The sequence below is a fragment of the Lynx rufus genome, unplaced genomic scaffold (assembly GCF_022079265.1).
Source record: "Lynx rufus isolate CCGP_SWC_20201006 ecotype Redwood Valley unplaced genomic scaffold, mLynRuf1.p SCAF_7, whole genome shotgun sequence".
NCBI classification, from domain to species: Eukaryota; Metazoa; Chordata; class Mammalia; order Carnivora; family Felidae; genus Lynx; species Lynx rufus.
Genome location: NW_025814889.1, coordinates 44,717,209 through 44,789,297, shown reverse-complemented (window position 1 = coordinate 44,789,297; position 72,089 = coordinate 44,717,209). Strand labels below are relative to the sequence as shown.

The 72,089-nt window shown below is 36.5% G+C and overlaps 1 protein-coding gene across 1 annotated transcript; it reads left to right on the top strand.

The window, feature by feature from the left end:
• Positions 1-35,632: 35,632 nt before the first annotated feature.
• Positions 35,633-63,883, top strand: LOC124502031 (NKG2-F type II integral membrane protein-like). Its single transcript, XM_047066449.1, has 6 exons — positions 35,633-35,819; positions 36,225-36,302; positions 36,778-36,831; positions 38,081-38,229; positions 63,155-63,258; positions 63,754-63,883. Exons 1-6 carry the CDS (start codon positions 35,633-35,635, stop codon positions 63,881-63,883), a joined length of 702 nt encoding a protein of 233 aa, XP_046922405.1.
• The last annotated feature ends 8,206 nt before the right edge of the window (positions 63,884-72,089 follow it).

The following is a 72,089-nucleotide window of genomic DNA, read 5'->3' as shown; positions in this document are numbered from 1 at the left end:
TGCTGACCGTGCGGTGCGAAACCTGCTTGGGAGTCTGTCCCCGTCTCTCTCTGCTCCTCCCCTGCTCGCTTTCTATCTCTTTCTTTCAAAATGGACATGAACATACCTGTGCATCTCTTCCCATCTGCTTCTACTCATGTACCCTTTCAATTCACACCTTATATAGGTTTCTTTTCAAAGTAAATGTACTTGAGGGAAGAATCTATACGGATTATGTACTTTCTCACATTCCAATACTCACTCAGAACATTGTTGTTTGCCTTTTCTTTTTCTCCTCTTTATCAAGACTGCTGTTGTTTAAAACACTAATGGTTTATTTTTCATTCATTGACTTTGATTTTTTTTTATATATGTTTCTGTGTTAGGCAGTCTGTTTAATCCATAAATCCAGTTTACTTCAATATTTGTATGATTTGTCCTATGGACAGAATTTTTCTATGTTACTTATTTCCTGCTTCTTGACACTTTGCTGTCGTCGTCGTCATCATCATCATCATCTTTGGATGTAGTATTATTTACTTTGAATGGTTCTGCTCTCTCTTGGTTTTCTTCCTATCACCCAGGTCCTGTAGTTTTAGTCTCCTTTATGGATCTCTAATTTCTCCCTCATCTTTTTCAGCTTTAAATTTTCATTAAAGAGCATTCATTCCATTTAGGACGACATTTGATTTATTGACATAGGTGTGTTTTGTCTCAGTTGGTGGCTATATCCTCACTGGTTCTCCAACTCCCTTAACGCCTGCCTCATCCATCTTTGCTTTTGTATAAAATAAATGAAAACATCTGAGAATCGCTTATATGTTCATATGTAAATATATAGCTATTAGAGCTCATTCATTCTTGTGATGGGTGTAAGATCTGTGTTTAAAGTCTTTTGTTTTTGTTTTTGTTTTTGTTTTTGTTTTGTTTGCGCGTGGATGTCCAGTTGGTTTAGCATTATGTGGTGGGAAGACTACCCCTTCTCCTTCGAATTGCCTTTTTTCCTTTCTCAAAGATCAGTCAGCTGTACTTACGTGGACCTACTTCTGGGCTCTCTGTTTTGTCTGTTCCCTCACCCAAACCACTTTGTCTTGAGTATTAGCGTTTTCGTAAGTCTCGAAGTCAGAGTCTTGGTCCTCCACCTTTGTTCTCCTTCAGTAATGTGTTGGCTATTCTGAGTCTACCTTTTGGGAGTTTTGTCTGTTTGTTGCATTAGTTCTTGAGAGAACTGGGTTGAAATCTTGCAGTGTTTTGTATACATCAGTTAAAACTTGGGCGTGTTATGTTTTTCAAATCTTATATATATCCTTACTAAATACTTTTTTTTTTTTTTTTTAATCTGTGGTAAAGAAACCTTTTGCTGTAAGATAGATAGGAGGCCTGGGCTCAAATATCTTCTATTACATTCTTTATATATTTGCCATCTGGCATGTTTTTCATGTGTCTCAGTTTCCTGATTCATAAGATTGGGATGATAATAGCTGTAGCTCCTAGCTGTTTAAGGATTAAACAGGATCGTATGTTTGAAGCATTTAGAAGAATGGCTAGATCAGAGTAAATGTTCCATTGGGGTTAGCTATTGTCATAGACGAGAAGAAAAATCTTAAGCTTCTTGTAAACAGTGGAACATTATATGACTTAAAAGTAGTCTTATTATAAATAATGATGATACGATGTAGAAATGTTGGCGATTGAAATGCATACTATTCATACATATATACATCATAATATAAGATTAACTTCTTTACCTCCTTAATCTATTTTCCTTTTTATGTCTTTAACCCTTTCCTTTTTTTTTGTAAATTTTTTTAATGTTTTTAAATTATTTTTGAGAAAGAGAGAGAGTCAGAGCACAAGTGGGGGGAGGGGCAGAGAGAGAGGGAGACAGAATCAGAAGCAGGCTTCAGGCTCTAAGCTGTCAGTACAGAGCCCCATGTGGAGCTCGAACTTACAAGCCGTGAGATCGTGACCTGAGCCATAGTCGGACACTTAACTGACTGAGCCACCCAGGTGCCCCTCTTCCACACTGTTCTATTCCCTTCCTTTTTCATCCAATTCTCTACACACTTTCTTTACGATCTTCCTTTCTTTTTGCCTGTTCTACAAGTCAGGTTGACTTAATTGATTACAAGTAACAGAAACAGAATTCAATCTGGCTTGGAAAAGTGGGAAAACTTTTAGAAATATACTTGGTTATTATGTATAATTGAAGAAGAGTTTGAATAAACAAACCATAGGAAAGGTAGCGATAGAGCTTAGCCACAGGGAAAATGAGCTATGGAATTCAAGTCTACCAGCTGCCTGCACTGCTTTTCTCTGCCTTTCTCTTTCCATGTGGGTTTTATTCCTTTTGTTTCATGAAGATAGATTCCTTCCATATAATTGCAAACACTGACAACAACTACTCTCAGGCCTTCATCTTATAGCTTTTATTATAGGAGAGGTTCTTATCTAATTTTTACTAGAAAATATAATAAATAAGGTCTAGCTAGGGAGGATTAAGCCCTCAAAATATGGCCACCTTAGCTATAAGTGTATATTTTGAAGGGTCGGAAGTGTTCAGATGGAAGGATCTATGCTGGCTGACAAGAGCATAGATGCCCCTACAATTATTCACTAATTTTTCCTGCACAAACAAAGGTGCCACAAATCAAATATATTCCTCAAGAAAGCATAGAGAATTTTTTTAAAAACCTGAACAAAATAATACCAAGCACATATTTAAAATTCACTCTTTGTCAAGTGCTATTATAAGTGATTTGTATGTGTTAATCAAATCTATTCTCAAACCAACAAGGTAGATGGCAATATTTCATATATTTCATAGAAGAAAGAAGAGGCTAAGTGAAGCTTTGCAAAGTCGTGGAACTTGTCAGTGACAGAGCTGGAATTTGAACTCTGACACCTTAATGTCAGAGTCCATGCTCCCAAACACACTAGCATACGTATCTTCTCACATACCTGCCCATCTAATGGCAGGTAAGATTATACTAGAAGCCTTGGAAAATAGTGAATAAAAAAAATTAACAACTCCATATTCATACAAAATATTTTGGAATTCAGAAGACTATAACAGGCATATATATATACACATATACACACACGGTATATATATATATATATATATATATATATGTATATATATACACACCTGATATATATACCTGATATACATATATGTGAGATATATATACGATATATATATATATATATATATCTCATATGTAAACTATACAGTTTTGTGGTAGAATTGCAGTGACAGGTAAAGAACATGCTCTTTGGGGAGTATATGTAAGGGACACAACTCAGATTTAAGGCCAAACCAGAAGAGCAATTCCAGTGGATTTCTAGAATTACATCTTGATATATAGCAGAAGTCTCAGATTGCTTTTTGAATATGTTGCAAATCAGTTTTCAAGAGAAATAGTGTCTGAGACAGAGGTTATTGCATCAAAAATGCTCTTGGGACCAGCACTCTGTGGGAAAAAAAGACAGTATTGGATCCAGCGAGCTGCAGTGAACTCACAACCAACTTCAAGCTTTAGCCAACTTCATGGGAATCTCTGAAGCTGGGAAGGTCCTTCAGAATAATCCCCAATGGGGGGTGAGTGCCAGGTCTTTATCTCTCTCGTATCACCCAGACAAGGGATGTAGCTATCCAGTAGGAAGGGTAGTGATCCCCGGTGAGGCAGATGTCTTTAGGGCAATTCTTCTGGGTGGAAATCTCAGAGATGTCAAGCATCAACATCCCTGAGAGGGGAATCAGGGCACAGAACAGGATTCATGATAGAATAAAGAATTCAGAGCCAAAGCATAAGAGACTCTTAAAAACTGAGAACAAACTGAGGGTTGATGGGGGGTGGGAGGGAGGGTAGGGTAGGCGATGGGCATTGAAGAGGGCATCTTTTGGGATAAGCACTGGGTGTTGTATGGAAACCAATTTGACAATAAATTTCATATATTAAATAAATAAATAAATAAATAAATAAACATTAAGAATTCAGATCTGAAGGATTGAGTTAGAATTGGTCAGAAGTCAATGTTATGCATACAAAGTTTTCAACAGAGAAAACAGCACATAGAAAGGAATACTCACTAAGTAATCACTCAACTTTTGACTGAAAGGAGATGGAATAAAGAGGGGCTCTTTTTTTTTTCCTATTTGAATCAGGTGATTAGAATCATGGACTAAGTCCAGTGATATGGCTGGACATCTAGTTGGCTGATAACTCCACTCAGTGGGGAATACAGGAGGAATAAAAGGTTTCTGGAATTCCAGAATGACAAATTTTTGGTATAATAAATTTGGTATATCTGAAATATCCAGCTGGTAACATGCTCTAAAATCAGAGTCCAGTTGGTTTAATGAGAATAGAATGCTCAGACCCTTCCGTTTTATAAACTTCTCTTTTTAACTCAACAATAGAGCAAATGTAGCTTAAACAAAAATTCTCATAAAATTAGTTCTGCAATTGTACTTTATTTTTACCTGTAAAAATAGCTTCTAAAAAATACTCCCAAATGAAATAGAAGGGAATGAGAAAAAAAACCCACTATTGAAAAGTCCTCTCCTACAAATTCAGATTCATGTTGCTGTTAATGCCTCTCAGTCTGTGAATGGACCAGAGAGAAAGTAAATAAACACACACACACAACCGGCAGCATGGAATTAAGAGAACATATGATGATGTAGTTCTTCCTAGGCCCTACCAAGGTGTTCCAAAATTCATTGTTCCAAAAATGTCTGTGGAAAAGATAGAAGAAGGAATGTTGGGGGATTGTGAGAGACTTATACCGACTTAGCCGTAAATCAAAAGACATTTTCTCTTCTGCATTTCATTTCTCTAGTCCCAGCCAGTGATATATTAAACGTTCTGATAAAGAAACTTACAATCTACTCTTCTTATAAACATTAAAAAAACCCATTCAGCAACAGTGTTACTGAAAATAGAACACAGCAACAAGTAGGAGAGTGGGTATGAAAAATTCGTGAGCATAGAAACATCATTTTGCCTATATTTACATAGTTTGCACACTTGGAATGGAGTGAAAAGCAATCACGTTTCAATCAGTTGGAGACCAAAATAAAAGCCACTATAACTGTCATATGTCACTTTCATTTCTCTGTGACGAGATGTCAAGATCACACCCACTATCTGCTTGTGCAGCTGATAACTATTTTGCTGACATGTTGTGCAGGTATAATACACATTTATATACGATACAAAAATACAAAGTCAGCAAAATATAGCTGACAATCTCCTTTCATTAGTAAAGGTTAGTAAAGGAGGATCCTGCTGGAGAAGAAGATCCGAGCAGCAGCAATATCGAAATGAGGCATATGGATAAATGGAGTCACAGAAGAATGCATTGTTATATAGTCCTGTAGAAGGAAAGAAGGAGGAAAATTGATATCTTAGGAACTTTTGGAATACAGTATTTCAAGAATGATGGAATGATAAATATGGCGAATGCTAAAGAATATCCATTGGATTTAGCTGCAGGGATACGATTTGTGATCTTGGCTTTACCAGTTTTAATGAGACGGTAAAAGAACAAAAGTTAGGTCCATCCACGTTGTTGCAAATGGCATGATCTCATTTTTTTTTTTTAATGGCTTGTAAGTGAAGTAGGTCAGACTGAGTGAAAGATACGGTTTCACGGATACGTGGAATCTAAAAAAAAGCCCCCCCCAAAACGAACACCAAAACAGAACAAAAGAATAAATAAACAAAAAGCAGAAACAGAGCCGTAAACACACAGAACAAATTGATGGTTGCCGGGGGGGGGGGGGGGGGGAGTTGGGGAGATGAGCAAAATGGTGTAAGGAGAGTGGGAGATACAAGCTTCCAGCTATGGAATGAGTAAGTTACAGGGATGAAAGGCACAGCATAAGGAATATGGTGTTGTAACAGCATCATATGGTGAGAGATTGTGGCTCCACTTATGGTGAGCACAGTATGTTGTATAGACTTGTGGAATCTCTCTGTCAAATACCCGGCACTAATGCAGCATTGTATGTCAACTACACTCAAAAAAAATATTTTTAAAAAGAACAAAAGTTAGGTTACAGTGGCTTATGAGATGGAGAAAGGAGGTTTAGATAAGTCTCCCCCCCCTCCCCGTCCCAGGATGTTTAAATATAAGGAGAGATTGATTGGGCAATACCTTGAGAAGGTGATGGGTTTGGGGTAGATTGACTTATTGGTCACCCAACATCCTCTCTAGTCAGCAGACTTCTAAACCAATATGGTCACAGTGGTGTCTTTATTTTTCTGTTGTGAGATCAGGGCTTAAATAGCTTCAAGGCTTTGGTAAGGAGACAATATCAATGACGTTGCAAAGTATGTGAACAAAAAATGGCTATTTTAGGTGGAAATTATAGTTTGCATGTCAGTATGGCTGACTAAATATTTTAAGTGAAAAACATTTGCAACACTTAGTAGTTTGTCTTCCCTTGGAATTTTAGAGAAATAAGTAGTTGTAACAGCATGGTCACATTCGTCCTCAATTCTGGACTTGTGCTTGCTTTTGTTTAATTGAAGAAAAATGAATATGTCTGAGACCTTGGTTTAACTCAGTGCCTATGATGGTATCTTGTAGATGATTCAAACTGTCTTATTTACTCCTATGTGATTAAGCCAAATATACAGTTTTCATTTCTGTTTCTCATTTTTCTCTTACAGCAAAGATCATAGCTGCAATTCCCACAGTAAAATTAGTTCTTGATTGTATATGAAAGAAAGAAAGAAAGCCAAAAAAATAATGCATAAATGCCATGAAATTAAGACATAGTCAGATTGCCCAAGGATTTTTTTTTATATTAACCCAGTTATATTCAGGTGAACTCAAGGAATAATTTTATAACCCATGTTATATATTTGGCCTCTACTTTTAAGGATCTATGAATATATATTAGTGAATAATAAGGTTGCTCTTCTCTACACATTGGTTATGTGGAAGGTAAACTCATGGAAACTAGAAAATTGTAACTTCAAAAAGAAGACCCAAGTCAATGAGTAGATCATCTCAGACTCCATTTTGTTTACCTTCGCTTTACAAGGAAATATGGAAGATGTCTGGGAACTGAGGCTATCATACTGAACTAGCTGATTGTCACTAAACAAGTAACAACACTTCAGGGATCTTCTCAGTTACTTCCTCAAAAACATTGATTGAGGGCTCTCAGTTAGGAAGAAGGGAATGCAAAAAAGCCTAGTGCTGTGGGGACTAGACACACACTTAAAATAAAAAATACTTTTATGGACATATAAGATTCTTCAAAAATGGCCAATCTCAATGTGAAATTGAAGCTAAAATGGTAGTGGTGGGCTTTGTGGAACAGTAAAATTCTCAATATTTTGGTGTATCATTTGCCAAGGAAAATCCATACCATTCAATCTATTATCTCTCTCTCTCTCTCACCTATAGTTTTCTATCTATCTATCTATCTATCTATCATCTATCGTCTTTGTATCTACTTATCTATCATCTATCATGTATCCACCATTAGCATCATCTAAGAGCTTGGAACATGTCTGGCATTAAATGCTGAGTAAAGGTGGTTAAAATTAAATTTATTATCTCTTACATTATTATGCTTTCCCCACTATATTCCTTACATCTAATACTTACTGTAATGTAAGCATAACACTATATTTAATTTCCTCTTTGTTTTGAACAAATTGAAGGTGTCTCAATGGTGCTAAACTCTTTGCCTTTCTTTTATCATTTTTATTTTATTTTTCTAAGCCCTAGAACATTCATGTTCTGTGCTAAAGGATAAAAAATCCTAGAACTTACGGTTCTGGAGATAGAACAGATTGACTAATTAAAATCATCCCACTAAAAGTGAATGTTTAATATGTAAGAAACATTTTTTTTATTCCTATATGAGCTTTCAATTAAGAAAGGGAGATAAATAGGGAGCCAAATCAAAGCTAGAGAGCCAGTGTTGTAGTTTTTGATGGATTAAGACTCGAGAGGGGGCTATGAAGCAGTTTTCGTAAGTTTTAGTTTAATGAGGGCTGAGAATACTTACCTAACTCTTAATAGGTAATGCACTACATCAAAGTGATTGAAATATTTCTTATCACTCAGGAAGTCTTCTGATAATTGATTATGCACAGCCATAGCAGAATGTGAGGAAACATGAAAAAATGCATTGAAAAGTGTTATTTTATATCCTCATGTAGTCTCTTGCTGATTGAGTGAGCCCATCTTAATTATATTGTTAGAGAAATTTTACTAGACTCTTTCATCATGTTACCAAAAAGTTAAGGAAAAGATAAGAGTTTTATGTAGACAAATCCCAGCACTTGGCTTTCATTCCTTAAATATTCATTTAATATAAACTAGTTAGGAGTTTGGTGTAGAGTCTATCTGGATGAAAGTGAAATAAGAAAACTTTTTATGAATAATAATAAGTGAAAATTTTACTGAGTTAAGCTTTTACTGTCATATTTTAAAATAACACACAAACTTATAAAAATATGAATAGTCGTTCTCATTCAAATGACATTTCCTTTTTTCTTTTCTTTCTTTTCTTTTTTTCTTTTTTAATTTAAATTTTAGTTAACTTACAGTGCAATATTGGTTTCAGGAGTAGAATTCAGTTGATTCATCATTTACATACAACACCCAGTGTTCATCCCAACAGGTGCCCTCCTTAATACCCATCACCCATCTAGCCCATCTCCGACCATCTTCCTCCATCAACCCTCAGTTTGTTTGTTATTCATCGTTAAGAGTGTCTTGTCGTTTGTTTCCCTCTCTTTTTCAAGTGACATTTCAAATAATCTAAAAAAAGACAGTTTGTTTTATAATAATTGTATAATTTGGAAAATTATAGAATTGCGTATTCCCTTCACACTATATACCAACATATACCCAAAAAGGAAAATAAAATGAGAAATATAAACTGAAAAAAAAACAATGAAAATGCAGTAACAGAATCAGAATATGAAGGACTTTTCAAAGCAAAAAAAGGCTTTTTTTTAAAGCAAAAAAATGTGAAAGACTTTTTAAAGCAAAATCTTTTCAGGAAATTTGTGATGGTTTATAATTAAACTCTGACAAAAATTAAGTTTTAAAAAAGGAAGACAAAGATAAACTGAAAAATATACTTATAAGCTACATGATAGACATGAGTTAATACTCTTAACATCTAAATATGTCTTGTACATACATAAAAAAATAATGAAAATCTCAAAGTCATGTACAATTCACCCTTATCTGTGGGAGATAAGTACAAAATCCTATATATACTGCTTTCTCTATATATACTACCACTAATTAAGTTCAATTTATAAGGTAGACACAGTAAGAGATTAATTACAATAACTAATAATAAAATGGAAAAATTATAATAATATACTATAATAAAAGTTATGTGAATGTAGTCTCTCTCAAAATATCTTGTAGGGTACTCATCCTTCTTTCTTTTGTTTGTGTGTGTGTTTATGTTTGTTTTTTTGTTGTTGTTTTTACTTATTTTGAGAGAGAGAAAGCACGAGTATGGGAGGGCAGAGAGAGAGGGAGAGAGAGAATCCCAAGCAGACTCCATGCTCAACATAGAATCTAATGCAGGGCTAGATCTCATGACCTTGAGATCATGACCTGAGCTGAAATCAAGAGTTGGACACCTAAGCAACTGAGCCACCCAGGAGCCCCTCATTCTTGTGCTGATGTGAGATGGGAAAATGCCTATGTGACGAGATGAAGTGAGGTGATTGAGGTAGGCACTGTGACTTAGTGTTAGGCTACTTCTGACAATGTCAGATGGAGGATCATCTGCTTCCAGACTGCAGTTGACCTTGGACAACTGAAACCACAGATGGGGGTTGGGGGGGGTGGCGACTGTATATACTTTCTGAGGCGCCGGGGAAATATTGTGAAGGAACAGACAGTGGCATAAAATGATATTCTAACAATGATAAGAATCTTGATAAGAATCTCACAATAGTGTAGTTTTTAATCTTTCTTTAAACATTTAAAAGAACTATATAACAATGGATATAGAGAAACAATGGAGGACTAAAAACTGGATAGGATACATAATGCTAGAATGACGCTTTCTGGTCAAGAAGAAGTAATGAAAGAAAAAGAGATTAATGTGTAACTTTAAAACCCTCTGCTTGGTAATATTGGCAAGTGTTTTTGTTATTCTGTCACTGAAATAAATGCTGGACAGGGACCAAATTTTTAGATGTTTTCTCTTACATTTTGCAACAATGGAGAAATAATACCTGTTTCAAACTGTATTTGAATTCAGATGAGACGTGATTCCACCAGATGTATAAGTAAAAGGGATTCTTTACCTCCTCCTAGATTCCATTCTAGAAAATTAACTGAAGTTGAACATAAAACCAGTGAGTTCATGCTTGTTTGGGTAGAGAGAAGTCGTCAATGGTTGTTGGCAATAAAAATGCATTTTGTAACCCTAGTTAGCTGATTCAAAAAAGAAGCAGATAAATGCACGTGAAGCGGGGAGGGTGTTATAATATGTTAGACAAAATGACATTTAAAAAACAAAACAGGGGCACCTGGGTGGCTCAGTTGGTTTAGCGTCTGACTTTGGCTCAGGTCATGATCTCGCAGTCCATGGGTTCGAGCCCTCTGTCAGACTCTGAGCTATCAGCATAGAGCCTGCTTCAGATTCTCTCACTCTCTGTCCCTCCCCTGCTTGTGCTCTCTCTTTCTCTCTCTCTCAAAAAGAAACATTAAAAAAAAACCCACAAAAACCCTTTTCTGTCTCCCAAATCCACTCACTGAAGGTGCTGCATTGCATTCTCTTGACAGAAGAGGCCACTCTTCACCTAGGAACCCAAAAAATCAACCAACTACCACTCCACTCTTTAAAAAGTGTGTGTCACGTATTTTCAGATATTACAGGAAGAACATAGAAAATAGAATTCAGACATTTAAGCTGATGAAAATTCTCCCACAAAAACCAAACATGAAACAAAAGAAAACCGTAATACAACACTCTAACCTGATTTAAACACCCTAACAAACAAAAATTACACAATTGAATAAAAAATTCACAACTTTAGGAGCAAACTAACATAGAAAAAAGTGCCACAATTCTCCCTTCTCCCATTGTTATTCATGTATTATTATAGGGAATTTTATCATATAAATAACAGAGTTTATCGATACAAGCTTCTTCCTCATAGCATCCTTTATTTTATTCTCTTTCAGTATCAGTGTCCCCGAATAAATATTTATTACACTCACTTTTTATCTTCATGTAAAGTTTTTCAGAAAACATACAATGTTGGATAACTTCTAACCTCAATAAATTTTCACTTCCCAGTTTTTATTTACATCTATCATATCAAAGGACACATTTGCGTTCTTCTGACCATTAAACTCTACCTAGTTTCTTCTTTTTATGTGTATTTTCACACATCTGGATACTTTGTCATGTAATTGATGCTGGCTGAGCCCTTTATAAAATGTTAACAGAAGTACTACCTCTGATGATCATAGACTTCAGAAAAATTGACTTCGGGAAAAACGGACCGATAAAATAGAAAAAGTCCCAAATCAGATGGTGAAGATTACATCAACTTAGAAAATAAAAGACGTAAGAATGTGGCTCTGAAGTTTGAGGAACTAATTGTAGTTTTGATTCCTGAAAGAATTTTCAATAAAGTTACAGCTGATAGGTGTTCTGTTTCTTTTGCTTTGACAACTAAGCAAGTTTTTTTCTTAGATGGCTGTGACTCTCTATCTATGCTTTTAACAAAATTCAATTTAATTGCAACTTACCTCCTGCAAAAGATAATAGGCGTGTAGACCTATACTTGCTGTCATAAGAAAATTATTTCTTAGAAGAAGAAATTTCCAAATATAACCAAGTATAGAAGTGCGATCATTGAATTTTATTGGGTTTTTTGTAACATTGATGCCAAAAGAACAATCAAAGATTCCCAAAAGACAAAGAAAATAACTAAATAAAAAAATAATTACCATTTTAATACTTGTTAACTGAATTCACTAATGTGACTGTAATTTAAAACGAGCAGTTTTTAGTTTGAATTGCAGATGGTTGAGTCTAGTGTTGAGGAGGGCTGCAGGTAAAAGTAGAAAAGACAGGGGCGCCTGGGTGGTTCAGTCGGTTAAGCGTCCGACTTTGGCTCAGGTCATGATCTCGCGGTTTGTGAGTTCGAGCCCCGCGTCGGGCTCTGTGCTGACAGCTCAGAGCCTGGAGCCCGTTTCAGATTCTGTGTCTCCCTCTCTCTGACCCTCCCCCGTTCATGCTCTGTCTCTCTGTCTCAAAAATAAATAGAAGATTAAAAAAATTTTTTTAAATAAAAAAAAGTAGAAAAGATGGAAATCCAACTGTATTAACCATTAAAGTTTTTCCATTGTGTTTATTTAAAAAATACTGGATTCTAATTGCTTGTATTTTATATCTTCCACAAACACTTCTCTCTTTTTTAAAAGCTTTTTTTATCTAAATTCCAGCTGGTCAACATACAGTATAATATTAGTTGCAGGTGTACAATATAGTGATAATACTTCCATACATCACCTGGTGCTCTTTTTCTTCATTCACTTTAAAAATTATGACTGTTAGAAAAGTAAAAAAAAAAAAAAAGATACTTACCTTGGTTATCCCTTAAGCATTATTTTGTGCTTTAATACCTGTGATAGAGAGTAAGTAGAAGTTCTAGGAAGTAGCATAAATTCTACCCCACTTACTTATTCACTGAACTAACATTTAGTAAGTTAGTATATGCAGCTTATTACTGTGTTAGTCCTATGTTGCAAAGATAAGTAAACATAGCTCATCAAGACACTTGTGGTCTTTGGGAAAATAAGGCATAGACACCATGGTGTAGTGTGATAAGATATGGGTTAAGGTGAGTCCAGGCTGCCACACAAAGGCAGGCTGTGGAAAAGTATTCTGCAACTAACTTTCTGTGATATTGAAGATTTAACCACATGGAAGGGAGTAAAGAGTATTTCAGACAAGACACTGCATGTTCAAAGATACCCTGTTTTCTGTCTCGATGTTTTTCATAGGCTCTGTCAAGTAACAACAGCAGAAGGATAAGATACTTGTGGATTCTCAGGGCATAAGAGGCATTGAAAAGAGGGGGTGTAACTCCTGTACTCAGAAGCACTTAGAAGTGAAATGTGACCAATAGAGTCGAGTGTATGCAAAAGCTGAATATGTGTATAACAGAAGAGTAGATAGAGAAATCACTCTGAGCGTGAGTTGGTGGGTGTGTGCCACAGCATGCCTGCTCACACCTATAGGTACAGAGCAAGCACTAGCACTGCCAAAGCTGTGATGTGGTAGAAACTCTGTGGCTTTCAGGGACGTGTGGCTCAGCCTGGGAGGTCAACATTGTCAGAGGGGCTGTTTACTGACTATGCAGTTGAAATAATGGCCTGAATGATGCGTGGATTGCGTAATGGAAAGGTCCGAAGCTGTTTCTGTAAATATATTTCTTGACAACAGAAATCCTACAAAGAATGAAATGAGGAAGTTTCAGGGCAATGGAGTCAATAAGACACTAGCAGAGAAAATGGGATGGAACTAAAGATATTCACAAATATATTATAAAAGAGGAAGTCTAACCTTCCATTTTTATGAGCATACAAAATTTGGCCATGCGTACATATGTGGAGGGGATCAGGAAGTTTAGGGATTGTGTCGATAGGGCTTGTGTCAAAATTCAATCACTTATTAAACATGATATTAAATCCATGAATTAATGTTTTATCATTGATTTCATTTATAAGGACAATAAAATTAATATGAAATTTGGAATCACAAACTGGATCTGCCAGAAAGAAATTTAAATATACTTGTGAGTCAGTGACCAAAGGTGGCTTTACAAACCTGTTGAAAACATTGAATATCTTATTCCTCTGAGGAATGTTGTTTTCTTAAAAAAAATTAATGACACCAGTCAGATGGCCAAAAATTAACAACTCAGGAAACAACAGATGTTGGTGAGGATGTGGAGAAAGGGGAATCCTATTGCATTGTTGGTAGGAATGCAAACTGGTGCAACCACCCTGGAAAACAGTGTGCGGTTCCTCGAAAAATTACAACTAGAACTACCCTATGATCCAGCAACTACACTGCTAGGAATTTATCCAAAAGATACAAAAATGCTGATTCAAAGGAGCACATGAAATGTGTATAGCAGTAGGCAAATTATAGAAAGAATCAAAATGTCCATCAACTGATGAATGGATTAAGAAGATGTGGTATACACACACACACACACACACACACACACACACACACAATGGAATACTACTCAGCAATGAAAAAGAATCAAATCTTGCCATTTGCAACAATGTGGATGGAACTGGAGGGTATTATGTTAAGTGAAACAAGTCAGTTAGAGAAAGAAAGATACTATAGGATTTCACTCATATGTGGAATTTGAGAAACTTAATAGATGAACATAGGGGAAGAGAAGGACAAATAAGATAAAAACATGGAGGAAAGCAAACCATAAGAGACTCTTAAGTGCGGAGAGCACACTGAGGGTTGATGGGGGTGGAGGGGTGGGTTAAGTGGGTGACAGGCATTAAGGAGGGCATTTTTTGGGATGAGCGCCAAGTGTTACATGTGAGAGATGAATCACTGGGTCCTACTCCTGAAGCCAAGACCACACTGTATATTAGCCAACTTGAGAATAAATAAATAAATAAATAAATACCATTTAATTAAACATATAAGATCTATGTGTGCACGTGTTGTGGGTTTTCCTGTATGTATAAAATTTTATATGTTTTCATACTGGTTTTGGTAGTATGAAAACAGTATTAAAAAGACTAATTTCTTTTTCTTTTTCTTTTTTTTCCTGGTTGAAAGTGATATGTTCCAAAAGTAATTTGTATTGCTAATTAGCTTTTGCATTATAGAACCAGAGAAGTATGTCTTACAATTTGGAATTTGCTACATAAAGGTAAGATCTGTGGGGGATTAATATATAAAAACGCTATTTACTAAGTTAATAAATAAATAAATAAATAAATAAATAAATGTGTTTAATGTTTAGTTTTTTGTTTTTTAGTTCTTGTTTTTTAGTTCTTTGTTTTAGTTCTTTTCATTTTTGGAAAATGGGTTTATCAAAACCCTTTAGTCTAACAGAAGTGAGCGTCTTTGGCATACCAGATACAAGATCAACTACAGATTCGCTGAGAAAGGAAAAGGAAATACAAGACTAAATTCCTAAAAGCTCTCACAGGCAAGGTTTTCTTGAAGGTGTAGTTTCAAATCTTGCTAAATTCTAGAAAAATCCTGACTCAAGATTATATAAATTGGCATTTCAATTCTTTGGTGTGTGTAAACTTGGGGAATTTGGGAAAAGTCTTTGCTGTTTTAAAGAACTAATAATAAAAGATGAAGCCTAATGGAATGGTATGTGCCATTATAAATCCAGAAAAAAATTGCAAAGCACCCTATACTCTCATAATGAAGGGTAAATTGTTGCTTACCTTTGAATGATTGTACTAGGACCTAGTAAAGTGGGAAGTTTAACTCATGAGTTATAATTCAATTGGAGCTCTATTGATATTTCAATTAAATCTAGTCTTATTGGGAAATTTATTTGCTAATGCTTATTTGAAAAAGAAAAAAATGTAATTATTGAAATACATTTTGTTACAGAACTTAGACTTGTAGACCTAACTATATGCTTACTCATCTGAATGGTCAGATTTCAAAGACCTTTTGTGGAATTTTCTGTTTGTCATTTTTCTTCAGGAAATACTGCAGAGATCTTAGCAAGGTTTAAAATGGGGCTTATATGAAAATAATGCGAAAATTGATGTGTTAGTTAATTTAATTTATACTGATGTATTTAGCAAAAGATTGCTAACTTAGAACCTTTGTATCTGGTCTAAGTCAGACTTAGCAAACAGGAAACCATATGGGTCCACACTAGTTATTTGAAAGCTGTCCTTTACCATTTTAAGACTCCAGGTTTTTGTAGGATGAATTCCCAAACTCCGGGGATGGGCACCTCATGTTAAACATGTGCAAATGTTAAGTAATCTCTACTTCCATTACTAAATCAGTTCCCAAGAAATGCTTGTGTGTTTCTTGATTTTCCCTATCCTCTTTCCTTGTCACCTCCTAAAGTTCAGTCATTTATTAAACCCTGTACTGCATCACTCCAAAATCTATTTTTATAAATATTATTATTAATTATAATTATTATTTGGTACGTTTTATATTCCCATCATGATATCTCTTATTAAAACTCTTATTAAAACTCTTATCATGCATCTCTTGAATTGCCTCTGGTGCCTTGTAACTCTCTCACATCTTCCTAGCATTTCTTTCTTTTTTTTTTTTTTAACGTTTATTTATTTTTGAGACAGAGAGAGACAGAGCATGAACGGGGGAGGGTCAGAGAGAGAGGGAGACACAGAATCCGAAACAGGCTTCAGGCTCTGAGCTGTCAGCACAGAGCCCGACTTGGGGCTCGAACTCACGGACCGCGAGATCATGACCTGAGCCCAAGTCAGCCGCTTAACCGACTGAGCCACCCAGGCGCCCCTCTTCCTAGCATTTCTTAAAGGTCGGTTTCCTTTCTCTATAACAGGCAGTTGCATATTTAAAACTCTAAATCAGTCAATATCAGGTGATATATGCAACCCAATAAGCTTCCATTGCCTATGGATCATGACAAAGCTGCTTAAAGAGATACAGGGTTGTTCTTTATCCCTGCTCTCTCTCCAACTTCATTTCCTCTCACTGCCCTCCTAACATTGAATGCTGCGATGAGGATCATAATTGTTTATTTGTGATTTCATGTGGTTTTCTCTGGTCTGCTTTTCCCCTAAGTTATGTCATTAACGCGTAATACTTCTTTAGGACTCAAATCAGATACTATCTCTCAAAATCAAATTGTTCTTAACCTCCTCCCTAGGTCAACGCACACCAGAATTTGATTTTGTGGTTCTCTTTCAAGTTGCACATCCCTGTCATTGCTCTTACACTATTGTAATTATTTCCATTTTTTTCCTCATGTCAAACCACTGTATTCCAGCGATTGTCTCTCTTCATTGTATAACAGAAATCTGGGTACCTTATAATATCTTCATAATTATGTTTAGTGAATCAATTAATGCATATCAAACAACACACATTTGATTAAGTCTCGTGCTTTTACTTCTTGTACCTCTCATAGGTCTGGAGGAAACGTTTGGTATAAGTTATAAGTTGTTAGTCATAATTGGGTGATGAATTAATGAATGATATAATGACTAGTTATATTTGATATTTCAACCTCTGGCATGGTGATATAGTTTAATATTATTTATGTTAAATCTCGCCAAGGGACATTTATTTTTACCAGAGGAAATCTGCAGATTAAATTATTTACTTAAAAAGAATGAAACTGAATGCAAGAACTGGGGCGGAGGGCTAGAGATGTTATGTGGGGAACGTTTGATTTTGTGCTAGGTATAATATGGGTGGGAATGTAATAACTCCTCAGAATAAGTAGTAACAAATATCATTAAATACCTGTTGATGATAAGACTATGATTTTTAGAAAATTTTCTGTGATGATAGAAATGCAATAATGTGGATATGAGAAAAAGATATATGCAATGCCAAGATTCAGCAACCTAGTTCTGAAGGCTAAACTTGAGATAAACTCTAAGCTTGCAGGGTTTGTGACTGAGATAGAAACAACCCCACCATCCTTCCAAATCTTGTACGTTAATGAAGATATTTTTTCAGACGCATTTAAAAATGGAGAATCTGAATGACTCACTTAGAGGCCCATTTGCCCTTTCAATCAGAGCCCCAAGTGTCCTGCATTCTGAAAGTGTGTGACAAGATAAACGGACTTCAAATAGCCCAGATGTGAGAATTTCCTGTTCAAACCTTAATTGACGCATTGATGGGAAATCTCTTTTTTTCCATGCTTGCTTCACTTTGGGATTTTCCAGGGCAATCTGTGAAGGTCACAGAAAATATGTATTCTTGTCCTGGATTTGGGTTGTCAAGTTTCTCCTTTTATACCCCCGCTATAGCAGGCCTCTATGAGAGTAACCTGGCCTTCCCCCAAAAGGATCCACGGCTTTCTGGCCAACAGAAGGGATGGTCATTATCTTCTTTTCTCTCTATTAGCCACCTCATTCAGGGGGAGATTACAAATGCTAGATGGGGTGCACTGGAGGCACAACTAATATATAATCAAATTATGGAGAATATTGGTGTTTTTCTTTCAATAATTCAGCATACAAAATGTCTGTAAAGCATAAAAATATTTCTTAAAATATTCAAGTTATTGCCTGTAGAAAATTAGCTGAATACATATACACACTCATATTTGGGTTTGTAAATCAATATAATTTAAAGTGAAACCCACAAACATCATAAGGAGCATTCAATTTTGGATTTTATAATCAGTACAAGGTGTTTTTTACATACTAATATGTTGAATTATATCTCGTTCAACCGTTATAATAAATTCTTGCAAAGAAGTTTGCTGCATGATAAAGGCCAAACTTAATTCCTTCTACACTTATGTGGATTGAATAAAAGCACCTTGATTTTTTAAATAAAAATCAGGATGCGTTGCTTCTGTAAAATGCTAATTTAAGCTTAATAATAGACAAAGAACTTAAAAAAATGAACAAACATTGCAAACAAAGTGTATCATCCTGGTTAAAGAGATTCTACTTAATAAACTATTTTATAGAATTTGATATGAATCTGAAATAATAACATGGACTTGTAACTAATAATTAAAATAACTAATATTTATTGAGAGCTTATAAATTCCGGTTGAGTGCTAAGTGTTACAAGAATTATATTTTACACGTTCTTATTACCATTTTAGATTAGTAAACTAAGATCCTAGATACTAAGTAACTTTTCAAAGGTCACACATTATATGTTTCAAGGCCAGAATTAATTCCAAATCTTTTTGACTGAGAGCCCATTGATTGAATTATTAAATCATATTATCTGGATTATTACAATTACTTGTACAGTTGGCCCTTGGAAAACATGGGTTTGAACTAGATATGTCCACTTACACACATTTTTTTTTAACAATACAGCATCATAAATGTATTTTTTCTTCTTTAAGGGATATGTGAGGTGAAGAGAAATTCCAGGGAGCTCACCGCCGTGTCATTCCTCAGGTCTTGAGGGCTGGGATCTGCCAACTTTCTCATTACCTTTCTGAATCTTCTCATGTTGTCTTATTATATATAATGCCCAGGAGTTCTAGCTATATTTAGTGGGATGAATAAGGAAAAGTCTGTTTCTTTAAGAAATTTAGAACTAGATCTTTAGATTTTTCAGTTTCAAAATGAACACTAATTCTTACCTGCCACCCCCACCCCCACCCCCAGTTTTATAGAACTAGGTATCTCTGCATTAGATGTACCATTTATTGTCAAGTACTCTTATCTTGGACCACAGTCCCTGACTTTGCTTAGCTGTAGAGATGAATAACCAAAGAGTAACTTATGCAGAATTGAATGTGGCTAAATACTCAAAGAGGCAGCAAATAAAACCTAAGGGCACTAAAACTTCCATTTTGGTAACTGAGCAGGAAATAACCTATGCAGAACTAAACCTTCAAAATGCTTCTCAGGATCTTCAAGGGAATGATAAGAACTAACACTGCAAAGGTAAACCGTTTAATAGACACAAGAGTATAACTATTCTAGCATGTGCAGTTGGGGTGCCAAGTTATGGGGTAAGCATAGAGAATAAGTTCACATATTTTTCATTTGAGAGGATCAGAGCTTAAAGTTGGAATACGGTATTCTGATTGAAATCTGAGGACTAACTTTGTTCAGGCGTTGTTATACTTCCTCATCTTTACCAACATCTCATGGAGCATTATGCAATGGCATATTTTAAGAGAAGATTACAATGGTGGATAACCCCGTTATCCAAGTTTATATATATGATATATATATATCCAAGTTTATATATATGATATCTTTTACATATGGGTTCTTTTTCTAAACAATTGTGTTCATCCATCTTTTCTCAGTGTTTGATTTTTCTTCCTGCAGATTTACCATCATCTCTGAAGAAGCTCAAGGCTGGGATCCTAGGAATCATCCGCCTTATCTTGATAGCCACTGTGGGTAACTGATAGCTGTTATTCCCTGTAAGTCATTTTTGAAAGATGATAAAGGAACTTTTCACTTTAATGATTGTCAGAGTCTCTAAATATTTCACAATATTACACAATAGAACTTACATTTTAATGTATTTTTTGCACTAAAATTATTCTGAATTTTTCCTAGGTATAATAACAGAATGACCATCGAGAAAATAATATATATGAGAATATTATATATATATATATATATATATATATATATATAATGACTCAAAGACATGCTTTAGGGGACTGAAAGACCTTTGTGAAAAATACAAATTAATTTCTGAGATTGGCTAAAAATTATATTGTAAGGGATGGTGAAGTTTGGTCCTTTGGGCTTTTGAAATATTTTCCCTCCACATCTTCATTTCTTTATTAATTTTTCTTTGAAATATCTATTTTATTTCAGATCATTCTAATCTAAAACAATACATCAAATATCAAACTAAGAAACTAAAATTATTAAGATCTATTTAGATCAGTATTAATTTTTATGAGGACTACTTTAATTTTTTTAAGTACTGTAATACCAGAGCTGAATAATTCTTCCCTGGTAACAAGGATCTATAAACATATACAATGATTTTCAAGGTTCTGATATTAGTAAAGTATATATTTTGTGTTCATCTTAGGGTAGACAAAATGATAAATATTTTTTGAGGGAATGTAAATTATAAAATTAGGCAATCCATGTTCATAAATACTGATTAGAGAAAACTATTTCCTCTTCACTAACAATGTGAAGAAATATTCTTTTAAAATTATTATATCCATTGTTGCCAATTGGCTCAAATTTCTTCCTTCCCATTATAAGGGATAAAAAATTTACTATTCTAAAAATGTGGTTTTGTTCAATGACTTTCAGGACAAGAATAGATGGGTATTTTTGTTTGTTTCCTTTATATGGACACATAAAGTAGGGGATAAGAGACTAACCCTTCTCTGTGAGTGTGTGTGAATGTGTTTTGTTGTATATTACCAGCTTATGAGTGTGCATAGCTATGTTATGTGCATGTAATGTTTATAACTATTACAAATAGGTAAATTAATTTTCATTTCAAAAATTCAAACTGTTTTGGATAATAATTTATAATCTTTCCTCAGTGTATCATTGTAGTTATTGTCCAAAAGAGTGGTTAACATGTCCCAACAATTTTTATTACTTTAATTTTGAAGAAAAAAACACAACACACATGGAATGAGAGTTTGAAGGCCTGTGCTTCTAAGAGCTCTAACCTGCTCTACATCGATGATGAAGAGATAATAGTAAGATTTCAAATGTTTCCAGCATTTTGTTAAAAACTTGTTTCAGTCAATATTATATTTTTGGTGTGTATTTGTAGTTTATTATTTAAAAGCCTATTAATATTCCATTATTTGACTTCATGATATTTTATTTATATATTTTTTACTATTGATGCATGTTTGATAATTTCCAGTTCTTCCTTTTTATAGAAAACCATGCTTCTGTAATTTTTTTTTGTCTAAAATAAACTTTGCTATTTAATTGATCAGACATCAAAGAAACTAAATATGATTACGCAGACTGATGCAAAAGTGAATTGAAGCATGTAATTATGAATCAGATCATGAACAGGAATTCCCCTCTCCAGCAGCCCTGCTCCTGCTTCTTTGTATTCTCTTATCATTCCTCCTCCTCCTTCCTTTTCAACCACTGTCCTGACTTTTTGTCTCTTGGTTTGGTTTTGAACTTCATATACATGGAGTCACGCAGCATGCATTTTTGTTCCTCTTTTCATTCCCATATGCTATTTCTTGGAATTCACCAATATTATCCCACTTATCTATAGTGTGTTAACTCTTCTAAACTGTGTGAATATAACATTTTAAAATACATTCTACTGATGTGTCTTGGGAGTGAGGATGTGAGTCTTATGCCCACAAGAATACAAAGGTTTCCTGGGTCTAGTATTTTTATCATGGGATGTCTTTCGCTGGTCCTACCTTTCTCTGGTAGGATTAGTGATTTCCAAGGGCTAAGGGGAGGTAGGATAGGAAACAACTGTGTTGTACAGTGTTTCCTTCTGGGGTGATGAAATTTTCTAGAGTTGGATAGTGCTGATGTTTGCAAGCCGTGTGAATATATTAAAATTCATTGATTAATCACTTCAAATGGATGAATGTTATGCTGTGTAAATGAAACCTCAATAAAGCTGTTAAAAATAAACTCCTGAAATTGTGTTTGCATTTAATCTTTAATCTGTAAAGATTAGTCATTTTTACAATATTGCCTCTTCTGATTTGTATCGTGTTGGATCCTTCCATTAAATAGGTTTTCTTTAATTTCTTCCTATTATAGTTTGTATGTTTCTATACTGAAGTCTTACAGAAATATGAGTATTTCAGTTATGCTTTTGTAAATGGCATCCTTATTTTTAAATTTTTAGAAGCTTTTGCTATTGTAAATAGAAATACAATTGAAGTTTACATGTTGGTATTATATAGAATGACTTTGCTGATTTTATGTATTAATTCTACCATTTCAAATAAATGTTCTTCTGGATGTTTTATATACACAAGCTATTTCAGCTGTAAATAATCACAGTTTTATTTCTTCTTTCTAGGTGTAATTATGTATTTTTTTCTTGACTTATTTTCACAGGCTAGGGTTTTATTTCCAATGTTGAATAGAAGATACAGTAAATGTTCTATATGCAGCATTCCTTATGTTAGGGGTTAATATTTCAATATTTTATCTTCAAGTATGAGGTTTGTTTCAAGGTTTCTTTGTTTGTTTAAATCACACTTTTCTCATGTTAAAGCAATTCCATAATACTCCTTTTTTTCTAACAGATTTTATAATCAGTTACATTTATATTATTTTTCCATCATTTGGAATGATGTTTTCTCTGTATAGTACTTATAAAGTAATTAAATTATTCTTTAAAATATTAAAGTCATCTTACACTTCTGAAATAAAACCACAAGGATAATTCTGTATTGTTCTTTTTTAAAAAATCAGTGCATATTATACTAAACTAGTCACATTTACACAGAAATGTGCCATTTCCAGCTTCACAGAAAATTCTCTAACTATAGTTTACTTAAAATAGAAGTCAGTAACCAAAAATCTGAAGATCCTTATATAGTTTTAAATTTAGTAATATATTCCTAATTAACACGTCAGCCAAAGAAATGGATATTCACAATGAATATTCACTATTTTTATATGAAGTACAAGGAAAACATAACAGCAAAAATCTGTCTTGTGAGATATAATAGTGTATATAACAATTTTTTCTTCACCCATTCACAAAGAGATTAGACTGAGTTTTCATTGATAGCTATGTTTTGTTATAAAGGCTATATTGGGAAGCATATCTCTTTCCCTAGCGCCTGAAAGATTTTATATCCATATAGGTAAATCCTCAACTTTCTTTGTGCAAGAGTACTGCTATAATATATATACTACATATATTATTAAATATTATTATATATTATTATTCCACATATCATTCCATATATATTATCACATATATTACATATATATTATATTTATATTACATGTAAATTTATATTACATATATAATATGCATATGTATATTAGATATACATATTTATTACATATACATATGTATATGTATGTTATATATACATATGTATTTCAGATTACTATATATATTATTATATATATATTATTACATTTATTATTACATATATATTATCACATGCATATTACTACATGTTACATGTATTTATATTACATATAAATTTATATTACATATAAAATGTACATATGTACACTACATATACATATCTATATTATATATAAATATAATATACATGTAATATATATAAATATTTAATTGAAGTATAGTTGACATATATTAGTTTCAGGTGTTTGATATAGTGATTTGACAATTCTGTATATTACTCAATGCTCACGATGATAAGTGTAGTTACTCTCTGTCACCATACAAAGTTATTACAACATTATTGACTATATTCTCTATGCTGTACTTTTCATCCCTGTGACTTATTTATTTTGTAACTGGAATTTTTGTACCCCTTAATCTTCTTCACCTATTTTGTCCTATCCACCCCCACCAAGCAACCACCAGCTTGTTCTGTGCATTTCGGATTTCTTTTTGGTTGTACAACTGTTTTATTTTAGATTCCACATCTAAGTAAAATGTATGGTGTGTTTGTCTTACTCTGACGTATTTCACTCAGCATAATATCCTCTAGGTGTATTGATGTTGTTGTAAATGGCAAGATTATATAATATCTATATATATATTTATATATGTAAAGGTTATATATATATGTATGTAAAGGTTTTATATATATATATGTAAAGGATATATATATATGTAAAGATTATATATATATGTAAAGATTATATATATATGTAAAGATTATATATATGTAAAGATTATATATGTAAAGATTATATGTATATAATCTTTACATATATATAATACATATAGTATATTATATATAATAATATAATAATCTTTATATATATATAACATTTTCTTTATCTATTCATCTAATATAGACATCTAAGCTGCCTCTGTATTTAGGCTATTGTAAATGATGCCACAATAAACATACAGGTGCTTATATCTTTGGAATAAAGGTTTTCATTTTTTTTTGGATAAATAACCAGAAGTAGAATTTCTGGGTGTTACGGCATTTCTATCTTTAATTTTTTGAGGAACTGCATATTGTTTTCCATAGTGGCTGCAACAATATGATTATGTTATATTTTTAAGTGTCATTATTCACTACTAATGCCATCTGAGTTTACAGATTTTTTTTGTATGAAGGTTTATATAATGAATTCAGTTACTTTAATACATGTTTCAAATGAAAGAACAAGACAAAATCTCAGAAAAAGATCAAAATGAAATGGAGGTAAACAATCTACCTGATAAGAAGTTCAAAGTAATGGTGAAAGAGATGCTCACCAAGCTCTGGAGAAGAAAGGATGAGCACAGTCAAATTTCAAAAACAAATGGAACATATAAAAAAATCAATCAGAACTGAAGTGTATGATAACTAAAACTTAAAAATACACTAGAAGGAATCAACAGAAAATTAGGTGGTGTAGAAGAAGGGATCAGTGATCTGGAAGATGGGGTAGTGGAAATCATAGAAGCAGAAGAATTTTTAAAAATGAGAATAAGAAAATTCTGGACAACATCAAGTTTACTAATATTTGCATTGCAAGAATCCCAGAAGAAGAAAATAGAAAAAGCAAAAGCACTTACTTGAATAAATAATAGCAGAAAACTATACTGACTTGGGGAGGCAAACAGACATCTGGGTCTAAGAAGCACAGAAAACTCCAAACAAGATGAATGCAAAGTGGTCCACAACAAGACACATACTAACTAAAATGGCAAAAATTAAATACAGAGAATCTTAAAAGCTGAAAGAGAAAATTAACTAGTTATATACAGGAGAAGCCCCATAAAACTGTCAGCTGAATTTTCAGCAGAAACTTTATAGGTCAGAAAGAATTGGCATTGTATACTCAAAATGCTGAAAAGGAAAAGCCTAAACCAAGAATTCTCCACTGGCAAGATTATTCAGATTTGAGAAATAAAAGGTTTCACAGACCAACAAAAGTTAAAAGAGTTCATGACATCTAAACTGGACTTACAAGAATGTTAAAAAAACTTTTTAAGGAAAAAGAAAAAGTCATAAAAAGAAGTGTGAAAGTTATAAAAGAAGAAATCTCACTGGCAAAAACCAAGCATATATTAAAGGTCATGGATCAACCACTTATAAAGCTGATATGAAGATTAAAAGACCAAAGTGGAAATATCAACTAAACATAATTGGTTAAATGATACACAATGTAAAAAGAATTAATACATTGTGTCAAAAGCACAAAATGTGTTGGGGGAGGGTAGTAAAAATGTAATGCTTACAGAATGTGTTTGAACCTAAGCAACTATTAACTTAAAATAGACTGTTATGTACATGTGTTATATCTATGAACCTTACTGGAACCACAAACCGAAATCTTACTATAGTCACACACACAAAATACAGAAAGGAGTCAGAACATAACACTAAAGAAAGTCATCAAAACACAAGAGAATAAAGCAAAACACAACACACCCTCAAACCAAAAAATAAACAAGCAAACAAACAAACAAACAAACAAAAAACAGAAAAAAAGTACCAACCAGGAAACAATTAACAAAATGGCAGTAAGTTCTTACCTATCAATAATTACTTTAAATGTAAATGAACTAAATGCTTCAATCAAAAGACTGAATAGTGACTGACTGGATAAGAAACAAAACCCATCTATATGCCCTCTACAAGAAACTCATTTCAGACCTAAAGACACACACTGACTAACAGAGAAAAGATGGAAAAAAATATCCCATTTCACATGGAAATAAAAAGAAAGGTAGGGTAGCCGTACTTATATCAGACAAAATAGATTTTAAACAAAACTGTAACAAGAAAGGAAGAAGGGCATTACATAATGATAAAGGGAAAAATCCAACCGGAGGATAGAACAATTGTCAATATATATGCAGTCAACATAGGAGTACCTAAACAAATAAAGCAAATATTAAGAGACACAGGAGAGAAATTGACAGTAATGAAGTAATAGTAGGAGACTTTAACACCTCTCTTGAATCAGTAGGTAGACTATCAAAACAGAAAATCAATAAGGAAAGAGAGGCACATTAGACTAGATGAACTTAATACATATGTACAGAACATTACATCCCAAATCAGCAGAGTGCACATTCTTTCTAAGTGCACTTGGAACATTTTGCAGAATAGATTTCATGTCAGGTCACAGAACAAGTCTCATTAAATTAAAGAAGACTGAAATCATATCATGCATCTTTTCTGAGCATCAAGGTATGAATCGAGAAATCAATTACAAGAAAAAAATTTGCTAAAACTCAAACATGTGGAGGCTAAACAACATGTTACTAACCAAAAAATGGTTCGACGAAGAAATCAATGAGAAAATAAAAAATTCCTGGAGAAAAATGAAAATTAAATAATAATGTCTCAAAATCTCTGAGACACATCTAAATCAGTTTAAAGAGAAAAGTTAACAATGATACAGGCCTATCTCAATAAATAAGAAAAAATCTAAAATAAACAGTCTATCTTTATATCTAAGGGAATTAGAAAAAGATATCTATCTATTTATATATGTACATACACACATATCTATTAAACATACTAGAAGGAAATATATGAAAAAGTAATATATGAAGAAGATGAGAATGGAAATAATTGAAACATAGACTATAAACACCACAGAGATGATCAAGGAAACTAAGAGCTACTTCTTTGGAAAAATATGAAAATTGGAAAATCTTTAGCTAGAATCATCAAGAAAAAAAGAGTGAGGGCCCAAATAAATACATTCACAAAAATGAAAGGGATAAATTACAACAGACACCTGACAAATACAGAATATCATGAGAGACTTAGGGTGAACAATTATATGCCAACAAACTGGATAACCTAGAAGAAGAAGATAACTTTCCAGAAATATACAATCTTTCAGAACAGAATCAGGAAGAAAAATAAAATCTGAAAAACAATTAATAGTAAAGAAATTGAATTACTAATCAAACAACTCCCAACAAACACATATCCAGGACCAGATGGTTTCACAGGTGAATTCTACCAAACTTTTAACGAAGAATTAATACCTATTCTTCTCAAATTAGTTCTAAAATTGAAAACAAAGGAAAGCTTCCAAATTCCTTCTGTGTGGCCAACGTTTCCCTGATATCAAAACTAGATAAGGACACCAAATTCAAAAATATAATATGCTCATATTCCCAGTGAACATGCAAAAATCCTCACCAACATATTAGCAAACTGAATTAAACAACACATTAAAAGGATCACACACCATGATCAGGTGGGATTTATTACATGTATGCAAGGATGGTTCGATAACTGCAAATCAATCAACTTGATACATCACGTTAACTACATGAAAGATTAAAATCATATGATCATATGATTAAGATAAAGCACTTGACAAAATTCAACATCTGTTTATGATAAAAACTACAAAGAAAGTGTATAGAGAGGGAATGTACATCCACATAATAAAGGCCATATATTACAAGCCCACAACTAACATCATTCTCAACAGTGAAACGCCAGAAACTTTTGCTTTAAGACCAAGATAAAGACAAGATACCTATTCTTATCATTTTTTATTCAACACAGTACTATAGGTCCTAGCCACAATAATCTGAAAAAACAAAAAAAAATAAATAAAAGACATCCAAATTTATAAGGAAAAAGTAAAACTGTCACCATTTGCAGATGGCATGATACTGTAGATAGAAAAATCTAAAGACTCTACTAAATAACTATTAGAACTAATAAATGAAATCAGTTAAGTTGCAAGATACAAAATTTAAATGTAGAAATCTGTTGCATTTCTACACACTAATAACAAACTATCAAAAAGTGAAATTAAGAAAACAATGCCATTTGTAATTGCATCTACAAGAATAAAATACCTAGGAATAAATTTAAGTAAGCACAATAAAGTCTTATATCTGAAATAAGACATTGATAAAAGAAATTAGAAGATGACATAAATAAATGGGAAGATATACTGTATTTATGGCAGGATGAATTAATATTGTGACTATATCCATGCTCCCAAAACAACCTACAGATTCAATGCAATCTTTATCAAAATGCCAATAGAATTTTTCAAAGAACTAGAATAAATTATCCTAAAATTGTTTGGAACTACAAAAGACTCAATATCCAAAGCCATCTTTAGAAACAAGAACAAAACTGAAGATATTATTTTCTTACATTTCAAACTATACTAAAAAGCTATAGCAATCAAAATAATATGGTACTGGCACAACGATAGACTTATATAAATCAATGGAACACAATGGAAAGCCCAGAAAGAAACATGTACTTCTATGGTAAATTAATATGACAAAGGATGCAAAAATATACAACGGGTTAAAGACCATCTTCAATAAATGGTGTTGAAAAAATTGGACAACTACATGCGAACAAACAAACAAAAAGAATCTGGACAACTTTTTTACACTGTATATAAAAATAAACTCAAAGCTTAAAGACTTGAAGCCATAAAACACAAAAAAGGAAAACCCAGTAAATTCTTGGACATAGGTCTTAAACTATTTTTTGGATCTGTCTTCTCAGGCAAAGGCAACAAAAACAAAAATAAACAAGTGGGGATATATATATATATATATATATCAAATTAAAAATCTTTCACACAGCAAAGGAAATCATAAAAAAGCGCAACCTACTGGTGGCACTCTGATACTTGCAAATGATATATCCACAAGGGATTAATATTCAAAATACACAAAGATTTCTTACAACTCAAAACCCCCCCAAAACCCCCAAACAATTAAAGCAATGGGCAGAGGAACTGAATAAACATTCTTTCAAAGAAGATGTATAGTGGTCAACAGACACATCAAAAGATACTTCACATCTCTAATCATCAGGGAAATGCAATTCAGAACCATAATGGGATATCACCTCACACTTGTTAAAATAGATAGAATCAAAATGACAATAAATAACAAGTGCGGGTGAGGATGTAGACAAAGACCCCTCATGTGTTGCTAGTGGGAATGTAAATTACTGTAGCCAGAAGAGAAAAGAATATGGAGGTTACTCAAAAAATTAAAAGTAAAAACACTTTAAGATACAAAAATTCCACTTCCAGGTGTTTTTCTGAATAAAATGAAACCATTAATTGAGGAGTTGTAGGCACCCTATTTTTACTGTGGCATTATTTAAAATACCCAGGATATGTCAGACCGAGAAAGACAAACACTGTGTGATTTTACATATACATGGAATAGAAAAAGGAAAGCAAAGCAAAACAAAACAAAACAAAAACAGAAATGAGAAACCAACTCATACCTATAGAGACCAAAGTGCTAACTGCCACAGGGGAGGGGAGAAGAGTGACGGGTGATATAAGTGAAAGGAATTAAGTGGTACAAGCACTCAGTTAAAAATAAATAAGTCACAGGGGCGCCTGGGTGGCGCAGTCGGTTAAGCGTCCGACTTCAGCCAGGTCACGATCTCGCGGTCTGTGAGTTCGAGCCCTGCGTCGGGCTCTGGGCTGATGGCTCAGAGCCTGGAGCCTGTGTCCGATTCTGTGTCTCCCTCTCTCTCTGCCCCTCGCCCGTTCATGCTTTGTCTCTCTCTGTCCCAAAAATAAATAAACGTTGAAAAAAAAAATTTTTTTTAAATAAAAAAAAAATAAATAAGTCACAGGAGGATGGAGGAAGTTGGTGGCAGAATAAAAGGAACTTAGGCTTGTCTTGTTCCAAAAACACAACTAGATAACTATCAGATCATCCTAAATATCCCAGCAAGTGACCTAAAAACTGACAGAACAAACTCAACAACTAAAGGGACAGAAGAGGCCACATCAAAGAAAGAAGGAAGTGCAGAGATGTGGTTTAGGGAAGAAAGGGATCATGAGTGCTGTGGAGGGAAGGGAGCCATGGTCACGGATAAGGGTGAGAGAGAGGTGCACACAGGAACACAAAGAGAACCTTTCCCCGAAGCCATGGCTTGGAAAACAGGAGGCTGAATTTCATGAGTTTTTGCAACTATAGGGCTTAATGTCTGGAGTTTTAAGGGTCCGTGAGCTTGACTAGGATAGAGCCCTGAAGGCACCACCCTACTCCTGGAGAGAAGGCAAGCAAACAACATGGGGGCAGATGGCATGGAAATAGCAATCTGAAGAACACCCGGGGCACACGCGGGGGGTGATTATTCACTCTTATCGGAGCACACCCCTGAGAGGCAGTGTTGACTGAAATGCCTCTCCTGGCAAAAAGGAGGGGGCCTATGCCATTTCCCTCTCCTGTATCTAGCATAAACACCCACCCACCTGCAGGAAGCGTTGCAGTGAAACACTGGCTGCCTAACTTGTTTACACCAAGCCCATCATCCCTGCGTCCTGGCAGGACTGGCCTTTTCAGTCAAGTTTATGTCAGTCCCAGAGTGGTGGACCCCTCCCCTAAAGACCAGCACAAACCCCTGCCCACACCTCTGACCAGAGAGTTCTTCAGGGTCTCAATTCTGGTGGAGTTTGTGTTGAAAGAAAGAGAGAGAGAGAGACAGAGAGAGAGAGGAAGGAAGGAAGGAAGGAAGGAAGGAAGGAAGGAAGGAAGGAAAGGAAGGAAAGAAGGGAGGAGGGAGGGAGGGAGGAAGGAGGGAGGGAGGGAGGTAGGAGAGAGAGGGAGAGAGAAAGGAGGCAGGGAGGGAGGAAGGAGGGAAGAAATGTCTTATTCTTTGAGAATAATAGGTATTAACTCCTCTTTAAATATTTGATAGAGTTCACCTGTGAATCCATCTGGCCCTAGAATTTTGTTTGTTGGGAGTTTTTTGATTACTGATGATTTTTGTTGCTGGTTACCCATCTGTTCAAGTTTTCTATTTATTCCTGATTCAGTTCTAGGAGTTTATATGTTTCTAGGAATTTATCCATTTCTTCCAGGTTGTCCGATTTGTTGGTTCATAGTTTTTCATAATCTCTTATAATTGTATTTCTGTGCTGTCGGTTGTTATTTCTGCTTTCTCATTTGTGATTTTATTTATTTGAGTCCTTTATCTTTTCTTTATGATAAGTTCCTGGGTGGCTCAGACGGTTGAGTACACACACACACATACACATACACACACACATGTACGCACACACACGCACACACGATGGAATATCATTCAATCAAAAAGAATGAAATCTTGCCATTTGCAACAATGTTGATGGAGCTACAGTGTATTATGCTAAGCAAAATAAGTCATCCAGAGAAAGACAAATACCATATGATTTCACTCATAGGTGGAAATTAAATAAAACAAATAGTAAAGGGAAGAGGGTGGGGAGAGGGGCAAAGCAAGAAACAGCCTCTCGACTATGGAGAACAAACTGATGGTTGCCGGAGGGGAGACGTGTGGGAGGATGGGTTAAATAGATGATGGGGATTAAGGAGTGCACTTGTGATGAGCACCGGGTGTTGCACGGAAGTGTTGAATCCCTATATTGTACACCTAAAACTAATGTTACACTATTTGTTAACTAATTGGAATTTAAATAAACACTTAAAAAATAAGTAGGTCACCGGGGTATTAATTACAGTGTAGGGAATATAGTCAATAATATTTTTATAACTTAGTGTGCTGACAAATGGTCATAAGATTTATAAGGGTGAACATTTCATTCTGTGTAGAGTTTGACTCACTGTGTTATACACGGGAACTAATATAATATTGTATGTCAACTATGCATCATTAACAGATAAAATTATCCCCCACTGTTGCAAAGGAAAAACTACAGACCAGTAGAAACCTACATGTATGTAAAAATCCTTGAAATTGCATTTTACAAGTACTTTTTGGGGGCACCCGGGTGGCTCAGTTGGTTAAGCGGCCAACTCTTGATTTCAGCTCGGGTCATGATGTCACATTTTTTTTTTTTTAACATTTATTTATTGTTGAGAGACAGAGTGTGTGCAGGGAAGGGGAAGAGAGAGAGGAAGACACCGAATCTGAAGCAAGTTCCAGGCTCTGGGTTGTCAGCACAGAGCCCGATGTGGGGCTTGAAATCACGAACTGTGAGATCGTGACCTGAGCCGAAGTCGGACACTCAACCGACTGAGCCACCCAGGTGCCCCCATGATGTGACGTTTCATGAGTTCAAGCCCCGTGTCAGGCTTGGTGCAGACAGCACAGAGCCTGCTTGGTCTTCTCTCTCTACCTCTCTGTCTCTACCTGCTTGTGCTGTCTCTGTCGCTCTCTCAAAAATAAATAAATGAACATTTTTTAAAAAGTACTTTTTCTGCCCTCACTAAATTTTTAAAAATTACCTTCATTTTTCCCCTATGGACTTAGACTCAGGCTTTTGTCAATGAGAACAAATATACTGATTAAAATACAGACAACTAGTTATCATGAGAGGATGAATCAATGAATAATATGAAAAATTATTTAATGTTTCAATTTCTGCCATGGTGTTATTGTTCAATATTGTTTGATATTTTCTCCTTTCCAGAAATTTCTCGTTTTCCGCAGAAACCTAATAACTCATTTATGCATGACAAAATTGAATGAAGGTATTTTAAAACTTAGGGCAGAAAAATTGAGAAGAAAAGTTTGGAAATTAATGACTTTGTGACAGTGACAAGAAAGCCAAAAATATAGCAAGTCTTCAGAATTAGTGCCAAATAACATTAAATACTTGTTATGGGGATGATGGTTTTAGAATATTTTCAGTATAATAGAAATGACACAGCAAGGGCATAAGAGAAAGAAGTATGTAATACTTGGCAACTTTGTCTAAAACGTAAACATCTAAGGTATTTCTCACAAGGCCTAAGTGCTCAGTGTTTGTGATTCAGATGGAAGCAAGTGAACAGCCTGGGTGGTCAAGTTTCTGATCCCAATATCTTGAGGAACCTAAACATTTCTCAAGGGCATTTGCCAATGGACAAATTAAACGACACACTACAAGCTGCAAGTCTCTGCATTCTGGAGGCGTGTGATAATATAAATGGGCTTCAAAATAGCCCAAGGGTAAGAATTTCCTGTTCAAATTTGAAGTGACACATTGATGAGAAATCTACTCTTTCCATTATTGCCCCCTTCTGAGGTCACACAGGGCCAACAGGCTGTGAAAACCACAGATATCATCTGTTTACAAGAGTAACCTGGTTCCCTCTGGAAGATGCATGAGTGTCTGGGCCACAGAAGGCATGTGTCACTACTGTCCTGTCTCTTTACTCCGTCACCCCAGTGAGTGGGAGATTATAAATGCTGGTGGGATGCATCTGAGGCACAGCTAATATACAATGAAATCACAGAGAACATTGGCATCTGCATTCCAACAATTCAGGGTAACAAACAAGAATGACTATGAGATACATTGGAGAGTTTTTAAAAATATTTAATCTTGCCTGTGGAGAAGTAATCATATACACACACAGACGCATATAATTGGGTTTGTAAGTTAATATAATGTCGAGTGAAATCCCATAAGCATCATGGCAAGAAACACTTAATTTTGAATTTGTCATCAGTATAGATATAATTACAGGTATGATTTGATATTTAGCCCAGCCTTTAAAAATAGATTCTTAAAGTGAATTCATCGCATCGTGAGAGTCAAACATTACACACTTACTTAGGTAAATGAAAGCAGTTTGGTTTTCATAAAAAGCAGGATGAGCTACCTTCCGTAAAATGCTAATTTAAACTTAACTGTAAACAATCAAAAGACCTTTTAAAAATTAACCAAAACTCAAAAAAAAAAAAAGAATCCATACTGAGAGGCACTACTGTGTAATGAATAATGTTTTATGCTCTAACAAATCAGTAGTTATAATGTGACTATGGTGTTAAAAATACTTAAAATAATTAATATTGAGAGTTTATAAAAGCCAGATTGAATAGTGAATGCTTTATATGTGTTGTATTTTTACATATTTTGCTCCAAGTTTACATTAGTAAACTAGGTAGTTAGACACAAAGTAACTTTTTAAAGGTCATACTTTGTAAATTTGAGAGACAGAAGTAGGTCCAGATCTCACTGACTACAGAGCTCATTGGCTGAACTATTAATTTACATTTAATTTCTGTTTATTACACTTGCTTACACAACTAAGACTACCCTCACAGCTTTTAACATCCACAAATCTTTCTGGAAGTTTGTACCAAAACAGTTCTTACACAAATGATCTATACTTTTGTAATTTTATCATTTTATGGTTACACATATTACAATTAATGGCAGTTTCTGGTGTTAAAAAAGTTCTTTAAGAAAGTCATTTTTTTAAATTTTGTTTTCAGTGTTCAAGTTTTGGATAAGTTTAGTGTGTCACATTAACAGTTTTGAACATATACGTTTTTTCTTTTAAAATTTAATAATTTCTCAGAACTCCACAATAACCCAAAAGATCATTTGATAATAACACATCACCTTTTAATAAATAAGTATGTCACCAAATAAAAGTAATTTATTACAGGATAGTTCTATATGTGTTAAAACACAATTCCCCAATCAGAATACTCAACTTTTAACCAATAATGGATTTAAAACTTGTCAAAAACATTGGTGCAACATTTTCTTTCTAACGCAGCATTTTAGTTTTAACCCAGTTATTCTAATAGTGTTGAAATGTTTCTGTGGAATCTGGCCTTATATTAATGAGGACAGTGTTATTCATGAATTCCTTTCTTCTTCACTAATCTATTGCTTTACGTTTTTCCAACCAATACTACTGTGTCAAACATAGAATATCAGAGTAAAACCCATTTATTCTATCATGACACACTCCTTTAAAGCTCTTAGGAAATTAGTACCAGATTTCACATTGTTCAACTGCAAAAGAGTAGTATCACTTACCCCGCACTCCACCCCGTGTGAGCAATCTTGTCCTTACATTACATACACTATTTATCAAGACCTTCAGTACAGTTTCATACAGCACTGTGCCTGTCACGACTCAGCTGCAGACATGAATAGCCAAGAAGTTACTTATGCAGAACTTAATCTGATGAAAGACTCAAAGAGACAGCAAATGAAACCCAAGGGCACTAATATTTCCATTTCAGTAACTGAGCAGGAACTGCTCTATGCAGAATTAAATCTTCAAAATGCTTCTCAGGATCTTCAAGGGAATGACAAGAACTATCACTGCAAAGGTAAAACATTTAATATGCACACAGTATAACTGTTCTAGGATGTGCAGTTAAGGTGCAGGGGTGTAGAGAATGAGCCGGGAATGATCTCATAGTTTTCATTTGTGAATATCAGAGCTTGGAGTTGGATAATGGTATTCTAATTGAAATCTAAAGACTAACTTTACTCAGCTATTGTAATTTGTAGTCTTTGACCAAAAGCTCATGGAGTATTACCTTTACTTAAAATGCAATCTTATATTCTGGGAAAAGATTACGATGGTAGATATGGGCTTGGGGTCCAAGTGTTTATTTGTGACTCCCTGTGCATCTGTAGTTCTCTTATATGTAACTTTCCTAAATAATTATTTCCTCCCCTCCTTTCTCAGTGTTTTCATTTCTCTTCTAAATATTTACTATTATTTCCAGGGAAGCTCATTGCTAGGATCCTGGGAATCATCTGCCTTGTCTTGATGTCCACTGTGGTAACAATAGTAGTTGTTACCCGTAAGTGTTTGAATGACTATTTGGGAACTTTTCATTTTAATGACTGTCAGTGCCTCAAAATGTCTCCTACTATTATGGAATAGAATTTTCATTTTAATGCATATGTGCTCTAAATGTGCAATGGTTATTCTGAATTTGCCAAAAATATAAAAGAATAATTGCAGACAGCATTACACATGTGTTCAGATGTCATTACTCAAAGAGATGATCTAGGAGAAATGTTGTTGAGAAATACAAATTAATTCTTGAGGTTGATTATGCCAAATACTGTAAGAGATGGTGAGGTTTGGTTTTGTAGGCTTTCGAAATATTTTCTCCCTAATCATTACTTTATTAATATTGCTTAGTAATATAAATTTTATTACAGTTTTCTAATTCTAAACAATACAGAAAGTTTTAAATTGAGAAACTCAAATCATTACGATGTATTTGGTTTAATATTAAATTTTTATGAGGCTTCATTTAATTTTTTCAGCTACTGAAATACCAGAGCAGAAAAATTTGTCCCTGACAACAAAGATCCAGAAAGGTACAAAGTGATTTTCAAAATTCTAATATTAACATAGTTTCTCTTTTATCTCTACCTTTGGCTGGGCAACAATGGTACTGGAGTTTTGGAGGAAAATTAATGACAAAACTGGTAATAATCATTCAGAAATGATGATTATACGAGAGTATTACTTCTTAGGCAACAATATGAAGAGATACCCATTTAAAATTGCCATACCCATTGTTACCAATTTCCTCAATTTTCTTCTGGTATAACATGATGAGACATAAATCATTTTACTATTCTAAAAAAGTGGCTTAGTTCAGTGATCTCAGGACATGCTTAGATGGATATTTTTGTGTGTTTGCTTTATATGGACACATAAGTTAGGGAATGAGAAGCTGACCATTCTCTCTGTGTGTACGTGAGCATATTTTCTTTTATTTGTATGGGTCTGTGAGGGTGCACAAATATGTACGCATGTATATCCATATACAAGTATGTAAATTTACTACAATTTGTTAGTGTTCAAAATGCTTTTGGGTAATGAACAAATCAGGAGACTCTAGATGCTGGAGAGGATGTGGAGAAACGGGAACCCTCTTGCACTGTTGGTGGGAATGCAAATTGGTGCAGCCGCTCTGGAAAGCAGTGTGGAGGTTCCTCAGAAAATTAAAAATAGACCTACCCTATGACCCAGCAATAGCACTGCTAGGAATTTACCCAAGGGATACAGGAGTGCTGATGCATAGGGGCACTTGTACCCCAATGTTTATAGCAGCACTCTCAACAATAGCCAAATTATGGAAAGAGCCTAAATGTCCATCAACTGATGAATGGATAAAGAAGTTGTGGTTTATATATACAATGGAATACTACTTGGCAATGAGAAAGAATGAAATATGGCCTTTGTAGCAACGTGGATGGAACTGGAGAGTGTTATGCTAAGTGAAATAAGCCATACAGAGAAAGACAGATACCATATGGTTTCACTCTTATGTGGATCCTGAGAAACTTAACAGAAACCCATGGGGGAGGGGAAGGAAAAAAAAAAAAAGAGGTTAGAGTGGGAGAGAGCCAAAGCATAAGAGACTGTTAAAAACTGAGAACAAACTGAGGGTTGATGGGGGGTGGGAGAGTGGGGAGGGTGGGTGATGGGTATTAAGGAGGGCACCTTTTGGGATGAGCACTGGGTGTTGTATGGAAACCAATTTGACAATAAATTTCATATATTGAAAAAAAAACTTAAAAAAATGCTTTTGGGTAATATCTCATAATCTTTCTCCAGCACATCACTGTGGTTGTCCAAAAGAGTGGTTTGTGTATTCCAACAATTGCTATTACATTAGCACTGAGAGAAAATCATGGAATGAGAGTTTTATGTCCTGTGCTTCTAAGAACTCTAACCTGCTGTACATAGATGATGAAGAAGAAGTGGTAAGATTTCAAATATTTTCCAGATTTTATTAATAGCTTGTCAGTTAATAGAATATTTGTAGAGTTCATTCATAGGTTTGTCATATTTATAGTTTATTTCAAAGTCTGTTAATATTACCTAGTTTGACCCTATGATATTTTATTTATATTTTTATATTTTAAGGTACACTTGATAATTTCCACTTCTTGCTTTTCATAGAAAATTGTGCTTCTATAAATGCTCTTTTGCCAGAAATAAAGTTTGCTATTTAATTTTACCACACATCAGGCCTTTGTCAGCCCTGCCAATTTCAATATTATGAAATATCTTCGCTTATTTTTGGACTTTATGTCAATGGAATCATGCGGTATGAATTTTTGTATGTTTCCCTTCGCCCTCATCTATGCTATCGCATTTGTCTATAGTTTGTGAATTTTCACTGCTGTCTTATATGAATATTGTGGGGGGCCGGGCCCCGGTGCCAGGCTGAGACCGGGTCGAGCAATGTTCCCTGTTGACTCAGCCAACCCGGCGGTTCCCCCTCCCATTCATGTGGGAGGCCGGCCTGGCGCCAGGCTGAGAACGTTCCCTGTTGACTTAGCCAACCCGGTGGTTCCCCCTCCCATTCCCCCACTTTCAAGGGCATACGAAAGCCTTGTCAAGGCTGAGAAAGTTAATTCCTGAAGCCTGTGGTCTGCAGGTGTTGGCAGTAATGCTACCTCCTTTCTTCTACCCCGAGTCAGATAGAAACAAACATGGGAACTGTGTTTTGCTAGCAATCTTATCAACAAGGTCTTGTGACCCGTCTAGAAAATGCACAAGAAACACAGAACTAAATGTTTTGGTTGGCAGCGATTATGTGAAACCTGATTATTCTTAGAATGACCTGATCCATAAGAGTCTTATATTATAAAAGATTGTGTACAGCAACAATAAAGCCGTCACTTGGGCCATCAGCCCAGGGGACCCTCCTGTTCCCAAACTTTCTCTTCTCTCTTTTTTTCTTGCATTCCCCTACCCTCAGGACCCTGACCTCAGTGTCGCACCGGTCGCGACAGAATATGATATTTTAAAATCTATTCTCAGATACAACTTTAGTTTACTTTTAATATGTGGTGAGGGCACTATGAAGAATTATTTTATGGAAAGCCTTTTTGGGGCACCTAGTTGACTCAGTGCAGCATGCGACTCTTGATTTTGGGGTTCCAAGTCCAAGACCTACACTGTGTATAGGGATTACATAAAAATAAAACCTTAAAAAAAGAAAAGCCTTTACTGTATCTTTTTTACATATTACTCTGTAATTATAATAATATATATGAGGCATAACTATATAGTATATAATATGTTTAGGCATGTCAATATTATACTTATCACAATAAAATAATAATGTAGAAATATAACACTATCATGGTATTTATGAGTAATCATAACACATTTTCCTCTACGCATTAGAATGAAATTTCACCTTCACAGGTATGTGTGTATTTCAATTTATTAGATTATTCCAACATTTTTCTAGCTTATTGCGTGAATACATGTTGTACCAAATGGGTTCTTGATCCAAAACGCAGTAGTCTGACAAAATTAATATAATAAGCTCTGAATGTTTCATAACAGTACCATTTTTTGGGCTGTAACTCATTAAGATCGTTTCTTTTGTGTTAGTGAGAAGTGCTCAAGTGTGACTCTTGTCCATTTCTCCTAGACGGTGTCTTCTTTTCCCTTTTTAGAAGTCCTTGTCATATTTTAGATAAGAGCTCTTTTTTGAGTTTTAAGATGCAAATGGATCTTTGACTCTTGTGACTTGCATGTTTACTCTTTTAATGACCAAAATTTATTAATGTTACTATAATTCAATTTATCATTTTGGGCATTGGTGCTTGTTTGGGACCCATTTCAGAAATTAGTTAGAGTTCATGAATATAATTTCCTATATGACTTTCTAGGATTTGTTGATTTATTTATTAACTTTTAACTAAGGTTTATGATCCATTTGCGATGCTGTATTTGTGATGCTGTGAGATAAAAGTCAAAGTTATACTTTTCTACATCACTACATAATTGATGGAACAAAATTTATAGCAAAGTAGATTCTTTTCTTTACATTTAATTTTATATAGAGAGTTATATATGTAAGTATATAAGCTCTAATATGCTTTATAAGATAGTAATCTATTATATATCTTTATAAAATTATATATACATATATCACAACTACACAGTCTATCACAACCCACAGCAGCTTAAGTAAAATGTAGAGCCTTACTTTTCTTTATGTCCTTCTGCTGTGTCCCATTTACAATAGAATTGTCTTAAATATTTCTCTATTTATGTTGAGAATCACATGGATTTTACAATTTTGCTTCAACTGATAAGTTTGCTTCAAATATCAAACAATTTAGAAAATACAAGAGATGAAGGAAAGTCCATCCATTAAGCCTAATGGTAGTTTTATTCTTTCTTTTGTTCCCTCTTTCTTCCTGATGATCCAGGACTCCTTTTATCATTTAACTTCTGTTAAGATAATTCCCTTTAGCAGTTCTTTCAGAGCGGATCTGGTGGTGGTACATTTTCTTAGTTTTCCTTTATTGGAGAATCTCTTGATTTCCCCTGCAAGCCTGAGTTATATTTTTATTGGATAGTCAATGGTTTTGGATTGGAATAATGCAGTTAGTATCAAAAACTTTTCTGTCTTTCCAGCATGCCTTTTCCCCGTTATTTTGACTGGAGAGAAAAAATATTGGGGGGATTTTTGTGTGTACCTGTTGTGTCTGTGGTTTGCTGGCCTCTCAGGCACCAGTCTGGGATATGTGAGGTGAAGAGAAATTCCAGGGAGCTGACCTCCCTGTCATTCCTGGGTTTTCTAGGGCTGGGATCTGCCAGCTTTCTCATTACCTTTCTAAATCTTCTTATGTTGTCTTATTATGTATAATGTCCAGGGGTTCTAGCTATATTTAGTGGGATGAATAAGGAAAAGTCTATCCTCTATATTTTTCCAAAACAGGAAGTCTGGTCTGTGGTGGTTTTAATTTGAATGTTCCTAAGACAAACAGTTTTGAGCATCTTTTCCTGTACTCATTTGCCAATCTTCTATGTTTCTTGGTGATGTAGTTCATGAAATATTTGATTATATTTAATTTTTGTTATTTGCATTTTGAGAATTCTTTATGTAACCTGGCGGCAAGTCTTTTATTAGATGTATGATTTGCAGTTATGTCCTTCAAGTCTGTGATTTTTCTTTGTCTTCAAAAAGCAGAAGTCATTTATTTTGATGAAGTATACTTCACCAATTTGTTCTTCTTTGGATCATGTTTCTGGAGTTCTCTCTAAAAAGTCTATCTAAAAACTAAAAGAAGTGTATAGTTTACACTTAGGTTTACAATCAGTTTGGAGCATTTTTGTATGGAGTTTAGGGCATGTAATTATTAATATTATTTGATAGTCAGTTATTTCCACAGCGTTTGTTGACAAGATTATACTTTCTCCAGTGAATGACTATACATCTTTGTTGAAATCTGCATTCCCTATATGTGTGGGTATAAATTTTCACCTTCTAATCTGTTTCATTAATCTAGTTATGTATTATTTTTAATTTTTTTAACATTTATTTATTATTGAGAGACAGAGAGAGGCAGAGCATGAGCATAGGTGGTTGGGGGGGGCGGGCCAAGAGAGGAGGAGACACAGAATCTGAAACAGGATCCAGGCTCTGAGCTGTTAGCACAGAGCCTGATGCGGGGCTCGAACCCACAAACTGAGATCATGACCCCAGCCGAAGTCAGACGCTTAACCGACTGAGCCACCCAGGCACCCCTTTTATTTCAATTTCCTGTTTAAAAAGATATTTTTTAAAAAATACATATATATTAATTTTGCTTTGTTGTCTTGACTATTCTAGATATTTGAGTGGTATTTTCTCTTATTTTTATGTTTTTAAAAGTTTTTTTCAAATAAGAATATTAGTTTTATCAAATACCTTCTGCAACAGAGAAGTCATATTTTTTTGCAATTTATTAAATTTCAGTTAGTTAACATACAGTGTAATATTAGATTCAGATGTAGAATTTAGTGATTCATCACTTACAATATGCAGTGCTTATCACAAGTACCCTCCTTAATACCCATCACCCATTTAACCTATCTCCTCCCCCATGCCCCTCCAGTAATCATCACTCTGTTCTATTTAAGAGTCTGTTTTCTAGTTTGTCTTTCCTCTTTCTCCCCTAAATTCATCTGTTTTGTTTCTTAAATTCCACATGAGTAAAAGCATACAGTATATGGTAAGTGTCTTTCTCTGTATGACTTATCTTAGCATAATACTCTCTAGCTCCATCCACATCATTACAAACGGCAAAATTTCATTCATTTTTTATGTCTTGGCTGAGTAGTATTCCATTATATATATATATATATATATAACACCTCTTCTTTATCCATTCATCAGTCGATAGACATTTGGGCACTTTCCATAATTTGGCTATTGTTGATAATGCTGATATAAACATTGGGTTGCATGTATTCCTTCATATCTGTATTTTTTAACCTTTGGGTAAATACTTAGAGATGCAATTGCTGGATCGTAGGGTAGTTCTCTTTTTAACTTTTTCAGGAACCTCCATATTGTTTTCCAGAGTGTCTGCACCAGTTTGCATTCCCACCAACAGTGCTAGAGCGTTCCCCTTTCTATGCATCCACACTAACATTTGTTGTTTCCTGTGTGGTTCATTTTAGCTGTTCTACCTGGTGTGAGGTGATATCTCATTGTAATATTCCCCGATGGTGAGTGATGTTGAGCATTTTTTCATGTGTCTATTAGCTAGCCATCTGTATGTCTTCTGTGAAAAAACGTCTATTCATGTTTTCTGCCCATTTTTTCACTTGATTATTTGTTTTTTGGGTGTTCAGTTTTATAAGTTCTCTATAGATTTTGGATACTCAGGCTTTATCAGATGTAATTTGCAAATATCTTCTCTTATTCCAAAGATTGACTTTTAGTTTGGTTGATTGCTTCCTTCTCTATGCAGAAGCTTTTTTTATCTTGATGAAGTCCCAATAGTTCATTTTTTATTTTGTTTCCTATGCCTCAGGAGATATATCTAATAAGAAGTTGCTATGGCCGATGTGAAAGAGGTTATTGACTGTGTTCTCCTCTAGGATTTTGATAGTTTCCTGTCTCACATTTAGACCTTCTATCCATTTTGAATTTATTTTTTTTGTATGGTGTAAGAAACTCATCCTGGTTTTTTTTTTTTTTTGCATGTTTCTGTCCAGTTTTCTCAACACCATTTGTTGAAGAGACCATCCTCTTTCCATTGGATATTTTTTCCTGCTTTATCAAAGATTAGTTGACCGTATAGCTGTGGGTCATTTCTGAGTTTTCTGTTCTGTTCTATTGATCTGTCTATTTTTGTGTCAATGCCATACTTTCTTCATCGCTATGGCTTTGTAATACATCTTAAAGACCAAAATTGTGATGCCTCCAGCTTTGCCTTTCTTTTTCAAGATTGATTTGGCTATTAGGGGTCTTTTGTGGTTCCATACAAATTTTAAGATTGGTCTACCTCTTTGAAAACTGCTATTGGTATTTTGATAAAGATTGTATTAAATGTGTATATTGCTTTGGACAGTATAGACATTTTAACAATATTTTTTTCCCAATCCATGATCATGGAATGTTTTTTTCATTTATTTGTGTCACCTTCTAATTTCTTTCATTACTGTTTCAGAATTTTTAAGTACAGAGCTTTCACCTGGTTGGTTACGTTTATTCCTAAGTATCTTATGGTTTGGGGTGCAATATTATATGGGATTGATTCTTTAATTTCTCTTTCTGATGCTTTAGTTGTGGTGTATAGAAATGCAACAGAATTCTGTACATTGATTTTGTATCCTGCAACTTACTGAATTCATGTGTTAGTCCCAGCAACTTTTTGGTGGGGTCTTTTGGGTTTTCTGTATAGGGTATCATGTCATCTAGAAGTAGTGAAAATTTGACTTCTCTCTTGCTGATTTGGATCCTTCTTATTTCTTTTTGTTGTCTGATTGCTGAGGCTAGGACTTCCAGTACTATGTTAAATAACAATGGTGAGAGTGGACATCCCTGTCTTATTCCTGACAGTAGAGGAAGAGCTCCCAGTTTTTCCCCACTGACGATAATATCAGCTGTGGGTTTTTTGTATATGGCCTTTATTATGTTGAGGCATATTCCCTCTATCCCTGCTTTGTTGATGGTTATTATGTTGAGTCATCATGGCTGGATGTTGTATTTTGTCAAATGCTTTTTCTGCATCTATTGGAAGGATCATAAGGTTCTTAGCCTTTCTTTTATTAATGTGCTGTATCACATTGATTGATTTACAAATAATGTACCACTATTGTAGTCCAGGAATATATCTTACCTGATCATAGTAAATGATTATTCTAATGTACTATTGGATTCAACAGGCTAATAGTTTGTTGAGAATTTTTGCATTCATGTTCATCTAGGATATCGGTCCATAGTTCTCTTTATTGGTGGGGTGTTTGTCTGGTTTTAGAATCAAGGTAATGCTGGCCTCATAGAATGAGTTTGGAAGTGTTCCTTCCATTTCAATTTTTGGAATAATTTGAGAAAAATAAGCATCAACTCTTCTTTAAATGTTTGATAGAATTTTTAAACATATTTGCATATTTTCATAATATTCTCATATAATTTTACTGAAGTATTATATACATACAGATGAAAACACATGTCATTCATGCCAACAGATGGCAGAATTTTCAAGTGTCACTGTCACATGGAATGAGGAAATGAATTTTCCAGCACTGCAAAATACCCCTTTCATGTCCTTTTCTTCATTAAAGAGCACATTATATAAATGAAATCATACTATGTGTATACTTTATATTTGGCTTTTTTAGGTAAAGCTAAACTCGTGAGACCCATCCCTATAATTGCATGAATTCATAATTTCTCGACACTTCCTTGCTGTTCTATTGTCTGATTCTGCTACAACGTATTTATCCATTCTATTGATGATGCCCTTGGAATTTGGGGTATTGTTCCATTTGAGGCTACCACGAGTTCTTCTACTATTCATATTTTAGCATCAACTTTCAAGTAAATATATGTTTATCATTTCTTCCTTCCTTCTATGACTTTAATTAACTTCCATATCCATCTATATCTATATCTAATCTATATCTATATCATGTCATTATACATATCATATCTTCATAACGATGTATCTGTTGGAAGACACTTCGTTTGTTTTCATATTTTGGCTACTGTAAGTAATGTTGTATTGAGCATGGCTGTGCAGAGATCCCTTTGAGATACTGATTTCAGTTCCTTTGAATATATACCAAGAGTGAGATTACTGGATCATTTGATAGTTCTATTTTTAATTTTTTGAAAAACCACTATACTATTTTCCATTGTGGCTGCACCAATTTTACACTCCCACCTGAATTTTTCCCATTCTTCACATTCTACCAATATCTTTTCTCTTTGTGATAAAAGTCATCTGAACAGATGTGAGGTGATTATCTCATTACTTTATGCTCACTGATTTGTATTTCCCCGATGAGTCATTAGTTGGGCACCTTTTCATGTACCTACTGGCCATTTATATGTCTATGGAAAAATGTCTACTCAGATCCATTCCCCATTTTAAAAATTGGATTAGTTTCTTTTTTGTTATATTGTTGGAAATGTTCTTTTTATATGTTGGAAATTAGCCCCTTGTCAGATGTATGGTTTGCAATTACATTCTCTCATTCAATACATTGTATTTTCAGCTTATTGATTGTTCCCTTTGCCGTGCAAAAGCTCTTTATTTCAATGTAGCCTCACTTTTTATTTTATTTTTTGGTGCTTGTGCTTGTGGTGACATATTCTAGACATTATTGCCTGGACCACTGTCAAGGATCATTTTCCTTTTGTCTGTACCAGTGATTGCATACTTTCATACATTTTTATGTTATGATTTTTTTGGTTGCTGTTTCAGTTTGAAGAATTCCCTTTAGCATTTCTATAGGATAGAGGTCTAGTACTTATGACGCATAGCTTTAACAGGTCACCAGGGGAGTCATGTTGCTGTAATCCTGTGACTGCCACCTACGGCCAGAGTAGAAACTGATCCAATCCACCATCCCCTGGGATGGTGGGAAGTTCTTTATCTCTCCTGTATTTTGGAATGATAGCTTTGCTGAGTAAGGTATTCTTGGTTGACAGTTACTTTTTGCCTTTGATCACTTTGAAAATAGTATCCCAAATTCTGGGGAAGAGGCAGAGTAAGAAGGTCCTAAACTCACCTCATCTCATGGACAAAACTAGATAACACCCACATAACTGTGAATAACCTAGAAAATGACCCAAAGACTTACAGAACAGACTCTGCACAGCTGAATGTAGAAAAGAGGACACATCCAAGAGCGTAGAAAGTCCAAAGATCCAGTCACAAGCTAGGCAGACCCTCAGGACTGTGCATGAGAAGAAGGGATGCCATGGGTGTGAAGAGAGGAGAAGAAAAGGCCCTCACACAAAGCACCCCAGACATGGGGAACACACTCAGAGAAGATGAATTTCCATTACATTTGGCTTCAAAAACCAGAGGGGTCTTATTTTGTGAGTTCTTATAATCAACCTGGCTTAACACTTGGAAATTTATTTATTTTTTTAAGACTTTATTTAAATCCAAGTTAGTTAACTTTTAGTGAAATATATATATATATATATATATAATCAGCATTTTTGTATCCTTTGAATAGATACCTACTAGTGTAATTGCAGGGTCGTAGGGTAGCTCTATTTTTTGTTTTTGTTTTTGTTTTTGTTTTTTGAGGAAACTCCATACTGTTTTCCAGACTGCCTGCCACCAGCAGTGCTGAAGGGGTCCCCTTTCTTTGCATACTCACCAACAGCTGTTGTTTCCTGAGTTGTTAATTCTAGCCATTCTGGCAAGCATGAGGTGGTATCTCATTGTGGTTTCGATTTGTATTTCCCTGATGATGAGTGATGTTGAGTATCTTTTCATATGTCTATTTGCCATATGGATGTCTTCTTTGGAAAAGTGTCTGTTCATGTCTTTTGCCCATTTCTTCACTGGGTTACTTGTTTTGGGGAGGTGTTGAATTTGGTAAGTTCTTTATAAATTTTGGATACTAGCCCTTTATCTGATATGTCATTTGCAAATATTTTCTCCCATTCTACCAGTTTCCTTTTAGTTTTTTGATGGTTTCCTTTGCTGTGCAGAAGTATTTTTATTTTTATTTTTATTTTTTTTAAATTTTTTTTTCAACGTTTATTTATTTTTGGGACAGAGAGAGACAGAGCATGAACGGGGGAGGGGCAGAGAGAGAGGGAGACACAGAATCGGAAACAGGCTCCAGGCTCTGAGCCATCAGCCCAGAGCCTGACGCGGGGCTCGAACTCACGGACCGCGAGATCGTGACCTGGCTGAAGTCGGACGCTCAACCGACTGCGCCACCCAGGCGCCCCGCAGAAGTATTTATTTTGATGAGGTCCCAATAGTTCATTTTTGCTCTTGGTTCCCTTGCCTCTGGGGACATGTATAGTAGAAATTGCTGTGGGTGAGGTCAAAGAGGTTGCAGTCTGTTTTCTCCTCTAGGGTTTTGGTGGTTTCTTGTCTTACATTTAGTTCTTTCATTTATTTTGTGTTTATTTTTATGTGTGGTGTAAGAAAGTGGTCCAGATTCATTCTTCTACATGTCACTATCCAGTTTTCCCAATACCATTTGCTGAAGAGACTTTTTTCCATTGGATATTCTTTCCTTCTTTGTCAAAGATTAGTCGGCCATACATTTGTGGGTCCATTTCTGGGTTCTCTATTCTGTTCCATTGATATCAGTGTCTGTTTTTGTGCCGGTACCATACTATCTTGATAATTACAGCTTTGTAATTCAGCTTGAAGTGTGGAATTGTGGTGCCTCCAGCTTTGGTTTTCTTTTTCAGTATTACTTTGGCTACTTGGGGTCTTTTGTGGTTCCATACAAATTTTAGAACTGTTTGTTCTAGCTCTGTGAAGAATGCTGGTGTTATTTTGATAGGGATTGCATTGAATGTGCAGATTGCTTTGGGTATTATCGACATTTTAACAATATTTGTTTTCCTAATCCATTTGCATGGAATATTTTTCCATTTCTTTGTGTCTTCCTCAATTTCTTTCATAAACTTTCTATAGTTTTCAGCCTACAGATCTTTTACCTCTTTCATTGGGTTTATTCCTAGATATTTTATGGTTTTCGGGGCAATTATAAATGGGATCAATTCCTTGATTTCTCTCTCTGCTGCTTCATTAAGGGTGTATAGAAGTGCAACTGATTTCTGTACATTGATTTTTACAACCTGCGACTTTGCTGAATTCCTGAATCTGTTCTAACAGGTTTTGGGTTGAGTCTTTGGGCTTTCCACACAGAGTATCCTGTTGTCTGTAAAGAGTGAAGGTTTGACTTCTTCCTTGCTGATTTGGATGGCTTTTATTTCTTCTTGTTGTCTGGTCACTGAGGTTAGGACTTCCAACACTACGTCGAACAGTGGTGGTGATAGTAGACATCCCTGTTGTATTCCTGACTTTAGGGGGAAGGCTCTCGGTTTTTCCCCACTGAGGATGATATTAGCTGTGGGTCTCTCATATATGACCTTTATGGCCTTGAGGTATGTCTTTTATTCTTACTCCCTTGAGAGTTTTCCTCGAGGAAGAGTGCTGCCTTTTGTCTCATGCTTTTCTGCTCCTATTGAGAGGACTGTGTTGTTCTGAATCTTTCTTTGATTAATATGAACACCTGCATCTCTAAAACCGAGTAGTTATAGCTCTGGGAGAGCCCAGAGAGCATAGAACACTTATTCTTCACCCTTAAAGAGACAGCACAACAAAAACATGAATTGAAAAACACCTGGGATATACAAGAAAGATATATATTTACTAATCTCAGAGCGTGTGCTGGAGGGCAGGGATCTTTAGGATTCTTTTCCAAGAACAAAGGAGGTGTCTGGTGCCATCTCCCTCTCTTGCTCTCTAGCATAGTGACCAAGACACCTGTGAGAATCAGTGCTTTGCCGATGATCACCAAACTTGATTACACCGTATGTTACTTCTGTGCTACCCTGCAAACACACCTATTCTGCCAAGCGCCTCCCCAGGTCTCTTCCCACAGCAGACCTGAGTAAGCCTTGTTAATACCATGTTCCTTGCCTCACATTCTCCTGTGAACCTGCCCCTTTCAATATGCCCTTGGCCAGAGCCTATCCAAAGTGGTGCCACAAGCCTGGTAGTAGGCAAGCAGCCACAACAGGGGCCAGCACCACTCCAGAGGTTTCCTGCCCTGGGAGACAAGGGAACGTACCACACATCCAGGTCCAAATGTGGCCCAGTAGAGGGCTGAGGTCTGATATCTAGTCTGACTGCATGCACTGCTCACAAAACTTCTCATGGAAGAACATAGGGATGATGCCCTGCCATTCTGTGCTACCGAATCTTTGGCAAATGCCTGGTCTGACTCAAGTCAAGCTCAAGGAAGCCCCAGGATGTCCCACTAATAACACTAGAACCAAACTCTGCTCCCAACAGACTCAGAGAATCATTGCAGATGACTGGAGTGAAAGCAATAGCAGCTCAGGCACAACAGTGGGGCTCGCACAACACACAGGAGACACCCCTGTAATGCCAGGCTCTTCTGAACAAGTGACATTGCATAGCAGGGCTCTACAGGAACTCTTCTTCATAAAGCTGCTACTTTCAAGAACAGGGATGTAGCTGCCTTTCCTAACACACAGAAATGGACACAGAGTTAGGCAAAATGTGGAGAGAGAGGAATGTTTCAGTGAAAGAATAGGACAAAATCACAGCAAAATATGTAAACAAAACATTGATAAGTAGTATGTTTGATAGAGAATTTAAAGCAATGGCCATAAAGATACTCACTGAGAAAAGAGTGGAAGACCTCGGTGAGACCCTCAACGGAGAAAGAAAAAATACACAATAACTGAAATTAAAAGTAAACCAGAAGGAGTAAATAGTTGACTAAAGGAAGTAGAACACATCAGCAACCTGGAGTACAGAGTAGTGGAAAGCAATCCAACTGACCCTGAGAAAGAAAATAACAATAAATGAAAATAGAACAAGGAAGTTTGGAGACACCATCAAATGTAATAACATTTGCTTTATAGAGATCCTAGAAGGAGAAGAGAGAGAAAAGGTGGTAGAATATTTATTTGAAGAAATAATAGGTGAAGTAAGTTACCTTAAGGAGATCTACACCAAGACACATAGCAGTTAAAGTGACAAAAAGTAGGGATCAAGAGAGAATCTTGAAAGCATCACGAGAAAGGAAAACAGTTACATACAACAGAGACACCATAAGGCTATTGGCTGCTTTTTCACCAGAAACTTTGCTGGCCAGAAGGGAACCGCATGATACATGTAGAGTGCTGAATGAAAGAAAAAATCTGCAATGAGGAATACTTTTTCCAACAAGGCTATCATTCAGAACAGAAGGAGAGATAGAGTTTCCCAGATAAACAAAAGTTAAAGGAATTTACGACCACTAAACCATCCCTTCAAGAAATGTTAACAAGGACTTTTTGAGTGGAAAGGTAAGACCACAAGGAGGACTAAGAAAAACAGGAAGCACAAAAGCACTCAAATTAAGTATGTCTATAAAAATCTGGCAAGGGATTCACAAAATAAAAGGATATAAAGTATGACACCATACACCTAAAATGTGTGGTGGGAGAGCGGTAAGAATGGGTTCAAAAGAGACTATCAACATAACATAGACTGCTATAATATGCAGAAGATGTTAACATAAACCTAATGGTAACCAGAAATCAAAAACCAGTAATAGATATGTAAGAATAAAGATAAAGGAATCCAAATATGTCATTAAAGAAAGCTAGGAAACCATGAGAGAAAAGAGCAAGAGAAGAAAGGAATGGAATAGAATGGCAAAAACAACCATAAAATAGGTAACAAAATGGCAATAATTACATACCTGTCAATAAGTACGTTGAATGTAAATGAACTAAATGCTCCATCAAAAGACACAGGGTGATGGAATGGATAAAAAAGCAAGACCCATGTATATGTGCCTTCAAGACACTCACTTCAGAGCTAAAAACACATGAAAATGAAAGTGAAAGGATGGAAAAGCATTTATCATGCAAATGGAAGCTAAAAGAAAGCCAGGGTAGCAATACTCATTTCAGACAAGATAGACTTTAAAACAGATTGTAACAAGAGACAAAGAATCACACTCTATAATCATCCAACAAAAAGATAAAACAATTATAAATATGCAACCAACATGGGAGCACCCAAATACATAAAGAAATTAGTAGCAAACTATAAGGAAGTAACTGATAGAAATACAATAATAGTAAGGGACTTTAACACCCCACTTATACCAATGCATACATCATCCAAACAGAATATCAACAAGGAAACAGTGGCTTTGAATGACACACTGAAACAGATGGATTTAACAGATATATTCAGAACATTCCACCCTAAAAGAGCAGAACACACATTCTTTTCAAGTGCAGATGGACCATTCTCCAGAATAGGCCACAAAGCAAGACTCAGCAAACTGAAAAACACTGAAGTCATACCATGCATCTTTTCTGACCACAATGCTATAAAATTAGAAATCGGCCACAAGAAAAAAATATGGAATGAACACAAATACATGAAAGTTAAATTTCATGCTACTAAACAGTAAATGGGACAACTAAGAAATCAAAGAGGAAATAAAAAAATAAATAGAGGCAAATGAAACTGAAAACACAACAGTGTAAAGTGTTTGGGATACAGCAAAAGCTCTTTAACAGGAAAGTTTATTGCAATACAGGCCTACATCCAGAAGAAGAAAAAATCACAAATAAACATCGAAAACTTACACTTAAGGAGCTAGAAAAAGAAACACAAACAAAGGAAAAACCAGAAGAGGAATGTAAATAATAAAGATTAGAGCAGAAATAAATGATGTAGAAAGTAAACAAAGAATAGAACAGATCAATGAAATCCAGAGCTGGTTCTTTGAAAAGATTAAAAAAAAAACTGATAATCTTCTAACCAGATTCACTGAGAGAGAGAGAGAGAGAGAGATAGGAATCAAATAAAATTACAAATGAAAGAGGAGAAATAACAACTGACACCACAGAAATACAAAGGATTGTAAAAGAACATTATATGCCAACAAACTGGACAAGCTAAAAATAATGGATGAATTCCTAGAAACATATAACCTCCCAAAACTGAACATGAAGAAATAGAAAATTGAACAGACTGATTACCAACAATGAAATTGAACAGTAACAAAAGACTTCCAGGACCAGATGGCTTCACAGGTGAATTTACCAAGCACTTAAAGAAGAGTTAATGCTTATTCTTCTCTAACCATTCTAAAAAATAGAAGTGGAAGGAGAGCTTCCAGATTCATTCTATGAGGCTAGCATAACCCTGACACCAAAACCAGATAAAGACACTAGAAAAACAACAACAACAACAACAACAACAACAAAACCCAGAACTACAGCCTATTATCTCTGATGAACCCAGATGCAAAAGTCCTCAATAAAATATTAGCAAACTAGATCCAACAATACACTAAAAAATTATTCACACTAATCAAGTGGAATTTATTGCTGGAATGCAAATATTCAGTATTTGTAAATCAATCAGTGTGATGCATTACATCAACAAGAGAAAAAATAAAACCCATACCATCACTTTAATAGCTGGAGAAAAACCATTTGACAAGTACAACATCCATTTTTGTTAAAAAATCCTTAACAAAGTAGGTTTACAGGGAACATACCTCAATATAATAAAGGCCATATATGAAAATCCACAGTGGGCATCATCCTCAATGGTGAAAAACTAAAAGCTTTTCCCCTAAGGTCAGGAATGAGAAAAGGTTGCCCACTCTCACAATCTTATTCAAAATAGTACTGGAAATCCTAGCCACGGCAATCAGACAACACAAAGAAATAAAAGATATCCAATTGGTAAGGAAGAAGTAAAACTTTAACTATTTGCAGATGACATCATACCTCTATTTAGAAAACCCATGAGACTCCACCAAAAAATTGTTAGACCTGATATGTGGATTCAGTAAAATGGCAGGACACAAAAATCAATATACAGAAATCTGTTGCATTTCTATACACCAACAATGAAGTAGCAGAAAGAAAAATTAAGAAAACAATCTCAGTCAGTTGGGCATCCAACTTCGGCTCAGGTCATGATCTTGCAGTGGGTGGGTTCGAGCCCCGCGTCAGGCTCTGAGCTCAGAGCCTCAAGCCTCCTTCAAATTCTGTGTCTCCTCTCTCTGCCCTTCCCATGCTCATGCTCTGTCTCACTCTGTCTCTCAATAATAAATAAACATAGAAAAAATTAAAAAAAAAAGAAAACAATCTCATTTGAAAGTGCACGAAAAATTACCTAGGAATAAGTTAAACCAAGAAGGTAAAAGACATGTACTCTGAAACTGTAAATCATTGATGAAGGAAATGAAAGACAACACAAATGGAAAGTCATTCTATGCTCATGAATTGGAAGAACCAATATTGTTAAAATGTGCATGCTATCCAGAGAAATCTACAGATTTAATGTAATCCATATAAAAATACCAACAGCATTTTTTCACAGAACCAGAACAAAGGATCCTAAAATTTGTATGTAACCACAAAAGATGCCCAATAACCAAAGCAATCTTGAAAAAGAAGATCATCACTGGAGGTATCAAAATTCCAAATTTCAAGATGCACTACAAAGCTGTCATAATCAAAATAGTGTGATACTGGCACAAAAATAGATGCAGAGATCAATGGAACAGAATAGAGAGCCCAGAAATAAACCCAGAAGTATATGGTCAATTCATCTTTGACAAAAGAGGCAAGAATATGCAATGGGAAAAAGTCTCCTAAACAAATAGTGCTGGGAAAACTGGACAGCTACCTGCAAAACAACGCTAACTAATGTGGATGTAAATTTTAAAAAATAAAAAATAAAATTAAAATTAAAAAAAAAACAATGAAATTGGACCACTTTCTTGCACCATACAGACAAATAAACTCAAAATGGATTGAGGACCATGTGAGAGCTGAAACCATAAAAATCCTAGAAGAGAGCAGAGGCAGTAATTTCACTGATATTGTCCACAGCATCATTTTTGTAGATATGCTTTCCGAAGCAAAGTAAACTATTTGGATTAAATCAAAATAAAAAAAGCTTCTGCATAACAAAGGAAATAACCAAATTAAAACACAGCATACTATATGGGAGAAGATATTTGCAAATGACATATCCAACAAAGGGTTGGTTAGTATCCAAAATACATGAAGAACATATACAACTCAACACCAAAAAAAAAAAAAAAGGCAAAAAACCAATAAAACCCTCCAAATACTCCAATTAAAGTATGGGTAGAAGACATGAACAGACATTTCTCCAAAGAAGAAACACAGATGGCCAACAGATACATGAAAAGATGCTCGACAGCACTGATCATCAAGGAGATGCAAATCATAACTACTATGAGATATCATGTCACATCTGTCAAAATGGCTAAAATAAAAAAAAAACCAAGAGTGAAAACATATGGTACAGAAACCCATGGAGGAGGGGAAGAAAAAAAAAAAGAGGTTAGAGTGGGAGAGAGCCAAAGCATAAGAGACTCTTTTTTTTTTCAACATATGAAATTTATTGTCAAATTGGTTTCCATACAACACCCAGTGCTCATCCCAAAAGGTGCCCTCCTCAATACCCATCACCCACCCTCCCCTCCCTCAGTTTGTTCTCAGTTTTTAACAGTCTACATAAGAGACTCTTAAACAAACTGAGGGTTGATGGGGGGTGGGAGGGAGGGGAGGGTGGGTGATGGGTATTGAGGGGGGCACCTTTTGGGATGAGCACTGGGTGTTGTATGGAAACCAATTTGACAATAAATTTCATATGTTGAAAAAAAAAGTTTATGGAAGGCATTAAAAAAAACACAAGAAACAGCAAGTGTTGGCAAGGATGTGGAGAAAAAGGAACGCTTGTGCATGACTGTGAATGAAAACTGATGCAGCCTACTGTGGAAACAGTATTGACATTCCTTAAAAAAATTAAAAATAGAACTCTCCTATGATCTATAATTCCACTACTGAATATTTATCCACAGAATATAAAAACATTAATTTGAAAAGGTATAGACACCATTGCAATGTGTTTATTGCAATGGAATGTTTCTCAGGCATAAAAAGTAATGAATCTTGTTATTTGAAAAAACTTGGAAGGATCTAAAGAGTATAATGCAAAGTGAAATAAGACAGTCAGAGAAAGACAAAGACCGTATGATTTCACATATATGTGGAATTTAAGAAACAAAACATGTGAACCAGGAAAAAAAGAGACAAACCAAAAACAGACTCTCACTATGGAGAACAAACTGATGGTTACCAGAAGGGAAGTGGATGGGGGATGGGTGAAATAAGTAAACGGGTTTAAGACTATACTTATGATGAGCAATGAGAAACGTATAGAGATGCTTAATCACTTTATTACATACCTGAAACTAATAAAACACTATAGTATATTAGCTGTACTGCACGTAAAAAGAAGAAAGAAGAAAAAGAAAACATTCTACCCTCTCTGGGCTTGTGCATGGGAGAAGGTTTGGCTGAGGTGACCCTTCTTGGCATGCTGGCACTCAAACCCCTCCAAGCAGTATTGGAGCCATAGTGCTAGGAAAAGTGCAAATGGAACTTCCACAGTGTAGGGTCCTGGGCAGTTTCACTTGCTGTCACTCTGGAACTGATGGCTCCGGTGGAGGCATGTGCCGATATCCGAGGGATACTGTAATTACATCTCAGGGGATAGATAGTCACTGTGACTCTGGCTGGTGAAGCAAATGCCTCAGTGACACAGATTCTGGGATTATGAGGTTCAGGGATGCTTGGGCACAGAGGCAGGGTGTAGTAGTCCAGGGACAAGGTGGCAGTCTGGGAATGCTTGAAAATTTTGCATATGCATTAAGATAATAGCTTATTCAATTTACGCCATTTCAGCTTACGGATGATTTCATAAAAGCGCTCTACTTTCAGATAGGGAGGGAAACCTGTATGTACTTCTGAAACAGTGCTGAAGCCAGCTAATACTGGTTTCTGACCACTAATTATGCATATCTTTTTCAACACCGTGCTCATGATTTCACATTGGTGACTTGAACCTTTCGCAGTGACTGTGCACCACAGAAATCAACAAGTGCTAACAAAATAAGGTTTTCTTTCCTCTCTGATGTGCTCAATTACCAGCACAAGGTTGTATCCATATATGGTATAGACCCAACCATACAGTGTTATAATTGTGGCTTTAAATAATCTTACCTCTTAAAAAATTGAGAGAAGCAAACACACACAGAGACTTTTAAATTTACCCACATATTTACCATTTCTATTGATCTTTTTTCCTTCTTGTGGACACCATCCCTTGTCATCTACTTTTAGCTTGAAAAACATTTACGGAGAACAGGTCTGCTAAGAAACTCTGTTAGGTCGTCATGCACCTTCTGTTTTGAAAGACTGTTTTGCTGAATTTGGAAAGTTTGTGTGACAAGCTTTCTTTGTCATGTTTTGCTTTGTTGTGGTTTTTTTTTTTTTTGAGGGGTTTTGGTTTGTGTCTTGTTTTTTTGTTTTCTTCAGCACATTCAGCTCTTTGGTTTTGACCTTCCCTGTTTTTATTCTTCATGGTTTCTGGTGAGAACTTCTCTATTAATCATATTATTAGTTGTAATTAAATGTAATTAGTAGTTTTTTCCTTGCTGCTTTCAAGATCCCCTCTTTCTGTTTGCTTTTTATTTTATTTTTAATTGTGGTAAAAAAATAATAGAAAATTTACCATATTACCCATTTATATAAAAAATAAACTTTATTTCTGAGAGAAATTTTAGGGTCATATCAAAGCTGAGAGAAGGCACACAGGTTTCCTATATATGCTTACTGTCTACACATGCATAGACTCTCCCATTGTTAATATCTCCCACCTTAGGGTTACACCTGCTACAACTGATGGAAGTACATTGACACATCTTTATCACCAAAAGACCATAGTTTAAATTAAGGTTTATTCTTGATTATGTACATTTTATGAGACTGGAGAGATGTGTAAAGACTTTTATCATCCATTACATATTTATATAATATAGGCTCACTGCCCTAAAAATCCTCTGTCCTTCACCTATTATCAATCCTTCCCTTCTTGCTCAGCTCTGTCAACCACTGATCTTTTTACTGTTTCCATAGCTTTATTTATTTTTTCCAGGACATCATATAGTTGGAATCACACAATGTCTCACATCTTCTCCACTACACTTTAACAGTTTCATGCATCTTACCCAACTCTAAGCATACAGTTCATGAGTGCTAACTGTATTCACATCGTTGTCCAACAGATCTCTAGAACTTTCACCTTGCAAAACTGGAACTCCATACTCAATGGACAGAATGAACTTCTCTACTTTCCCCTGAAGCCTTAGCAATCACCATTCTACTTGCTGTTTCCATCAGTTTGACTGCTTTAGATACTTCCTAGAAGTGGAATCGTATTCTTGTGTGTGTGTGTGTGTGTGTGTGTGTGTGTGTGTGACTGGCTTATTTCACTCAGCATGGTGTCCTGGAATTTCAACCATGTTGTAGCATGTGATAGGATTTCCTTCCTTCTTAAGACTGAATAATAATATTACACTGTTCTGTGTATACTGTGCTTTTTTTTTTCTCCTTTCTTCCATCAGTGGACATTTGGGCTGCTTCTACTGGTTGACTTTTGTGAATAATGCTGCAGTGAGATGGGTGTGCAGGTATCTCTTCGAGATATTGTTTTCAATTCTTTTAGAAAATTTCCTACACGTGGGATTGCTGATTCATAGGGCAATTCTATTTTTAATTTTTGGAGGGAGCTTTATACTGTTTTACATAATAGCTGACCAATTTGCTTTCCCAATGACAATGTGCCAGGGTCCTCTTTTTCCACCTCCTTTTTTCCTAAATAGTATCCATCCTAGTAAGTACGAGGTGATATCTCATTATGGTTTTGATTTGAATTTTTCTGACAATCAGTGATATTGAACACCTTTACATATGCTTTTTGACCATTTGTATATTTTCTAATGTCTATTCAATTCCTTTACCCATTTCTTTTAAAAAAATTTTTTTAACGTTTTATTTATTTTTGAGGCAGAGAGAGACAGAGCATGAACGGGGGAGGGGCAGAGAGAGAGGGAGACACAGAATCGGAAACAGGCTCTAGGCTCCGAGCCATCAGCCCAGAGACCGACGCGGGGCTCAAACTCACGGACCGCGAGATCGTGACCTGGCTGAAGTCGGACGCCCAACCGACTAAGCCACCCAGGCACCCCCGACCCATTTCTTATTTGGGTTATTGGGTTTTTGTATTTATCAGTGACATTGTATTCCTTATATATTTTGGATATAATCTTTGTTTTGATATATGATTTGGAAGCATTTTTCCACTCTATCTTTCGTTCTGTGGATCATGTCTTTTGATGCAAAGAAATGTTTTAATTTGATGTAGCCCATTTGTCTACAATGGTCTTTTCCTTTGTAGTCTGTGCTTTTGGTGTCCTATCCAAGAAGTCATTGCCAAATAAAATTTTATGTACTTCCCCCCATGTTTTCTCCAAGGAATTTGATAGTTTTACATCTTATGTTTGTGTGTTTAGTCCATTTTTAAAAAAATTATTAAAATTTCTTTAATGTTTATTTATTTTTGAGAGAGACAGAGTGTGAGCAGGGGAGGGGCAAAGAGAGAAGGAGACACAGAATCTGAAGTGGGCACCAGGCTCTGAGCTGTCAGCACAGAGCCCCACATGGGGCTCAAATTCACGAACTGTGAGATCATGACCTGAGCTGAAGTCAGATGCTTAACTGATTGAGCCAAGCAGGTGCCTTGTGTTTAGCCCGATTTTTTAAAAAAGTTTATTTATTTATTTTGTGTGTGTGGGAGAGAGAGTGCACACAAAATTGGGGGAGGGGCAGACAGAGAGGGAGAGAGAATCCCAAGCAGGCTCTTGCACTGTCAGTGTGGAGCCCGATGTGGGTTCGAACTCATGAACCACGAGATCATGACCAGAGCTGGGGTCAGATGCTTAAACTGACTGAGCCACCCAGGTGTCCCGATGATGTTTAGTCCATGTTGAATGAACTTTATTATGGGGCATAAACCTAAGCATCCACCTTCATTCTTTTGTGTGTGGGTAGTCAGTTTCCTGGCACCATGTGTGAACTATACTACCCTTTCCATACTGCATGGTCTTCTCACCCTTATAAAAAATGATTAGCCTGACTACACATGGGTTTGCGTCTGGATGTATTTTTAAGTTATTGTTTCCATGGGGGATTAAGGGCCTGGGCTTCCTATTGTTTTCTGTTGCTGGTGTCATTCCCCCTCTAATCTGAACACAGATCAGATCTGGATCTAATCTGTGGATTTTGTGGTAGAAAATGTGGTTTAAGTCTGCTGGAGGTGGGAGATATGCCACCCATTCCCTGATTTTCATACTGATTTAAGTCACCTCATAATCCACCCTGTTCCCTCAGGCTTATTTTTTTGTCTGTGTTCGCAAGTGACACTTAATGGTCACTTAATGGTCATTCCATTATCATGTCGTGAGATGTGGGTTTCTTGTGCTCATTCTGTTAGTAGTTTGCTGAGCCACTGGGTTCCACAAATATTTTTAAAATGCTATTTAAGAAGTTATTCTTTCACAGTGTGTTAATATTGCTTTTAACACACAGTGAAAGAATAACTTCTTTAAATAGCATTTTAAAAATATTTGTGGAACCCAGTGGCTCAGCAAACTAATAACCCAGTGAAGAAATGGGCAGAAAACATGAAAAGACACTTCTCTAAAGAAGACATCCGGATGGCCAATAGGCACATGAAAAGATGTTCAACGTCGCTCCTTATCAGGGAAATACAAATCAAAACCACACTCAGATATCACCTCACGCCAGTCAGAGTGGCCAAAATGAACAAATCAGGAAACTATAGATGCTCTAGAGGATGTGGAGAAACGGGAACCCTCTTGCACTGTTGGTGGGAATGCAAATTGGTGCAGCCGCTCTGGAAAGCAGTGTGGAGGTTCCTCAGAAAATTAAAAATAGACCTACCCTATGACCCAGCAATAGCACTGCTAGGAATCTACCCAAGGGATACAGGAGTACTGATGCATAGGGGCACTTGTACCCCAATGTTTATAGCAGCACTCTCAACAATAGCCAAATTATGGAAAGAGCCTAAATGTCCATCAACTGATGAATGGATAAAGAAATTGTGGTTTATATACACAATGGAATACTACGTGGCAATGAGAAAGAATGAAATATGGCCCTTTGTAGCAACGTGGATGGAACTGGAGAGTGTGATGCTAAGTGAACTAAGCCATACAGAGAAAGACAGATACCATATGGTTTCACTCTTATGTGGATCCTAAGAAACTTAACAGAAACCCATGGGGGAAAGGAAGGAAAAAAAAAAAAAGAGGTTAGAGTGGGAGAGAGCCAAAGCATAAGAGACTGTTAAAAACTGAGAACAAACTGAGGGTTGTTGGGGGGTGGGAGGGAGGGGAGGGTGGGTGATGGGTATCGAGGAGGGCACCTTTTGGGATGAGCACTGGGTGTTGTATGGAAACCAATTTGACAATAAATTTCATATATTAAAAAAAATATTGCTTTTATGTTTGCTTGTTTTTTTTTTCTTCTGCTTCTTTTATCCTCCTTTGATTTTATTCAGACCCATGGTGGTTTTCTGATTATTGAAGATCTCTGAACTCTGTTATTTTTTCTCTCTCATTCTATGGGATGAATAAATTCTGTTACCCCTTCTTCAGTTTCATCAAGTTTTTCTTTTGCATTTTCCAATATAGAGCCAATTGAGTGCATTTTTCATTTCAGGTATTTATAAACTCAGAATTTCTCTGTGTTTTTTTCACATAGTTTCATTTTTCTACTGATATTTCCTAGTTGTTATGTTGCTGCCATATTTTCATTTAATTATTTGAACATAGTTTCCTTTATAACTTACAAATATTCATAAATGTTACTTTAAAATACTTTTTTTTTTCAGTAATTCTAACATCTTTCCCAGGAAAAGTTTCTATTGACTTTAGTATGGAAGACATTTTCCGGTTTCTTTGCGTGTTTTAAAAGTTTTTTAGGTACACATTTCTGATAATGTAGTTTAGTAAACATGTATTTCATTTTTCTTAGATTTCTTATTTTTGGAGCTTGCATAGCTTTTACTGCAAAATCAGTTTTTCCTAATTCTTATTGTTTGTTTGTTTGTTTATTTATTTACTTATAGCCTATTTTCCTAGGGATTTCCCTTGTGATTTTGCAGCTTAGATGTCAACCACTAATTTTTTAAAGGTTGTGTTCAAATACTGCAAATCAGTAAGGCTTCCACCCTCTGCCATGTGATGGATGTGCAGGTGTATGTGTATGTGTGTGGGGAGGGGTGGGGGTGTGTGTGGGAGGGGAGTGCTCATAACTTTACTGTCAATTCTCAAGTCTCAGCTTTCGCTTTTATCTGGGTCTCCTCTACATGTGGGCGCATTTTCCCCATCAGCTAAAAGTGTGTAGAGAGCTAATATCATCTCTTCTGTTGTAATTTTCCCTTCAATATCTTCCCATTTTACTTACTGGGGGCCTTGAGCTCAGATAAAGGAAAGTGTGAGTTTCCCTCATTCATTATCAAGCAAACTCACCACTTTGAGCTGAAAAAGCAATGGTTATTTCATCCCCTTCCCCACTCTTACTCATGTCTGCCCTTGAGGCAACTGCACCGTGATTTTTTCAGTCTTCCCAAATTGTAAATAGTACAATTCTTTTTAAAAAAAATTTTTTAAACGTTTATTTTTAAGAGAGCTCGAGTGGGGAAGGGTCAGAGGGAGATACAGAATCTGAAGCAGGCTCCAGGCTCTGAGCTGTCAGCACAGAGCTCAACGCGGGGCTTGAGCTCATGAACCGTGAGAACGTTACCTGAGGCGAAGTCAGACGCTCAACCCACTGAGTCACCCGGGTGCCCCATAAATAGTACAATTCTTTTTTTTTATTAAAAGTTTTTTTAATGCTTATTTATTTTTGAGAGGGCGAGAGAGAGGCAGAGCATGAGCAGGGGAGGGGCAGAGAGAGGGAGACACAGAACAAGAAGCAGGCTCCAGGCTCCGAGCTGTCAGCACAGAGCCCGACGCGGGGCTCGAACTCATGGACTGGGAGAACATGACCTGGGCTGAAGCCGGATGCTCAACTGACTGAGCCACCCAGGCGCCCCAATAGTACAATTCTTTTTGATCACTGCACTAGGGTGGGTAGGTGGAAAGGCATGGGAGCAGTCCTAGGCAAGAAGATTACAAAGGTACTTCTTACTTGAATCTCTAGGAGTTTTTTTTTTTTTTTTTAATTTTTTTTTCAACGTTTTTAATTTATTTTTGGGACAGAGAGACAGAGCATGAACGGGGGAGGGGCAGAGAGAGAGGGAGACACAGAATCGGAAACAGGCTCCAGGCTCTGAGCCATCAGCCCAGAGCCCGACGCGGGGCTCGAACTCCCGGACCGCGAGATCGTGACCTGGCTGAAGTCGGACGCTTAACCGACTGCGCCACCCAGGCGCCCCATAGGAGTTTTTAAAATAATAAATATTTCACAAGTTATTATTATTAACCTCAGGGCAATTGTCAGAACCCCAAATTATTATCCATGGCAGTGTGTCTTCTTCACTTAGTCCTACTAAGATATCTTTACAATGGGTTCAGTGCATAGCACTGTATTACAATTTGAAAGATTCTATAAAGTCACAAAGAATGAGCTTGACTTGTTACTACAAAGTTCACATGAGTATAAGAGCTTTGATGTGACTTCTAATAAAATTTGTTTTCTCATAGTATATGTTGGACTTCTTCATTCGTTCTTCATGGTGTAGAGTCTCCCAGACAAGAAATAATAGTTCATGGCTGTGGCCCAAAGGCTTAACTTTCCTTTCCAAACCGTAAGTTTCTTCACAACTCCTTTATTTTATGCCTCAAAGAATTTGTCATAGGAAAAAAAAAAAAACAGCTTTAATGGAACAACTTTATTTATTTATTTATTTATTTATTTATTTATTTATTTTTAGTGTTTATTTATTTTTGACACCGAGAAAGACAGAGCGTGAACAGGGGAGGGTCAGAGAGAGGGAGACACAGAATCTGAAGCAGGCTCCAGGCTCCGAGCTGTCAGCACAGAGCCTGACAGGGGGCTCGAACTCACGGAGTGTGAGATCATGACCTGAGCTGAAGTCGGATGCTTAACCGATTGAGCCACCCAGGCGCCCCTTATTGGAACAACTTTAGAAACACCATTGTTGAAGTGTTTCCATAGAAAAATAATATGGAAAATATTCAGATTTAGATACATAACTCTTAGTCCAAATGGATTGCATGTTCATTAAGATTTAAAATTATGTATTACCAAGATTAATTAGATATTATTTTCTATATTTCAGGTTGTCAGTATCTTCAGAGTGGGACCACAATTGTACATTTTTATACGTTCAGGCCAAAAAAATTTTAATTGAATCCTGCTTAGAAATAAAAACATATATTTGTAAGCACCAGGCACTTCAACCTACCTAAATCTGATATAATGCTGCTTCACCATCTATAAAGAACATATTTCTCATTTCTTCAAGCCATATGATTATTTTCTTAGAGTTATTTTTTTAAGATTTTATTTTTTACAACAATTTTGGGTTCACGGCAAATTGAATTAAGAGAATGGTACAGAGATTTCCCATAACCCTCCAGTATGCACATATGCATGCCGTCTCCCATCATCAACATCACTCATTAGAATGCTTTACTTGTTACCAAGGATTAATCTCCAAAGATTTGGACCCAAGGTCCAAAGAGTACCTGAGGTTTTACCCTTAGGGTTGTAGAATTATTTTTAAATCTTTATTTATATTAACATAAAAAATATATATACTCAGGAATATATCATCCATTTCTTAAACTTTTGTTATTTATTAAAATAAATTACATATACATTATAAATGGTAATATCAAGCATTATTATGATAAAGCCCTTGGTAGGGTGAAAAAGCCCACTCATATTTCCAAATTAATTGATTTGTTCTAGCCCTAAAGGGGCTGCATGTGAAGGTTGAATGACCCAGAGTGGCAAGGTTATCAGTCAGTGTTGAGGTAGGAGACAGAAACCAGGAGAAGTTTGATGTAAAGAATTATTAACTATATGGGAAAGCCTAGCATGAGGGGATGAAACAAAGTTATAAGAATACCTTAGGCTTAAAGGAAAGTACCGAAAGGAGGGATCACTGGGAAGCCAGGGCCGCTCTCTGAAGATGGGATTTAGATGTCATCGAGGACAATGTGGGTGCACACAGCTTCATGGCCGACATGCTCACTGGATTGACCTGGGGCAGAGCAGCTCCTCGGTCCCCTGGCTGAACTTGGCGAGGAAGGATCTCGGTCTGAGACTGGCAGGCAGGAAGAACCCCCTGCCAGAGTGTTAGCAGGTAGAGGCTGGAAGAGGAAACTTTAACTGGCACTGGCCACAGACACTCGTGGAGGCTGGATACACAGGACTTCCTGCAAACAGGCAGCTGGCAACCAAGCCATAGTGGCCAAAGGAGAGAAAACACCAAGGAACCAGGAAGAAGAGCCCTTTCTGCTGCAGTGTCTCTCGATGGCCTTTTACCAACAGAAGTCAACCTCCTGTGAGATGACAAGAGAGAAAATTGATAGGATCTTGCACCGTTATCTGAGAAAAGAGCACTGAGGGATAGATTTGGAGCTGAGAGTACTAAATTGATAACCAGGCACTCAGGGTATCATGCAACAATCCCAGGGTTGCCGTCTAAGAGCCATTCAGATCTGCCCACTTCCTCAGAGAATGGAACCAAGCTGTACCTTCTGAATCCGTTTTAGTGCAGCACTAATCAAAGATTAGATTCATTTTTGGGGAGAGGTTGCTTTTTCAATGAATAACAACCAGTGTCCTTTGGTACTTCTTCTTGTCTACTGTTTTCCTCACCAGGATTTCAGATATTTTGGAAGGTATCTTGTTTTATTAAATTATCTGTGTCCTCACTCTGTCGTTCTGTGCCAGCAAATTTAAAAATATACTTTGGCAGGGGCACCTGGGTGGCTCAGTCAGTTGAACGTCCAACTTCGGCTCAGGTCATGATCTCACAGTTCGTGAGTTTGAGCCCCGCGTCAAGAGCCCGCACAGAGCCCGCTTTGGATCCTCTGTCCCCCTCTCTCTGCCCTTGCTTTGTTTCCACTCTCCCAGTAAATAAATAAATAAATAAATAAATAAATACTTTGGCATGAAAAATAAAATAGTAAATGATGAAGAAAACAAGAATTAAAAATGTACAGATATTTGTGTGGGTAAAACAGCTAGTTATTGCCAGATCCCAGGACAAACTTTAGTAATTTGATAGTGATTCAGAGATTTTTCTACTGTAATTCAGTGACAAGAGGAAGAGAGATAAAACTCAAAGTTGCAAAATAAATTCGCATTTCATATGCTTTGATCTCTTGAATATAGACATATTCTTTATATTTATTTCCCATGTTCATACAGAGGAAATAGATGGATATTCAAAGTTAATTTCATATAATATGTAAGTGGCAGATGTACTAATTGCTAAACTTGTGTTACAAACAACCCAAATTTCATTGGCATCTAAAAATAAGCCTTTATGTCTCGTTCACCCATTTGTGGTTTGGCTGCGTTTTAGTTGATGAGCTTGGGTTGCATGGACTTGACTGCAAACCACAGATGCAGCTCAGATCCTTTCGTATTGTTTATTCTTAGAACAGTGGGCTATGTGGTATACGACCTTTTAGAGCAGAGATTAGCAGCTGTCAGAGGGGCCAGCAGAAATGTGCTTCTTAATGCCTGCACTCTGAGCTCAGAAGGTATCACTTTCCCGCTCACACTATATTGTGAAAACAAGTCCTATGGTCAAACTTGTCATTAATTGTCTGCAAAGTATACTGTTTTCAAAGTGGTCAGTTAGAGGAAACGTAAGTTCACTGAAAAATAACCCAATTTACCATAATAACCATAGGAATATTTTCCTCATTGTGTTTCATGAGATAGATATCTTTGTTTGTAAAAAATAAACATGAGAAATTAAAAAAAAAATAGAACGTTCCTAACTTCCATCTAGATTTTTCTTTCCTCTGTACCAAAAATTCTTGTAAGGTGGTTTTGTATAACGGGAAACGTCAGCATGCAGATGTTTTCACCAGGGGCCTTGATCAACTTACAACTGTGGAATAAGCAGTAAGGTATAAAGTTTAAAAACATCAGCAATGAAACCAGGTCATTTCAATGTAATTCTGAATGCACACTCTTAGTTGTGTGAGTCAGAAAACTGATCTGTCTCGCTTGCCTCTCCCATAAAATATGACGCAAATAGTATCTTATTCATAGAGTTGCTTGAAGATTATTTGAAAAGCACCTTTTGACACCTAAGTATTCACTAAATCTTGGTCATTTTTACTTAAAAACTTGATGCTTCAGTTCCATCACCTGTGATATGGTAACTGCATATGTAGCCAACGCCAAGGGCTGAGGAATAAATTACGTAATGCCTAAATATCCTTAAAATATAGCCAAGCCACAAGAGGTTCTTCCTATATGTGATCTCTTTATATTTTGCTTTTCCAAATATTTCATAAAGGCTGATTTCTAAGAAAACCCAAGCCCTAAAACTGTCTTCTTCCTTCCACTCATCCAAAGCTCTATTGTTACAGTATATTTGTTTAGCTGGGTATTAGAAATATAATCTGACTTAGGAGTTTGATCATATATATCAAAGACATTTTCAGTTTGAAAATGGTTTTTGAGAAGGGCACCTGGGTGTCTCAGCCGGTTGGGCGTCCGGCTTCGGCACAGGTCATGATCTCATGGTTCGTGAGTTCGAGCTGCTGACAGCTCAGAGCCTGAGCCTGCTTTGGATTCTGTGTCTCCCTCTTTCTCTGCCCCTTCCCTGCTTGTGCTCTGTCTCTCTTTCTCTCAAAAGTAAATAATAAAACATCCAAGAAATGGTTTTTGAGAAATTTCATACACATCATCTAGGGACACTAAATGAGTAATTTTGGGGGGCCATGTGTTTCCATTTTTGAAATCAGGTTGTATTTCCTGTTCTGTCTCGTTGGCCAAAAGCCCAATCTCCTCACCCGCTACCAACACCTCACACTGTCTCGTTGGGAATTGAAGAAATTTTGAAAAGCATTGTCAAGGCTTGGCGAGCAAACCTGTTCAGCTGCTAGATTTGGGGAACCTACAGGGGCCCAGGGAAAGAAGAGGCTCAAGTGCCCTTTTCCTTTCAATGTTGGCGCATCCCATCCACACCTACTCATCTCTTACCATGGAGAATGGAGAAAAGTAAGAGAAGAGCTGCTTAATGTATTTCTGGTGTAGAACCCCTCCCAATTTTCTCCCCAAATACATATCTAAATACATGCATAATAAGATGCCCAAAGTTTTATATGTACCCATAATAAGCCAGGAGAATTACTCGGTAAAGTGCGCTTGGGTTAGGGGGTCCACCGAAACCCCTGGGGAAGAGGTCAACTGCGCTGGCTTACAGTCAGACCTGTCCTCCTAGAGATGTCCCTGTAGGGTGCAGGGGGTGGGTTTGGTGTAAGGGTGCTAGCCTCTACTGGAGATGCTGGATTGCTGTCTGAAGTTTGGCCATGCTGGTGGGTGGGGGGAAAAAGGCATCACCCAGCTCTGTCATCCCCGGCTAGCGGAGCCACTGTTCAGACAGCCCTCACGGGCAAGCAAACCATCTCCCCTCCCGTGTCCCAGGCTTCTGTCAGATCCCTGCCCTCTACCCTTCTGTGCCCAGTCCTTCCCCACACTGTGGTGCCACAGTTCTCCTGTGTTTTATCTTTGGTGTATGACTGGGGTTCAAAACTCCAGATCTTAAAGGATGCGGCAGGGCATAGAACCCATTCCCCTCCTCCAGGGGAGAACCTCACAGCACCGCCCCTGGCACCGGTCTGTTGCATGGCTGGGCAGACGCCTGGAGTTTATGGTGAGGCACAGGAAAAAAGCTGCGATCACTTCACCCGTCCTTTTCCTGTATCTCTGTGCCCTGCTGTTGAACGCCCACTCAGAGGGGCCAGCTGGATCTTTTATCCTTGGAGAGGATAAGTCTCCCCATGACAAGCCCAAGGTCCCCCCTACTACTATGGTATTTTTAACTCTGAAAAATACCATATCTTTATCCATTCATGGGATGATGGGCATTTGGGCTCTTTGTATAATTTGGCTATTGGAGATCATGCTGCCTGAGTAAGGTATTTCTGGTTGACAGGTTTTTGGGTTTTTTTCTTTCCCTTTGCTCACTTTATTTTTTAAAAAAATTTTTTTAGCCTTTATTTATTTTTGAGACAGAGAGAGACAGAGCATGAACGGGGGAGGGGCAGAGAGAGAGGGAGACACAGAATCGGAAGCAGGCCCCGGGCTCTGAGCCATCAGCCCAGAGCCCGACACGGGGCTCGAACTCACGGACTGCGAGATCGTGACCTGGCTGAAGTCGGACGCTTAACCGACTGCGCCACCCAGGCGCCCCTCTTTGCTCACTTTAAAAATATCATCCCAGGGGCACCTGGGTGGCTAAGTTGGTTAGGCATCTGACTTCAGCTCAGGTCATGATCTCACGGTTCGTGAGTTGGAGCCCTGCATCAGGCTCTGTGCTGACAGCTCAGAGACTGGAGCCTGCTTCAGATTCTGTCTCCTTCTCTCTCGGCCCCTCTCCCACTCTCACTCTGTCTTTCTGTCTCTCTCTCTCAATAATAGATCAATATTAAAAAATTGAAAAAAAATAGCATCCCATTCTCTCTTGTCTTAATCGTGGGAAGAAGATCTTGCTGAAAGGATCCTTTTTGGTGTCTGATGTGACATGTTGATCTCAGAGGCCTCAAAGCAGTGTTGGAGCCGTTGTCCAAGATTAGGCACCGATGGACCTACCATTGTGCCTGGGTCATGGAGCACAAGTTCATTTGCTGTGGCTGGGGCACTGGGGTCTAGGATAGAGACATGGGCAGATACTCTATGCAAACTGTACCAGGGTCTCAGGGGCACACAACTGTGGCTCTGGTTGGTGAAGGGAATATAACAGAGACACAGACCCTAGAATGACAAGTTTCAGCAGGGGCTTAGGCAGGAGAAGCAGAGTGTAGAAGTGGCATATGCTGGGGAGGGTGAGGCAAAGTTTCAACTCTGTCCCAAGTAGCAGTCACAAGATAGCAGCACCGCGATCCAGTGGTAGTGTCTTAAAACCACGTCTCATGACCCAGGGACCTGGGCGCGGAGCTTTAGCAGCCCAGCCCCCAGTGACAGTTCAGGCTGGGACCTGGGAGCTGAAAGTGTGTCTTGGGATGGAGCAGTACAACACCAGCAATGAGGTTTCAGAACCCTGATATGGGACCTAAGCGATGGGGCTGTAGGCAGTGGTAGGTTGGCCATAGAGATGATGGGTCAGAGCCTTGAGCTGCCATAGATGGAGTGAAGGGTCCAGGCAGCAGCAACCTGGTGCCAGCCATGGCAGTTCAGAGTCTAGGCTTCAAGTAGGGGTGGGGTTCAGAGCAGCAGGAGCGCCCTTTACAACGAAGACCCAGCGTCATGACATGGAACCCAGTGCGTGGGGCTTACGGAAGTAGCCGCAGGTACCCATACTGGGAGCCAAAGCATTCTTGGAACCTGGGGACGGGGCTCAAGACAGCACAGGCTTTCCCAGTAATGTTGAGACGGAGCCCCAACCTGGGACCAGGAGTGGAAGAACTCAGATGTAGCTCTAGTCTTGTATCTGGTGAAGTGTTATGGCACCCAGTCCCCAAATGCCTCAACTGGCGCCCCTGAAGGCAAGTCTCACCAGGGCGACAGCTCCAGCCTCTGGGAGTAGCTGCAGAGGGGGCTCTCTGGGCTGCTCCATCAAGTGGGATCAGTATCAGTGGGGCACCTCTGTTGCAAAACCTGCAGATGGCCACAAAGCTAAACCTTGCTGGGTTCTCTTGCCCCCCTTCTCTCCATGAGGTGACTTCCCCTGAGGGGATTCCTCCTGGTGCCAAGCGGCTCCCAACTAGCTGGCTGGGTGGTGTGGGCAAAATGCTTCCTTTACGTTCCGAGGAGCCACCCTGAATTTTTGAGTTCTGCCCAGTTTTTGCTGCTCTTTGCTGTGCAGAGCTTTCCCTGAACCGTTTGAAGTGGTTTCGTTACTGTTCTTACTGTTTTCTGTAGGGCAGATGAGCGTTGGTACCTCCTAGCCTTTCACCTTGTGGATGGGACTCTTTACTCATATGTCATGAAGTGGTTGCCATCTACTTCAAATTAAATCGGACAAAGTACATTCAATGAGGGGTACCTGGGCAGTTCAGTTGGTTAAACGTCTGCCTTGGGCTCAGGTCATGATCTCACAGTTTGTGAACTGGAGCCCAGCATCTGGGTCTCTGCCGTCACCGCAGAGCCTGCTTCAGATCCTTTGTCCCCATCTCTCTCTGCCCCCTCCCCCGCTCACACTTGCTCTCTAAATAAATAAATAAATAAATAAACATGTAAAAATACATTAAGCACAGACGTTGCAATTTGTCCTCCCCCCGTTACAGCTTTCCAACCGTTTGCATTATGTCACTTTGCTTTTATGAAAGACCTGGATTAGTACCATTTTTTTTTGGTGAACAACAGAAATGGGAAGGGGAGTTTTGCTTTTCTGAAAAAAGAGATGAAAAGTGAAAAATGTGTTCAGTGCTGGCTTTGCTGTTATAGAGGCAGCGCACACCCCAAGCAGTGAGTCTGGTCCTGTTAGACCAGCTACTCAGCATCTCACTGTCAAGGGTAGCTTTAAACTGTGGTTTTCAGCATCTGTACTTCATCTCAATTTATTTTGTGCATCCATTAGCAAGATATTTCTTAAGGTATCCAAAAAAAAAAAAAACATGAAAGGTTGTTTTTTGGGTCAGGGAATGCTCAACAACTCTTCCATAGAAGTTAATGGTAATTGTTTCTTTAATTTACATCATTTCAGCTTAGGAAAGATTTCATAGAAACACTCAGAGCAGGAAACCTGTCCTTCTAACAATGTTGTACTGAACCCTGGTTTCTGAACACCAATTATGCACATCTTTACGTTCTCTACATTCACGATTTCACATTGGAGACTTGAAAGGAACCATTCATGATTTTGCACCACAAAAGTTGACAAATACAAAAAAAAAAAGTTTTCTTTTCCCTCCCGTGTGCCCATATACCAGCATAAGATTGTATAGTACAATCCAACCATACGGTGTTATAATGATGATTTTAAATAATATCATTTCATAGATCACTTACAAGAGGAAAATACATACACGGATTTTAAATTTTTTTTTAACGCTTATTTACTTTTGAGACAGAGAGAGACAGAGCACGAACGGGGGAGGGTCAGAGAGAGGGAGACACAGAATCCGAAACAGGCTCCAGGCTCTGAGCTGTCAGCACAGAGCCCGATGCGGGGCTCGAACCCACGGACCGTGAGATCATGACCTGAGCTGAAGTTGGCTGCTTAACCGACTGAGCCACCCAGGCGCCCCAATACACAGATTTTAAAATTTACTGACATATTTATCATTCTGGTGATCGTTATTACTTCTTGTGGAAATGAGTTAACTCTAGCATCGTTTACTTTTAGCTTGAAGAACATTTTTGGACGGTGGGTCTACTAAGAAGAAATTCTGTTAGGTGTTGTGTTTGATGTGGGGTCTTTATGCACCTTCTTGTTTGAAAGACTGTTTTGCTGAATTTATAATTCTGGTTTGA

Bases quoted from the DNA above. Each gene is read 5' to 3' on its own strand.
- LOC124502031 (XM_047066449.1), top strand. From the start codon at position 35,633: ATGAATAGCCAAGAAGTTACTTATGCAGAACTTAATCTGATGAAAGAC. The intron at 35,820-36,224 runs GTAAAACATTTA...TATTATTTCCAG, and splicing joins CAAGAACTATCACTGCAAAG to GGAAGCTCATTGCTAGGATC. The intron at 63,259-63,753 runs GTAAGTTTCTTC...TCTATATTTCAG, and splicing joins TTAACTTTCCTTTCCAAACC to GTTGTCAGTATCTTCAGAGT.